Source organism: Pongo abelii, chromosome 21 (genome assembly GCF_028885655.2).
Source record: "Pongo abelii isolate AG06213 chromosome 21, NHGRI_mPonAbe1-v2.0_pri, whole genome shotgun sequence".
Classification (NCBI taxonomy): domain Eukaryota; kingdom Metazoa; phylum Chordata; class Mammalia; order Primates; family Hominidae; genus Pongo; species Pongo abelii.
This window is the reverse complement of record NC_072006.2, coordinates 34,438,299-34,509,231: the sequence shown is the minus strand read 5'-3', so window position 1 is coordinate 34,509,231 and position 70,933 is coordinate 34,438,299. Positions and strand designations below refer to the sequence as shown.

Sequence of the window (70,933 nt, the reverse complement as noted above, 5' to 3'; positions counted from 1 at the left end):
TCCGCGTTCCTCCTGCCTCCCTATCTCATCCTAGCTCCTGCCCCATCCCCCCACCACTTCTCTCCCCTTTCGTAACGGCATGGCCTTTTCTCTCCTCCAGTCCAGCCCAGCCCTACTGAAGAACAGCAACTTGAGCTGGTCTTTCTGTGCTCCGCTTGATTAAAACGTAGAAGGCACCTCTGTCCAGAAGACTTGGCTTGGCCCTAATCACTCCCAGCCCCCTTGGCTGAGTGGCCACCCGCTGCTGGCTGCTGTCATCCCACATTGGAAGTGACGGAGGAGCAGAAGAACGAGTGGGTCACCAGCCGGTCTTCAGGCTCCCAGGCCAGCATTCAGACTGGGCAGGAGGTTTGTGGGTGGAAGGTGAGTTTGGCAGCCCGTCGGCCACTCCTCAGGGCTGGATGGAAATAGTGATTAGGAGCATGGGGTTTGATGTCAGATGGCCTGGGGTTGCAGCCTAACTTTGTTATTTACTATCTGTGAGTTAAGCCCTCTGGGTTTCAGTTTCTCTATCTGTAAAATGGGACTGATATTGGAAGATGTCCTACTTAGAATGGCGCCTGAGCCATCGTAAGCCCTCAGTGAATCCACTGTAAGACTTCAGCCCCCAGACTCCCACTGTTCCCTTGCCCCAGCTTCCCTGCACCCCTCCTGCCACTTCCCTCAAAGTTGCTCTCAGTCAGGCCTGGGGAGTCACAATCCGGGAATGAGGACCTTGACATCCCTCTTCACCGCTGTACCCAGCACCAAACCGTCATCAGAGGCTCAAAACACGGAGCCCCTACCATGTGCCGGGCATGGCATGGCATGCCTGCTCTCTTTCTAATTTTGATACCGCAATGATTAATTCTGTGAAAAAAGTTCTAGAAGGATACAAAGCAAAGAATTAGGTTGTGTTCCGTCCATTCACTCCTGGCTCTGCTCCCACGCATGGCTGCACTATGCACACTGCCCTGCAGCTTCCTTTGTCTGCTGCACAATGGGCTCTGGATGGAGCCCTGTTGGCGCAATGAGTGAGCCCTACGTCAAGCTTTGTCATCGCTGCATCGTTTTTCACTGTGTGGCTGGGCCACCATCAGTACAGCCAACTGCCTCTGATGGACATCTGGGCTGCAGCCAGATTCCTCCTAACAGGGCTTCAGGGAAAGTGCCTCTTTGTGCACATGGCACATTTCTCTAAGGCAGGTTTCTGGACACGAGACTGACGGGCAGCATGTGCTCCTTACATGTGGGGGTCCTGTCAATCCCCACCTCTCCCGCAGGCTGTTCTAGACTCCAGCCCCCATGTGGGAGGATGCCTGTTGCCCTCACTCTTCCATCCTGGCAGTCCCCAGCCTCCTTGCCTCTCTTGTTTTCTTGTTCCGATCAGTTCCAGGTGGCCAGAGGGTCGAGACTCATCTCACAGCCATGCAATAGATGCTTGTCTCTCAGTCGGTCAGCTCTGGCTGAGATCAGTGTTTATCTTCAGGTCAGTAGACACCATCACAGGCACCCGCAAGAATCAGCGATCGACGGGGAAGAGGTTTGGGTGCATGGAGGAGTGCTTTGCAGTGAGGGCTTTGGAGCCTTGTGCCCTGGTTCAAATCCTGGCTGTGTTCCCTGCTGGTTGTGTGACTTCGGATAAATTACTTGATGTCTCTGAGCGTAAGCTGGGTCATCAGAAAAGCCAAGCTAGTAAGAGCACGTAGCTCAGATGGCTGCTGTAAAGTTCAGATGAGTTGATATATGCTCAGTGCTGGAAAGGGTGCTGGGCACATTAGCTGTTGGTATTATTTGGGCACCTCCAGCCCAAATAATAATAAAGAGACTAGGAGGGATGTTGGGAGATATCAGATGTTGCTCATTGGAGGCTGTACTGAGTGTACAGAGAGCTTCAGGGAACCTGGAGCTTTGAGAGGTAAAGGAACGTGCCAACTGGAACTAGAAACCCACTGCCGCCTGCAGCTCTCTGAGCTGTTTCTCCACATGCACGGTGGGGTTGTTCCGGTCCCAGTTGGGAGGGTGGCTGGTATGAGGGTGGCCTGGCCTGGATGTGAAGTGGGATTTCCAAGGCTGGCACTCAGTCCAGAGCACAAGCCTTGATGAGGAACAGATGCACTCACAGTCCGGGTCGCCGCCCTCCCCTCCTCCACAGCCCAGGATTGGGGTGGCGATAGCTTCCAGATGGGCTTGGCTCTGAGTGGTGCCTTAAATGACTCCCTCTGAGTCCCTGAGAGGTGGAACTGAGGGCCTCTTCCCTGGTTCTCAACACCCTTGGCCCTGGGGGATACCTGCGGTAGCTGGGTTCAGGCCAGGTGACCTTGGGAATGCCAGCCCTGCTCAGAGCCTCAGTTTCCCCATCTGAGAAACAGGCATTCTCCTTCAAGCTGGCTTGGCAGAGCTGCTGTGTCCTGTGATGGCTAAAGAGAAACATGAAGGAGGACCAGGAACCCCCAGGAAAGTAGGGTTTCTTTGGTTTTATTTTCTTTTTGTATTTACTTTCTGAATGTATAGTACATATCCATAGCATAAAATTTCAAAGGTACAAAAGGGGTCATAGGTAAAAGTAAGCCTGTCTCCCACCCCTGCCCTCCAGACACCCAGACCCCTCTTACCCGGGGCAAAATCTGTGTCACCAATTTCTTGAGAATCTGCCCAGAGATACTGTATGCACACATAGGAATTTTTTACCCAATGATGACAAACTTCACACACACTATTTCACACTGTCCTTTTGTTACTTTAACAATACCCTTTAGAGATCTTCCTATGTCACTCCATAAAGTGCTTCATTTTTTTTTTTTTTTGGATGCTTGGCGAAGATGGTTTCAGAATATTACACAACTTTCAACTGACCAATCAGGATGGGCCCGAGCAGTGCACACCCCTACAGTAGTATATGGCTGCTGGCTGGATGCCAGCTCTGTGTCTTTATGGTTCACCATTGCATAGATGGGCCAATTGCAGGGATGGGTAATTTATAAACGAAAGAATTTTAATTGTCTCACAGTTCCTTGTAACTGGGGAGGCCTCAGGAAACCTACAATCATGGCAGAAGGGGAAGCAGGCACATCTTACATGGCAGCAGGCAAGAGAGTGTGTGAAGAAGCAAAAGGGGAAGAGCCCCTTAACCAGTCTTCAAGAGATGAGCAGGGACTGTTTCCAACATTTTGCTCTTTAAAGGAAGGTTGCAGTACATACCCATTTTGTACATTTGTAGGACAATATATGTAGAATAACTTTCTAGAAGTGAAATTGCATTTTACGTCCATATGTTTAAAAAAATATCAATTTCCACCCCCTACCATATACAAGAATTAACTTGAAATCTACCATAAATCTAAATGTAAAGCTTAAAACTGTAAAAGTTCCAGACAGCAACATGGAAGGGAAATCTTTGTGACCTTGAGTTAGGCAAAGATTTTTTTAGGTACTACACAAAAAGCATAAACCATAAAAGAAAAAAAGATAAATTTGACTTAATCAAAATTCAAAACTTCTGCTCTTCAAATGATGCTATCAAGAAAATGAAAAGACAAGCCACAGATTAGGTGAAGATATTTGCAAAAGTCATATCTGATAAAAGACTTACGTCCAGAATATATATTCAGTGCTTTCACAACTTAATAATAAGAACAAATAATCCAATAACAAATGGGCAAAAGGTTTAAAAAGACATTTCACCCAAAAACAGATATTGATGGCAAATACACACATGAAAAGATATTCAATGTTATCAGTCATCAGGGAAACATATATTAAAACCACAGTGGGCTACCACTACATACCTGTTAGAATGACTAACATGAAAAATAACTGATAATACCTGGAGAGGGTATCTAACAACTGGAACTTAGAAAAACAGTTTGGTAATTTCTTACAAAATGACCCAGCTGTCCTACTCTTAGGTACAAAGAGTAATGAAAGAGAAGTTTGTGTTTTAAAAAGAAAAACTGTATGCAAATATTTATAGCAGCTTTTCTCATAATCACCAAAAACTGGAAATAACTGTTGTATGAGTCTAGTCTCACACAGCTATAAAGATACTACTCAAGACGGGCTAATTTATAAAGTAAAGAGGTTTAATTGAGTCACAGTTCTGCGTGGCTGGGGAGGCATCAGGAAGCTTACAATCATGGCAGAAGGGGGAAGCAGGGGAAGCAGGCACGTCTTACATGGCAGCAGGTGAGAGAGCGTGTGAAGGAGGTGAAGGGGAAAGAGTCCCTTTTAAAACCATCAGATCTTGTGAGAACTCACTCACTATCTTGAGAACAGCATGGAGGAAACTGCCTCCATGATCCAATCACCTCCTGCCAGGTTCCACCCTCGACATGTGGGAATTATGGGGATTACAATTTGAGATGAGATTTGGGTAAGGCAGGAGGATCACTTGAACCCGGGAGGCAGAGATTGCAGTGAGCCGAGATCGTGTCACTACACTGCAGCCTGCAGACAGAGTGAGACTGTCTCAAAAGAAAAAAAAAGAGGTAAACAGATAAAGAAAATAATTTTAGATCATGATAAGAGTTAGGAAGAAAACATTTTCAAGGCACTAAATAGAGGATGACTTGGAGGGGGTACGATATTTAGAGAAGGTTATCAGGGAAAGCCTCTCTGAAGAGGTAACATTTGAACTGAGATTTAGAGGGAGAGAAGGAACTAGCCATGTGGCGATCTAGGGGAAGAGCATTCCAGGCAGAGGGGATAGCAAGTGCAAGGGCCCTGAGGCCAGAATGAGTTTGGTGTTTTTAAGGAAAGAAAAAGGCCCGTGGATGGGGCAAGGAGGAGAGGGCAGGAGGTAAGTTCAGCTAAGGAGTGGGGAAAGTCTAGCTTGTACCAGCCCTGACATGGGACAAGACACCCTCTATGCCCTTGGTCCTGGTGGCTCCTGCTTCCTCCTTTGCGTCCACCCTACATGATGGGTGGGCTTGGCCATTCGCAGATCCCTCTTGACGCCCCAGTACCTTCCCTGCCCCGTCCAACAGTGAGGTCCAGCCTGCTGAACAGCTCCTCTTGCTTGTCATTGGATTAATGGGCAGGAATTGCTTCTGTTTTTTCAAAGCCATTGCCCCCTACCACAGTCCCCTAAGATCATGAAGGTGCGAGCAATCATACTTGAACTGTTGGATGATGAATGCATCACTGTTGATGTGGAGGAGGCTCCCCAGTGTGAGGGCTCGGAGCAGGGTCTCGGCCTCTCACAGACCTGGCTGTGTGCTTGGCTCCACCTCCTACGACCTAGGGCCCTAAGCCTCAGTTGCCTCACCTGTAAAATGGGGCAAACAAGCAAGCAACAAGATGCTCAACCTCAGTAGTAGTCAGAGAAACAAGAGCTAAATAGCAAGGAGGCACACCCTTTACCTCCATTCCCTGGATTAGCAAATAGTAGAGTCAGGAACTTCCAAGTATTCATGAGGGTGTGGGCGATGGGAATTCCACGTTCTGCTGCTGGGTGTTTGGACTGGTTTAGTACCTAGGAGCCTAAGAAAGAGTATATCTGATGACCTAGGCATTTTCCTCCTGAGTGTATACCCCAGAGAAATTCTCCTGCAGCTCCAGAAGGAGCCCATTCGAGGTCATGGGTCACTGTGATGGTGTTTGAGGATGTGAGCAGTAGATAAGAATCCATGTCGATGCCAGGAAAAGCAAACTGCAGGGGCCTTTAAAAAATACCAGATGAAGGATGGGTGCAGTGGCTCATGCCTGAATCCCAGCACTTTGGGAGGCTGAGGCAGGTGGATCATTTGAGGTCAGGAGTTCAAGACCAGCCTGGCCAACATGATGAGACCCAATTTCTACTAAAAATACAAAAATTAGCCAGGTATGGTGGTGCACACCTATTATCCCAGCTATGGAGGAGGCTGAGGCAGGAGAATTGCTTGAATCTGGGAGACTGAGGCTGCAGTGAGCCAAGATGACACCACTGCACTCCAGCCTGGGCAACAGAGTGAGATTCCATCTTAAAAAATAAAAATAAATAAATAAATAAATAAATAAATAAAAGAATAAAATGAATTAAAAAACACCAGATGAAAAAGAAAACCAAAAAGTAAAAATAAAAAACACCAGGTGTATGAGAGAAAAAAAAATAGAAGACAGGGAAATCTGTAGCACAAGACCATTTCTGTGATTTTTTATTTTTTTTTGAGACAGAGTCTCACTTTGTCTCCCAGGCTGCAGTGCAGTGGCACAATCTCGGCTCACTGCAACCTCCGCCTCCTGGGTTCAAGCGATTCTCCTCCCTCAGCCTCCGGAGTAGTTGAGATTACAGGCATGCACCACCCTGCCCGGCTAATGTTTGTATTTTTAGTTAAAACGGGGTTTCGCCATGTTGGCCAGGCTGATCTCGAACTCCTGACCTCAGGTGATCCACCCGCCTCAGCCTCTCAAAGTGCTGGGATTACAAGCGTGAGCCACGGCGCCTGGCCCATTTCTATGAAAAAACTCACAAGCTACAGAACATTCCTACACTCGTTAAAAGGATTCACACACATTCAGGCCCAGAGAACAGACTCACAGGAGCAGTTGCCTGGGTGGGAGGGGGAGGGGAAAGGGCAGAAGAGCATCAAGAGCGAAATCCAATTCAATCCAATTGTGCGACAGACAGTTTGAAGAATTGATGAGAATGTTTAACCCAGGTATTGGCACCCTAAGTCCAAGTAAAAAAATAAATACGGTACAGCAGGTAAAATGGGGGATGATGGAAGGGTGGCGATAGTAGTGCCTTTCTCATGGGGAAACCTCGAGGCTCCAATGAGCGAAACCATGCAGAGTACTCAGCCAGGTGCCTGGCACACAGCAAGGTGTCCGGTGCAAAGCAGGGCTGCCCAGCTGTGAGCGGTGTGCGTATTCTCTCCAGCCTTGAATTCCGGCCTGGCTCCTTCTGCTTCCTGGGCAGTGCCGCCCTCTTGTGGCCTATACAGTGACAGGACTTAGACTGAATAGAGATTGGCCATGGTCCAAGGTATCTGATGGCTCTTCGGAGGAGGAAGGGGGCGCGTCACATGGGGGAGATGATGGGATCACAGGAGGGAGATGGGGTCACAGGAGGAAGGGCGACTTCCGATTGGGGAAGAGATGGTGGATCAGATAAGGCCTCCTGGAGAAGGAATGTCTAGGCTGAAGGACAGATTCGATTGGGAGTCAAGGGGATTGATGAGCAAATGAAAGAATGAATGGAGTTAGAATATTGAGCATGAGCATTACTTAGCCCTACTGTGTGCCAAGGCTTTACATGCCTCATATCATTTCATCCTCTACCACCCCTGGGAAGGCGAGTTGTTGTTTCTGTCTCCTTTGCAGCTGCAGAAAGGGAGGCTCAGTGGGTTAGTGACTCGTCCAAAGTCAAGCCTCCAGCTGCACACAGAGCTCTGATACACACCTAGGTCGGTGTGACTTGCTGGGAGACTCTACCTTCTCCACTTTGGGGAGGACCGAGGGACCCCAGGGAGCATAGGTACGGACCACCCCTGAGTCTGTCTGGACCATGTCTTAGCAGAAGTTTAATACTAGACCTGCGCAGTGGGTGGAGATGGGTGGGACCTGTGTGGACAGGAGGAAGCGGATCGTGGGACAGCTACAGCGTGCAGGGGCTCACCCCAGGGCTGGACCCTCACTCTTTGGCAGGCAGCTGGGGCACCACACCCAGGGGTTAAAGGTGGAGGCTCACTTCTTAAGCTAAAGGATATGTCTCCAAGGCACTCTCTGAAAAATGCCTCATTTTGGAATTTATGTCAAAGCCATTTAAATCCTTATTAAGAGTATTTAAAGATCAGTTTTCAAAATGTCTCCTAAGTATTTCATTTTTGTTTTTCTCGACTTGGTAATATATTCCCATGGCTAAAAATTCAAAAGGAACCAAAGAGAAAGGTAAGCTTCCTCTCTTTCCACCCACTCTAACCTCTCCCCACCCCAGAGCCATCACTGTTACTGGTTTCTAGAGTGTTTTGTCACCTGTAGGTTTTGTGCATTCTTGAATCGTACACACATGTGTATTTTCGCTCCTTCCCATCCCCCGACATGGGGGCTTACTATGCACGCTGTTCTGCAACTTGCTTTTTTCACTTGGCAATTCATCTCAGGGACTGCCCCATCATTGTGTCAAATCCTTCCTCATGGTGCTTCTCGGCCATGCAGTGTTGCACTGAGTGCTGTGAGATTGTATCGCAATGCCTGACCTCTAGATATTTAGGATGTTTCCAGCATTTTGTGATCATACACAGGACTGTAGGGAACAGCTGTATAAGCAGGTACACTTGTTCTGTGGCATGTGAGCCAGGCTAATTGTTTTTTATTTATTTATTTATTTTTTTGAGACAGAGTCTCACTCTTTTGCCTAGGCTGGAGTGCAGTGGCGCTATCTTGGCTCACTGCAAGCTCCGCCTCCCGGGTTCACACGATTCTCCTGCCTCAGTCTCCCGAGTAGCTGGGACTACAGGCGCCCGCCACCGCGCCCAGCTATTTTTTTTTGTATTTTTAAATAGAGATGGGGTTTCACCGTGTTAGCCAGGATGGTCTCGATCTCCTGATCCCGTAATCCGCCCGCCTTGGCCTCCCAAAGTGCTGGGATTACAGGCGTGAGCCACCGCGCCTGGCCCTGGGCCAGGCTAATTGGAGGATAAATCCCTAGAAGTGGATTGCTGGGTCAGGGGACATGTGCACTGTGATTTGAATAGATGTCAACTCACCTTCTGTAGAGGCTGGGTCAAGTCACCCTCTCCTGAGGAAGGTAGGGGAGGGTGGCGGCTTATCCCCACCCAGCCCATGCCCTGTGGTTTCATTTTCTTTTTTTTGGCTCTTAGCCAATCAGATAGGTGGAAAATGGTAGCTCTGTGTGGCTTTATTGTCATCTAATTTGAGTAAGGGTGACTGTTTGGAGTTCCTTTTCTGGATGAAGCATTTTTGCCACACGGGGACAGTGCTGAGCTGATGACACGGCAGCGCCGCTCTGGACACGCTGATTCTCCCTGATGCTCATCTTCTCAGGCTGAGTGGGACTGTGCCTGTGGATGCCCGCTCATGGAGTGGTCGCCTGGTGGAGGGCAAGGTTTTTGAGTTCCCATTCCACTACTTACTTTCTGAGCCTCGGATTCCCCCTCTGTAAAAAGTGGAAAGAATAATAGAACCCACTTCAGATGGCTCTGAGGAGGATGAATTTAAGTTTTTAATGTGAAATGCCTGGCACAGTTCCTGGCTCAGAGTTAGTGCTTAGGAAATGTTTGTTGAATGAAGAAATGAAAGAGATATAATCATCTTAAAAATTTTATTGAGTACTTATTATGAAGCCTTTCTCATGTATTCACGTATTTTAACCTCACAGTGACACCACGAGGGATACTTTTATTATCCCCCTTTAAAGACAAGAAAACTGGGCCGGGTGCGGTGGCTCACTCCTGTAATCCCAGCACTTTGGGAGGCCGAGGCAGGCAATCGTGAGGTCAGATTGAGACCAGTCTGGCTAACACGGTGAAACCCCGTCTCTACTAAAAAATAGAAAAAATTAGCCGGGCGTGGTGGCAGGCACCTGTAGTCCCAGCTACTCGGGAGGCTGAGGCAGGAGAATGGGGTGAACCCGGGAGGTGGAGCTTGCAGTGAGCCGAGATTGCGCCACTGTACTCCAGCCTGGGTGACAGAGCAAGACTCTGTCTCAAAAAAAAGAAGAAGAAGAAGAAGATGAGAAAACTGAGGCACAGGGAGAGATACAGGATCTTGCCTAAAGGTTCATAGCTGGTCACTGGCAGCGACAGGATTCGTGGTCTTCTGCCTGCTCTCACCCACCTCACTTCTCTGCCTTCCCACTCTAGGAGAGAGGTGCCACCATAAATCCCATTCCAGCTGTCCATTGCATGAAACAACCTCCTCAACCTCAGAGGCATAAACAAACAACCATTTTATCATGTTCCTGGGTTCTGAGGATCAGGAGTTCAGTCAGGATAAGGTGGGCGGCTTATCTCTGCTGGGCCTTCGATGGGAGGACTCTGTGGCGGGGAGAATTCTGCAGTGGGGGGTAAGGCGGGGCAGCGGGTAAAACAGCAAGGACTAGAAGACCCACTTGCGAGAAGGCTTCTTCAGCTACAAGTCTGGCTGGAGGATCCATTCCACCTTGTGGATGGTAGGTTGGCTATGGCTATGGGTGAGGGTGGGAGTCATGGGGGGCTGAGTGGGAGCTATCAGACCCCAGGGCTGAGTCCGCATGTTCCAGGATCTGACAGCTTAGGAGGCTTAGCAATTCCAGGGCTGGCGCCCCCATGAGTAGCTTCTCCAGGATTTTGCAAGTGCTGTTTGCTCCCCCTCCCCACCTATCTCATTAACACCTTGCACTCTTTAGTTCTCAGCTTGGCTATCTGGTCCTGGAGGAGGAGCTCCCCAACCCCTGTATGCCTTAGATGGGATATGCTAGATCCTGTCTTCACGGAAGGTCTTATCGCATTGTTGGAATTGACTGTCTGCAGACTGAACGCTTGGAGGACAAGGCAGGGTCTTTATCGCCAGCACCCAGGACAGTACCAGGCACACAGTAGGCACTTTATGCATATTCACTGAATGAATGAATGGGTGAGACAGATGGATTTTGAATGACTTGAACTTGAGCCTCAGTTTTTCCTCCTAGAAGTTAGCTGGCAAAGTAGCTGTGAAGGTGGTAAGAGATAGGTGGGAAATGCGAGGTTAGTAAGAGGAATTGGTAGAAAAACGGTAGTTATGATTTATGCTGAGGAGAGAAAAGCAAAGGAAATTAGGTATTGCACCTGAAATGCTTAGCAATATTTGGTGCATAATAGGTGCTCCATAAATATAAGATGATGTCATCATCTTCATCCTCATCGTTACTATTATTTGTATTATAAGAATGCATATTTCCTGAGTTAGAAGGTCCACATACGATGGCTTGAAATTTTCCTCTGGGCTGGGTGCGGTGGCTCACACCTGTCATCCCAGTACTTTGGGAAACTGAGGCAGGAGGATCGCTTGAGCCCAGGAGTTCAAGACCAGTCTGGGCAACATAGCAAGACTCTTTCTCTACAAATAATTTTAAACATAGCTGGGTATTGTGGTGTGCATCTGTAGTCCCAGTTACTTGGGAGGCTGAGGTGGGAGGATCAACTGATCCCTGCAGGTCGAGGCTGCAGTGAGCTGGGATCATGTCACCGACCTCCAGTCTGGGCGATAGAGCTATTACCCATCTTAAAAAACAAACAAAGACAGAAAAAAGAAATTTTCTTCCAAGTGAAAATGGAGAGGTGTAATCCCCACAGGTCACCTGGGCCAGATGTCTGGGTAGGAGGTCATGCTGTGGTGACTCACCCGGGGATGCTGGGCTTGGGTCCTCCTCTGAGTCAGATTTCCCTTCTGTGCAAGGAAGGGCCTGGGACAGGGACCTCTGAGTCTGACACTCTGCACAGCTGAGAAGGCCATTCAGCTGAAGTCCCCATTGCAACTGTTGTCCTTCAGCCTGAGGCAGTTAGTCCTTCGGTCTGAGGCAGCCTGTCCCTTGCCCTCGGCTACCCTCCACCCTGCTCCAGTCCTGCTAGGAGAGAACCGCAACATGTCCCCGTTTCAGAAATGCGCTCCTTTACAAGCCTGGCTGCGACCTGTTCCTGGTTGATTGGCGCCTTCCAGTGGCAGCATATGGGAATGACATGCAGGGCTGTAGTGAGGGGTCAGGCAAGGATGAGGATGGAGTGAGCGGGTGGGGGGCTCTGCAGAGAGGGCCCTAGTGTGGCCCAGTTAGAAGCGGTGACAGGAAGAACCCACCAGAGATTCCTCAGCTCTGGCCAAGGGGTTGTTCCCTCCCTCTGGCATAGCATCCAGAAGGCCAATAGCAGTGGAACCTCCCCCTGGGCTCTGCCCAGACTGCCCCTCTTTGGCTGTGTGACCGCACTCTGTTTCTGAGCTTCTCTGTGAACTTCTCCAAGCTTGGCTTGTAAGAAGGGAGTTGGCGATGCCCACCTGACAAGCAGAGTCTCCTTCCCAGAGAGGCCCCTCAATCCTCCAGAGAATGTGGGAGAGGCTGGGATTTGAAAGGATTGGAGCTGGGGGCAGGGAACGTCTGAGATGGAAAGGTTATAGGAGGGGCTTGGGCCCTGAAGAAATTTCATCCTGTAATTTGAAAATATTAAAAAACTGCCACAGCCCCCAGCTGAGGACAGAGGACCAGACCCCCCGAGGAGAAAGAACATGGCCAGGGAATTGCAGTACTGAAAACTTCCACTCTTATGTTGGTCTTTTAGAATAGTGAAAATTAGAACGTTCAGCATCCTACAATTGGAATCTTAACAGAAAACACTACATAGTGTATGTATGTGTGTGTGTGTGTGTGTATATATTATATATATAATATATAATTTTATATATAATATATATTTTATATATAACATATATTTTATATATAATATATAATATATAATATTTATTTTATATATAATATATAATATATAATATATAATATTTATTTTATATATAATATATAATATATATAATATATAACATTTATTTTATATATAATATTTATATATATTTTATATATAAATATTATATATAATATATATTATATATAAAATATAATATATATTATATATAATATATATATTTTATATATAATATTTTTATATATTATATATATATTATATATATATATATTTATATATGGTCTGGATACGGTGGCTCATGCCTGTAATCCCAGCACTTTGGGAGACTGAGATGGGAGGATCATTTGAGGCCAGGAGTTCAAAACTAGCCTGGGCAACATATTGAGACCCCATCTCTACAAAAAATAAAAAATTAGCTGGGTGTAGTGGTGTACGCCTGTAGTCCCAGCTACTTGGGAGGCTGAGGCAAGAGGATTGCTTGAGGCCAGGAGTTTGAGGCTGCAGTGAATTGTGATCGTACCACTGCACTCCAACCTGGGTGACAGATCAAGACCCTGCCTCAAAAAAAAAAAAAATTTTAAAAAATACACACACATACACACACACATACAGGCTAAACTCTATAGAATCAGATTGTTGAGCCTTGAGGTCAGAATCAGAATTGCAGCCGCAAATCTAGACTCAGCCCTCTGAGCTGGAAGTCATCTGAGAGCCACCTCTCCCCTCAGCTTGTCCTGGAATGAATGTTTGCTCTCACTGCCTGCTCCTAAACTTGTTTGCAATGAATAGATCTGGGGGAGGGCCCTAAAATCTGAATTTCTAAAAGGCTCCCCAGGGGATTCTGTTGTTGTGTCTTCCAGATTTCGGCAATAGATTTAATTTAGCCATGCTTCCTCTTCATCGCATGGGAAAACTGAGGACCGGGAAGGGGAAGTGACTTGACCTAGACCCCACCAGAGAGCTGGTGACAGGCTGGAGCTCCCACCTGTGCCTCCCAATGCCAAGGCCACTCTCACTAGCAGCCCAGGGTGTTTAGATGGCCCCGTGGGACTGTCAACCTCCTAGGTGCCCCTGGTCCCTGAGACATGCGGTTCGTGAAACTGCGAGGTTCTGGGGCTCGAGGTGTTACCCTCTTCTGCCTCTGGCTGAGTCTGCTTCTTGAGAGTGGCCTGGAGGGGCTGAGGGCCCCTCCTCTTTTATCAGCTCCCCCCAGTCTGAAACCCCACCCCATCCCCAATACACTCTGACCCCTCTCAGCCCCAAGCATTCCTGTGAAAACCACTCCACGTTTTAAATTCTGCTACTCCAAACTCAGCAGTATTATGGTTTTGAAACACCCTCTTGATGCTCAAGAAGCATTTGCGAGTTTCTTTTCCCTTTATTAAGAAAATTAAAAAAAAAAATGTAAGGGTCTTGAAACAATAACAACGGAGCATTTCAGAGGCACAAACGTTTGCAGAAGAGAAGCTGGTGGCCTGGCCAGGCGAAGGAGGGGGCTCTAGCTGTTCTCAGGGATGTGAGAGCAGGGAAGTCAGAGAGAGGGTGGGCCTTGGGGGGGTCAGGCCAGGGGATCCCCAGCTGCCTGGTGGAGGGCAGGTCTGAGGGTGGGTGCTCTCTTGGGGTCAGGGATGTAATATTTCATCACCTAGAGCCTCTCCCCCAGCCTGCTGACCACTTCCTTCCCCAGGCCACCCCTGGGCCCCTTGGAGCTCCAACTCTTGCTTCTCCTTGCCCATTCCTGTCCCAGTCACGGAGCCCTATGTGTTCAGGCTGACCAGTCACGGCAAATACAAATCCCGTTTCTGAGGATTCCCGGGAGCAGAGCAGGAAGGGGGTGTTATGATGGCAGAAGGACAGGCAGTGAGGACAGACTTGCTTCCAAGCTGGGTCTGACCTGGAGACTCCTCCCAGCGTGGTTCCTGCCTAGGGCGAGGGGCGTCACAGCGAAGCACAGATGCTCAAGTCACTGGTGGTGGGTGTGGGCGAGTGCGGTGATGGGTGTCGGGGAGTGTGGTGGTGGGTGTGGGCGAGTGTGTGGGTGGGTGTCAGCGAGTGCGGTGGTGGGTGTGGGCGAGTGCGCGGATCTTCCCTTGCTCCCCACCCACAAGTCCCTACATTTCCCCCCTCAAGTGACCCCCAAATTCTCCTCTCTGCTGTGAATGTGCTGAGCAGAGCCATCAGGTAGAAGCAGAGCCTGAAGGCTTCCTGTGTGACCCTGGGCAAGCCCCTTCCTTCTCAGGCCTGTCTCCCCACATGGGCAGGAGGCGCTGAGGTGGGGAACAGAGCTGCTGGATAATCTCAGCTTTCCTTTCCGTTTCAATGGCCTCTTCTGGGCTGGGCAGGTGGATCCCCCAGCAGTGACAGCTCACCTGATCCAGCTTGGGAAAAAGGGGCATGGGACCCATGAGAGGGAGGCCTGTGGGGGAGTGCTGATGAGGGTGGCAGGCAGCTTGCAGAGGATGCCCTCCAGGGCTGGCTGCCCAGCCAGAGGCCAGGTCGTGACCCTCTACAGCCAGCTGGAGAAGGTGTCCAGGCCAGGCCTCTGGAAGCCCTGGAGCCTTGTCCAGCCAGCTCCTCGGGGTGGCTGGTGGCTGAGGGCTGTGGAAATGGCCTCTGGGGACTGTCCAGAGAACCAGGTGCTCACAGCTCAGGGTCCTGGAGCCTCCCCCAGAGCAGAAGGAGGGCCTTCAGGACTCACCTGTGGTGTGCCCCAGCTTTGCCCTCTGGAAACACTTTCTCTGCAAAGATGGGGTCAGGGAAAGGCCTGGGAAAAGATGTTTGCTTTCTTTAAGTTGTAGATAGAGAGAGCTGCAGGGGAGGGCACAGGCTCATGGTCCCTCTTAAAGTGTGTGTGAAAGGGAGAGAAGAGGAGGGAGAGAGAGAAGGATGCGGTGAAGGACAGGAAGAAACACAGGAAGAAAGAAAAGGAAAGATAAAAGATAAGTGAGAAAGAAGAGGAAGGAAGGGAAGAAGGGAGAGAGAAAGGAGAGGAGAATGGAGGTGGAAGAAATAAAGGAAATAAAAAAGAAAAAGAAAGGGAAGGTAGACTGACAGAAAAATGATAGAAGGGTGGAAAGAAAGAGAGGACAAATGGAGAAGACAGAGGAGAAAGAGTAAGAGGAGAGGAGGAGAAGGAGCAGGAGGAGGTGTGCAGGGGCCGAGGACTAGGACCAGAGAGTTGGGAGAGCCGGCGGTCAGGGCTGCAGGCCGGGCTGGCGCGGCCTCATGTCCAGCTTCCTGTCCTTGCGTGGGCGCCGGTCCTTCCTGCCCTTCTTCTGGCCGGGGTTCCTCTCTGCAATAAGAGCACAGAGTCCGGTGACCAAGGCTGCAGGGCCAGTTAGGTCCTGGGAGCCTCCTCAGTCCTGAAAGACAAGGGTGCCCCACCCACTCCTCAACAACGGGGCTCAGAAGAACATTTGGGCACTGACCTTGCAGTCCCTCCTGTTGAGAGTTTGGACTCTGGGCTAAGTTACCCCAAACTGAACCTTTCTCTCTAGTTCTTCAGGGAGTGGCAAGGGCCACTAACTTGCTCAGGGCCTTCTTGTGCTGGACATCTGGCTTGGCCAGGCCTGCAGGTTCACCTGGGGCCCCCCAATCAGCATGTAGGGTGGCCTCATGGGAGTCCCCATGGCTTTCCCCAGCACACTCTTCCATAGCTGAGCAGGCTCTGTGCTGGACACTGGGCACCTTTCATCTGTGTCCCTGCACCAACTTCTGCATAACACTGTGGCAACAATACTTCAGCATTTAGCAAGTGCTCGCTGTATGCAGGCCACAGCCCCAAGTGCTTTATATATATGAAACTCACAACAGCCGAGAGAGGCAGGTAGGGTCTCAGCCACACCCAGTCCTGTCTTCTCCAATTGTCCTCTCTTTCTCCCCACCCTTCTATCATTTTTCTGTGCCAGTCTACCTTTCCTTTCTTTTTCCTCTTTATTTCCTTTATTCCCTCCACCTCCATTCTGGCTGTGCCCACTGCCCGGGGAGTTCTTCTGAGCAGTTGCTCATCATTGTTATTGACAGGTGAGAAGACCACAGCATGGCTGGGAGCAAGGCCAGCCCTAAGTTTCTGCTTTACAAAGTGTCTCCACACCCAGGACATTCTCCTACATTGCTTGGGCCCCATTCAGTTCCCCACAAGGAGCTGTGTGTCCATTTGAACACGATGAACCTGAGGCTCTATGAGTCACTTTCTGAAGGTGCGCAGCAAGTCTGTTAGAGACTCTCTGAGCCTAGCGGCAAGTGGAGGGCAGTTTTATTCCTTGGGTGTCAAATGTGTGCCTGTCTCTACAAGAGTCAGGGCTGTGGCTCCAGTCCTGGCTCCTTCCTCTGCAGAGCAGAGTCAAGGAGCTAAGACCAGGTTGCCCACTTCTGGGGCTCCCCACACCCACTCTGAGCCCTTGGGGAGCACTGAAGCCAACTCCCACTCCGAGCTGCGGAGCTGACTGTGCAGGCCTCAGGTAGGACAGCATCTGGAGATGCGGTGTGGGTGCTGCCTGAGTGGCCCTGCCAGCCCTGAAGTGGGGGTGTTGGGGGCCAGTGGCTTTGTGTCTCTACCTCTTCCCTAGGTCTGCCTGACAGTTGCTCATGTACCCATCCAGTCACCCACCCATCCCTCCACCTATTTACCAACCTACCCATTCACCCACCTATTCACCCATCTACTCACCCACCTCCATACCCAATGACCCATCCATCCACCTAGGCACCCCACCCATCACCCATCCATCCACCTGTTCACCTACCTACCTACCTACCTACCCACCCATCTAATCATCCACCTACCTACTCATCCACCCACCTACCCTCCCATCTACCCTCCTATCGACCCATCTACCTATCCACTCACCCACCTGTGCATTCAGCCATCCATCCACTCATCCAACAAATATTAACTGGACACCGACTATGTGCCAGACTCTGTTAGAGGCACTAGAGAGACAGCTGTGAACAAGGCAGATAAAGCCTTTGCCTTCACGGAGATCACACTCCAGTAAGGAAAACAGACACTGAACAAGCAAACACGAGAATGAGCAGGCTCATTTCAGAAGGGTGTAAGTGCTACCACGTGATATGATGGAAAATGACTCCTGGGAGGGGGACTCCTGGGAAGCCTCTCTGAGGACGAGCCGCTGCAGCCAAGACCTGGATGATGCAGGGAGCTACAGCGGGGTTGTTGCGAGGATTAGAGTCATGTTTCACAGCACTAAGCACAGCCAGCACATGGTAGGTGCTTTATGAATGTTTGCTGTTGTTGTGATTATTATTATCCAGGGGAAAAGCTTTCCCCTCGTGATCCCCCCAACAGCCATTTACCCCCAGCTCTTGGAGCCATGAGAGGTGCCATGTGGTAATGAGTGCAGGAGAACTGTCTGCCTCCTGTGTGAGTCCTGCCCTGGCTCTGGGGTCTCTTAGGTTCTCTGGTTCCATCTCAATCTCACTCTGTCCTCACCCGCCCAGCATGACTCCCAAAGGCTCCTATCTCTGCTAGCTGCACTCCCAACCCAAATAGCCAAGTCCTTCTGAAAGAGGAGTGTCCCTGAGTTCAAATCCTGGCTCCACTATGTCCCACCTGGGTGCCCCGGGTGGCCTGGCTCCAGGTCCCTCATCCTTCATCATGACTTTGGATTCCTGTTTGCATGACGAGTTATGTTTGAATTCTAGGTCCACAGCTCCCTGGCTTTGTGACCCTTAGGTGAGTGACTCAACCTTTCTGGGCCTCAGTCCCCTCATCTGTAAAATGGGGATAGTGCTAATAACACCTACCACATAGCATCACTGTGAAGATTACATGAGTTAACGATTATAGAGAATTCGGCACAGTGCCCAGTCAACACTGCTAATACTACTCACCATTCACATCTTACCAAGCACACCCTGTGGCTTCTCTTCTATGTAAATCAGTGGTCCTTAATAGCCCCCAGAGACATTTTGGAAATATGTGTAGTGGTCTTGAATGCCACAGTGAAGGGGGTTCCTGTGGCATTCAGTGGACGGCAATCGGGATCCAGTGTGGGACAGTTGCCCGCAAAGAAGAGTTGTCCCCCATTCCATCCAGTTCTCTCACATCGTGCCCCACCCTCATGTAGCTGAAAAGTCTGCTTGCTGGGAGCTGAATTCTGTTTGACCCATGAATGCCAAGTGGTTTTGAACACTTCCATTCACTGAAGATTCTAGGGCACTGTGAGTGTGGTGTCAATCAGAGATCAGTTGGGTTGGACCTTACTAATCGCTGGTCACTGTTGGGAAATCGCGTCTCTGATGGCGATGCGGCCACGCACTTGGGGCGCTGACCACGGCCGCGGTCCTCACTGGGATTGTGCTTCCCTAAGTGTCTGCTGATATGTTGGGCCAAGCGCTTCCATCATGAAATTTCTTTTCTTTCTCCTCTGTATTACAGTTAGGACACTATACTGATAAAAAAAATTACCTTTGCAAGTAAGCTACATTCTCCATGAACTTCATTAAGAATGGTAAAGAGGGTATTCCCAAATCCTCCTTATTAAAAGGGGGGTGTTCAGTTTGAGAGGGTTGGGAACTCCTGGCCAGCTCAATTTTCCTAAAGTATTTGGGACTGAACCCAGCAAGGAAGGTCCTCCTTTGAAAGGACACCAGGGAAGGCGATGTGTACTCCACATGATGGTATGGCTAACGGTGGCCTTTCAGGTAGTCTCATAGGTACTATTTGTGGGGCAGTGATCTGAGTCCACTCTGTCCCTGTGGGCCTTTCCCACCACAGCCTCACGTGCCTGTCCTGGGGCTCACCTCCCGGGCAGGGCCTCTGGATGGGACATTTCCTTGACTCAGAAAGCACCTGGCAGGTAGCTGTCTCCTCATGCCCAGCCCGGCCAGCCTCTCGTACCCGGGTCTCCAGGCCCCAAGCCGAGCTGCAGGTCTTTCTGTTGTGTGTGCAGGGGCTCCAGCTGCCCCAGGGACCCAGTTCACACTCCCCTGTGGGGTGAAAGGAGAGACAGACAGACAGACAGACAGACAGGGTCAGCCGGCAGTGAGGGTCCTTCAGATCCAAGGGTAGGGTTTGAGGGGTTCAGTCCTCTGAAGACTGAAGACACCACTTCCACCTGCTAGGAGCAGAGTTATTTATAAGAGCCTGGAATGAGAGCTAAACGAATGCATGCACAGACTAATATGGGCCTGAAGCCAGAGTGGCCAACTGTCTAGCTTTAAAGGGAAGGCTTCCTGGAGGAGGTGATGTATGAGTTAAAGGGAGAGAGGGGAGCTCGTCAAGTGAGAAGAAGGAAGCCCATTCCAGGCAGGTGTGCAAAGCCTTGGGAGCCAGGCCCACCATGTTTGGGAGATGGTGCAGCCTGAGTTGGGAGTGAAGTCTCAGGAAGGTGGGGACAGGAGAGGAGGCTGGAAGGTCGCCTGGGAAGCCCTCAGGACCAGGACACAGGTTTTAAACTTGATCATGTGTCTTTGATCAACTTTGGAAGGAGGAAAAAGGAGGACATGGACATAAAAGTTCTTCATAGGGGGTAATAAAAATACATATATATGTATATATATACACACACATATATATATACACACACACATATACATGTATACATATATATGTGTATATATATACACACTATATATATACGTGTGTGTGTGTGTGTGTGTGTGTTATATACACACTTTGATTATTTAAAAGTCCATGAGAAGTAGGCACAGAATATGGGTAGCTATGAATACTCCTATTTTGTAGATTTGGACACTGAGACCTAGAGCAGGGGTTTGCTAAGGGAACGCAGCAAGAGGCTCACACAGCAGACACAGCAAGCTCAAGACACAGTGGGACCCAGACCTTGCTAGATGCACACATTTGGCAAGTAAAGACTGAGCACCCAGTGTGTGCCAGGTGCTATTCTGGGTGCTGAGGGAGCAGCAGCAGGCAAGACAGACCAGGGTCTGCAGGCCTCCTGGAATTCACCATCTGGACACTGCCGTGATGAGGGAAGCGCAGGCACTGTGGGAGCCCAGAGGCAGCATGGGTTGGGTCGTAGGGGAGGAAACCCCTGGACTGGGACTTGAAGTGGGGGTGGGATGGTGGGGAAGGGGAGCCTAGCCAGGCTCAGGGAGGGACGGGAGGTGCTCCAAGTGAAGGTGTAACCCCAGCAGAGTCCCAGGATGATTTGGACTGGAACTGGGCAAGCTGGAGAATGAGCTCAAACTGAGGAGGAAAAAAATGATGGGGGTGGAAAGGCTGGCAGATGGGACAGATTGCCCAGGGCCTGGGTGGGCTCCGCCCAAGGGCAGTGGGAGCCACTGAAGCGTCCTGGGAGGAAAAGAAATTCAGCAGACTATCATTTTGAAATACTCCCTCTGCTGTTGAGTGGAGACTGGGCTGGAGGGACTGAGCGCCGAGGCGGGAGACGGGCAGGAGCTGTGGCCAGAACCCTGGCGACAGGCAGGGGGTGGCAAGAGGGTGGGAAGAGGGGGGCACAGAGGAGAGAAACAAATGGGTGGGGAGAAAGGGATGAGCTGGATGGTGTGGGTTTGGGAGCTTTGTGCTGCTTCATTTTCACCCCAAAGTTCTTCCTACCACCCAAAATATTATGCATTTGTTTTCAGGTGTCGCTTCTGTCTCTCCACTGAAATGTCATGTCCATGAGTGCAGAGGCTTTGTCTGTTTTGTTCTCTAACATGTCTCCAGCACCTAGGAAAGTGCCTGGCCATAGCAGATGCTCTAGTAGATATTTTTGGAGCGAATAAATGAACAGATTGGATTGAATATAGGGTGAGGGAGAGAGAAGAGTCAACAGTGATGTCTGCATCTCGCGCACAGCCACCCAGGGATCAGGGAGCTGGTTATTGAAACCCAGAGGAAACCCAGAGGAAGCGTTAGGCAGGAGATGGTGGCAGTGGGAGTTGAAAGAAGGCACCCAGAGGGCAGTGGAGGTGAGGGTCTGCTGCTCAGGGAGGCTAGAGACACGGAGTCAGGGGCCATCAGCAGCTGGAATGACTGTGAATGTGAGCCCAGAGGGAATGCGTGGGCAGAGATGCACAGTTTAGATGAGAATGCCAAGGAGTAGCCTAGTGCAGGAATGGAAGAGGGCTCACAGGCAGGAGTATGACAAAGAGCTGTTAGGAAACAATCAGAGCAGTAATAACACTGATACTTACATGTACTGAGCATCTACTGTGTGCTGGCTGCTGTACTGAGCACTTTAAATTGTACTAATTCACTTAATCCTCATAACAATTCCTCTCCATGAGGTAGGCTGTATGTTCTATTGTCTTTTTTTTTTTTCTAACGTTTGGAGAAACCGAAGGACAGAGAGCTGAGGTGATTTGCTTAAGATCACTAAAGGGTAAGGTTTAGAGCTAGGATTGGACCCCAGGCCTGTCCTATTCCAAAATCAGTGCTCAGCCAGGTGTAGTGGCTCATACCTGTACTCCCAATGCTTTGGGAGGCTGAGGTGGGAAGACTGCTTGAGCCCAGGGGCAGCCTGGGCAACATAGCAAGAGCCTGTCTTTACAAAAACATAAACGCATAGCCAGCTGTTGTGGTACATGCCTGTGGTCCCAGTTACTCGGGAGGCTGAGGTGGGAGGATTCTCTGAGCCTAGGAGTTTGAGGCTGCAGTGAGCTATGATCATGCCACTGCACTCTAGCTGGGCAACAGAGCAAGACCCTATCTCAAACAAAACAAGCAAACAAGCAAACAAACAGACAAACAAACAAACATCAGTGCTCTTCTTCTGTACTCTGCTGATTCCCTTGGCATTAATAACAATGCCAGTGTTGGTTGTAGTAGTAATCATAGTAATGGTGGTTATGTTGGCTCTAGTGTTTTGCAGTTACTATGCGTAGGTACCCAGTGTACCTTAAACGGTGGTGCTGGGCCTCCCCTCACCATATGGCATTCTACTGTAATTTCTTCCAGGGTCCCTGACACCTCTCACCAAGCCCCCGCTCCAGGGAGAAGGGGGCAGGGGCAGGGCGGGGAGGTCCCCACTCACCCTGGCACTCCCGTGTGTTCTGGTGGGCCAAAGTACCCGGCGGGCAGGTGGGCAGACACTTCCCCTTGTACAAGTAAAACTGCCTCTTGCACCGGATGCAGAAGTCCTGGCTGAAGCAGCTCTCACAAGTGGCCCCACATTCTGTAATAGAGCCAGGGACACCCCAGGTGAGGGAGACTGCCAAGGATGGGGCCCACTGGGTCTGCCCGAGGTGGAAGGCCCTCTGGGTAGCTCCAGGCTTGGTAGCATTTGGGTCAGGACTCAGTGTCTCCTTTGAAGCCCAGACTTGGCCAAGGTCAAACTTTGCATGTGAAGAGAACTCCCTTTCTCATTTGAGGGGAGGCTCAGAGAGAGCCAGTGACTTGCTTGAAGTCACCCGCAAATCAGGGCTGGAGTGAGGACTCCCTGCTTCTTTTTCACCTCAGAAATAGTGATAATTTGCCCAAAGTTACAGCAAAAATTAGAGCTTGGAATTAGGACTCCTTTTCCTATTTGAGCTAAGACCAGAGAAGGTGAGTTACATGCCTAAGGCCACACCGCAAACTAGGGTAGAAGTGAAAGTTCCCTGCTCTATTAGTGCTAATTAAGGCTGAGAGTGGACTGACTTGCCTCAGGCTGCAGAGTCAGCCTGGACGCAGGCTTAGATATGCACCTACTTCCCCTCTGTCTGTGCTGGGGTGAAAGGGTGGGATCTAAGCCCGTGGTGTCTAGGAGCCCAGCACTAGCATAGAACAAGGGAGAAGCCACGTACTTTTGCACCTGTTGACCTCCTGGCCGCGGATGCCGAAGTACCCAGGGGGACAGTCGTGCAGGCACTTGCCGTACTGGCGGATGCCTTCCCGGTGGATGAATAGGAAGAGCCTCTGCTGGCAGGTGGAACAGCCGTTCTCCTCTGAGCAGATGATACAGCCTGTGCAGTTGCCCCCCAGGCCAGTGCCCACTGCCCACCAGACCAGGGCAGAAGGAGGAGGGGGAAAGGGAGAGAGAGATGGTCAAACCATATATGTGAGCAGCTGAGATGGTCTCATTGGGATAGTAACTGGGCACATGGCCACCCAAACAAAAGACTACATTTCCCACCTTCCCTTACAACTAGATATGGTCATGTGACCAAAATCTGGCCAATCAGATGTAAGGTAAAGCAGCATGTGACACTTCAAGAACGCTGCCTTAAAGGGCAGGGGTGTGCCCCTTGTCATCCCCTCATCCTTTCTGTTGGGTGGAATGTGAACGATGGCTGGAGCACAAGCAGCCATTTTAGATCATGAGGTGGAAACTACGTCCTGTGAGGCGGTGGAAAAATCAGATAAAAAGCACCTGGGTGCCTGAGGAAGGCAGAACTGCTGTACCAGCCCTAGCCTGCCTGTGTAGACTGTTACATGAGAGAGAAATCAACACCTATCTTGCTTAAATCACTGTTATTTGGAGTTTTCCATTACTCACAAGCAAACTTAATCTTTACCAAAGTAATGTGAATTTTTGAGTGTGTGTGGGTGCAAATGCATGAGTGGGGGTGGGGTGAGACCCTCACCCTCCTGCTGGGTTCCTTAACAATACTCAACAATACTCCATTTCTCACTGTCACCATCAGCAAGGGCTCCCACCATCATCAGGAATAGCAATGGGAGAAATTTTTTCAAGGAGAAAATTTTTTGTTACCCCAGAATTGGCACCCAGGAGCCAAAGCTGGGGAAAAAGAGGTGGAAAATGCTCTAGAATCTTAAGTGAGCCTTTCCTGGGCTCATAAGGAATCTCTGTTACCCTGACCATCACCCCAGGACGCTGATTAAGCTGAACACTTGCAGGGAGGGACTCATGGGAGTTAGGAATTGTCAGCCTGGCCAGGCACAGTGGCTCATGCCTGTAATCCCACCATTTTTTGGGAGGCCAAGATGGGAGAACTGCTTGAGTCCAGGAGTTTGAGACCAGCCTGGAGAATATGGTGAGACCCTGTCTCTACAAAAAATACAAAAATCAGCCAGGTATGGTGGCACACACCTGTAGTCCCAGCTACTTGGGAGGCTAAGGTGGGAGGATCGCTTGAGCAAGGAAGGCTGCAGTGAGCTGTGTTTGTGCCACTGTACTCCAGTCTGAGAGACAGAGTGAAGCCACGTTTCCAAAAAAGAAGAAAATAAAAAGAAGTGGACAGCCTAGGGAAGTGAGTTGTGGTGCTGTGACTTTTCATCTGTTCCCGACCCTCCCAACGAAGTCAGGAGATGCCAGAGAAACTCACAAAGACAGGGGGTGCCTGCAAGAAGGTGCCAGCATCTCATGCCCTGCTTGGACATAAATTCATGTCCATAGCCCTGCGAATCTGCCCCCTTCCCATTCCTCTTTGAACAGAGAAACGAGACCAGGAGACAGAAGGGCAGAGCTGAGGGGGAGAGTGTGGTAGAAGAGGATGCACATCCTTCCCAGCACATGTGAGGGGGTTCTCAGTGGTAAGGGGTACCTTGGGAGCAGCCAGGCTTAGGTGGTATTCCTGCTGCCTGGCACAAGAAGGCTGGTTGCTGGGAGGTGCCCCAGCAGTAAGAGGCAGCAGGGGAGACCACTGGGAGTAGGAGGTGGGGGAGAGTCAGAAAATGACCAGGTGTCACCAAGTGACAGGAAAGGATAGGGCAGCTTTTGAGAGGCAGCAATTGGGGAAACAGTAAATGGTTTCATGTTTATATGTCATTAGGGTCAGACTGGTTAATAATCCGGTTATACGCCTTGATTCACCTGAGCCCCAAGACCACCCGGCAGGAAACATTCTTGGCTCTCCAGCTCCCAGATGCTCCCCTCTTCCTATTGGTGCCCCATCTCCCTTTTAGAGGAATTCCCCATTGTGCGAGGTCCTGATGAGGAACACACCCTGGCACCTTCCCCCTGGAACAGAAACCAAAAGAGTTCTGGCCCTTCTTTAAGTTGGCAGCAGGTGAGAGCTAACGAAAGCCTGGCCAGATACACATTCTGGTGACTCTGGTCCTGGGAGTGGGACACAAGAGTGAGGGTCACACAGAAATGGGGTTCATGGTGGAGGCAGGGCAGGCTCTCTGCCCAGCCCTGGCTGAGGCCTTTCTCTCTCCCTTCCATCCCTCAGTCCCTCTGTTCCTTCCTCCCTGCTCCAGCTCTCGAATGAGTACTGCTACTTCCCCAGTCCTCACCTTCTGTTCCTTAGATTCTGTGAGGCCCCACATCCTGCTGATAACCCTATTTCTGTTGCTTATAACTCAGGAGCCTGACTGATCCAGGGTCGTACAGAAGTACACAGTAACTAACGTGTATGCTGGGATCCTGTTCCCAGGCAAAGTTGGCATTGCCCTCAATTTTCTTGCCCTGGGATAAGAAACTGCAACAGGAGAGCAGAATAAAGATTTTTGTGCTTCTGGAGCTGTATACCTGGCAGGGACCTGAGGGCAGAGAGCAAGTGTGATGTTGTAAGAGGGATTCCCAGAGCCAGAGAAACAAGAACATCCACTGAGAATTTAGCAGAGTCCAGACTTCTCACTCAGCAAAAGATTCAGATGCTGATACTACCAAGAGCTGGCAAGAATGAGAGGAAACCTTCACCTTTTCACCTTAGATAGGAGTGTAAACTTTGGGGAAAAATCTAGCAGTACCTAATAAATTAGGAGATGTCTCTTTTCTTTTTGTGTTAAAAAGTTTTTTTGTTTGTTTGTTTTGTTTTGTTTTTTTAAGACAGGATCTTGCTCTGTCACCCAGGCTCCAGTGCAGTGGCATGATCCTAAGCTCACTGCAGCCTCAAATTCCTGGGCTCAAGCAATCCTCCTGCCTCAGCCTCCTAAGTAGCTGGGACTACAGGCATGTCCCACCATACCCAGATAATTTTTTTAAAAATTTTGTACAGATGGTCTCTCTCTGTTTCCCAGGCTGGTCTTGAACTCTGGCCTCAAGTGATTTTCCTGCCTCAGGGTCCCAAAGTGTTGGGATTACAGGCATGAGCCACCACGACTGACCTGATGTCTCTCTTCTAAATGTAACAATTTAGCTTCTGGTGTATACCCTAGAGCAGCAGTTCTCAAACTCTGGAGCACAACAGCAGCTCCTAGAGAGCTTGTTGGAGTATAGGTCCCTAGGTTCCACCCCTGGTACGTCTGATTCAGTAGGTCTGAGAATTTGTATTTCTAACAGGTTCCCAGGTGATGCTGATGCTGCTGGTCCAGGGACACGCTCTCAGAAACACTGACCTAGAGAAACCCTTGTATATGTGTAGAAAGAGACAAAGATATTTATTGCAGCATTATTTAATAGCAAACAACTGCAAAAAGCTAACCCTCTGCCAAAGGAATAGATAAATACATTGTGGTATATTCATACACCACAGCCAGATACCACATACACAACCCAGCCATGATAAATGACTGAGGTAGCTACAGTAATCATTGTGGACACAGCTCAAAGACGGGGCTGAGAGGAAAAAAGCAAGGTGCACGATGAATCATATAGTAAGAGCCATTTATATAAAGTTCAAGGACCTGCAAAGCAATATTTTGTAGCATTTGTGACTTGTAAATATGCATTCGGAGCAAAAGACATGAGACTAACCAACACTGAATTCAGGATTGTGGCACACAAATGTTTATTATATTATTTTAAATTATTGACTTTAGGTTTGAAATAGTTCACCCTAAAAATGCATAAAGAACAAAAGAATTTAGCCTCTACTGTGTCCTGGGGCAGGAGGAGGCCTACATTCTTTCTTCTCCTTCTCCACTAGCTCCCCTCCCAAGCCCTGTCCCATCCTCAAGCTAAGGTCTTGAGCAGGGGAAGGTGACAAATTCTGAAGATGTGGGACCCGGGTTCCAAGAGCAGTGGCGACTCATGCCTCTGCACACTTTGTTAGTCATCCTCCTCGTCCACTCTCCCCTCATCCTCACTAGTGGAATCCTGATTTTTATTTTATTTTTTGAGGCAAGGTCTTGCTCTGCCCCCCAGGCTGAAGTGCAGTGGCACGACCTTGGCTCACTGCAGCCTAGACTTTCCGGGCTCAAGCAATCCTCCCTCCTTATCCTCCCTAGTAGCTAGGACTACAGGCATGCACCACCATGCCCAGCTAATTTGTGTATTTTTTGTAGAGAAACAGCTTCGCCATGTTTCCCAGGCTGGTCTAAAACTCCTGGGCTCAAGCAATCCTCCTGTCTCAGACTACCAAAGTGCTGGGATTACAGGCCTGAGCCACAGTGCCCGGCTGGAACCCTGATATTAAGCGGAGTTTATGTCCTCTAAGACTACATTTCCCAGGCCCTTTGCAGCTATATGTGGTCATGTGCTTATGCCCTGACCAATGGGATATGAGCGGGCATGCCCTGTGCAGCCCCTTAGGAAATGCTGGCACTGTTCTCCTCCCATTTTCCCTTCTGCCTGCAGGACTGCAAGCTTGAGAGTGGAGCCATGGCAGATCCAGGAGGCAGAGAGATCTTACAGAAAGAGAGCTTGGCGTGGCTGTATTAACCCAGGACTGCCCACCGCCGAGATTCTTTCCTGGGGAAGGGAGGAAAGCATTGCCCATCTTGTTTAGGTCACTGGGCCTTTCTGACGCACACATTGACTGGTGATATCACACACATTGACTGATGATGCTGCTGCAAGGCAGCACAGAGTCATATCAGTGGAGACCAAGGTGCCCTGCGCTGTGCCTCAGCACTGTGTAAGCCCACTGGGCCTGAGATGCGACCCCACTACCAAAGAGCAAGGGGACCCTCAGTTGACTTGCGGTGATCTCTACCACCTGGCAGAATAGAACTTCAAATTACAAATTAATTTAAATTACAGAAAAACAAAGTAGCATTTCCTGCAAAACAAATCTGTGGACAGAGACTCACACCCTGACATGGTGTTGCTGCTCATTTTGCAGCTGAGAAAAACCGAGAATCAAGGAGGTGAAACGACATGTCCAGGGTCACACAGAATCGGCAGGGGTGGACCCACATCACTCTGCCCCACGCTACCCTCTTAGAGCATCTGTCCAGGGCCTCCTGTGTCAGGCAGAGCCTGGGGCCATGGGGGTGAGCCACGCATGGCCCCTACCCCTATAGGACAAACAGCCTGGTGGGAGGAATTGAAGCCCACAGAAGTGACAGCAAAGCAGGATGAGATAAGGGGTCAAGATGGAGACAAAGCAAAGCTCTTACCACTCTTAGAAGAGCTTAGAGGTCATTCAGCACAACTCCTGCAGTTTCACTGGGGACACTGAGGCCAGAAGAGGTGGAGCTTTCCCCAAAGTCAGGCAGCCAACTGCAAAGAAGCCTCAGTCCTCAGTTAGAGTTATAGTATTATTTGTTTTTTGTTTGTTTTATTTGTTTGTTTATTTTTGAGATGCAGCCTCACTCTGTTGCCCAGACTGGAGTGTAATGGTGCGATCTCAGCTCACTGCAAACTCCGTCTCCCAGGTTCAAACGATTCTCGTGCCTCAATCTCCCGAGCAGCTGGGATTACAGGCACCCCCACCAAGCCCAGCTAAATTTTTTTGTATTTTTAGTAGAGACGGGGTTTTGCCATGTTGGCCAGGCTGGTCTCGACCTCCTGACCTCAAAAAGCTACAGCATATGCTGAAGGCCAAAGAACCCAACAAAGACCCTCCCAGGCCTCGGAGAGTGTTGGCCCACAGGATGGTGCTTAGCATCCTTCAACACCCCGGTCTTTGAAGGGTAGTGGCTGTTTCTGGCCTCATCCTCGACCCTGGCAGTTGGCTAGGATGCCCTCTTGTGCCTCTATGTTGTAATGGCACCTCTTGCTTTTTGACTTCTGATAGCCTGTCTGGTGTTTCATCATGTCTCTGTAACTCATTAGAAAAAGCAGTGCTATTGCCTTTCTCTACCCCCTACCCTAAAGTCATGGGTGTAGGCACTTGAATGTTCACTTTGTGAATCATCAGTGATGACAACAGTTTGTACAGTGCTGCTCTAGAAAGACCCAAACTTGCTGGTTCTTAAACTTGACTGTGCATAACAATCTCCAGAGAGGCTTGTAAAGTGTCTGCTTTGGGCCAGGAATGTGCACTTTAACAAGTCCAAAATAAATGTAACAGAATTTTGGAAGTGTCTTCCCTGTTCACAGTTTCCTTTCCCTGAGAACTGGCCCCAGTAATCCTGTTTGTAGGGCATGACTCTGACCCTAGCCAATGGCTGTCTCTTCCAGGATGGGCCAATTAGACCATCTCTCTCTGGGCTGATGGACAATGTTCTGGGCTGGCTTTGACCTAAGGCTATCTGCAGGTGGGAGGGTAGCCTGTTCCGATGCACATGTGTGAGAAGCCTTGGTGGGCACTAGCTAACAGAGGCCCTGCTCCTCTGCACTCTCTGGCATTGAGGTTCATGTGCTGCCATATCCACCCAGATGCACTTAACCTGGGCTTGGCCAATCAGAGCATCAAGTCCCCTTGACTACAGTGGTTGTAGGTTCAGACACAGGCTCGCATCCCCACAAGAGCTAGTCTTGGGGTTTTTGCTGAGGTCAATGGATGTGTGTGGAGATGTGTGTGTGTTCCTTTCCTCTCTTTGGATCTAGGAGGATATAGATCAGAGCTGGTGAGTGCCACATGAGGGAAGAGCCTCTGGAGAATGGAGGCCACACAGCAGAAACAGAGCCAAGAGACACAGACAAAGACCAAAAAGAGTCATCTGTGCATGTGGATCCCCCCTGGGGATCCATAAATTCTCTTCTTTTCTCAAGTCACATTGAGTTAGGTTTTCTGTCACTTGCAACCAGATGATTCCCGACTAATACAGAAGTAGAGAGAGAAAAATAAATCAGATGCAGAGAGAGAAGCGGCAACCACAACCTCATGGACTCCTTAAGACAGAAAAAATTTCTGACTGCCTCCCAGTCCTTCCCAAAGCTTGGCTTGTCCCATAGCTCCAAATAAAGTGACTTTTTCACTTGAGCTAGTTTTCTTCTGTCAAATTACAATAAAAATGGATGTAGCTCACTAGACAGCGAACAGATCATGGTGGAGCAGCGCTGCTTTGGCGCGGATGAGGAACCTGGAGCACCACCTACCCAACCTGACCACCCTGGCGCTCCAGGGGACACTGAGGTTCCAGGGAGCACACTTTGAAACCCCCTGGGTCCTTCTACACATCTTGGCCTCTGTCGCTGTCCTCTCCCAGCTGAGATGCACATTTTAAAAGCATTTAAGCTCTAATTGCAACCTCTCCAAGTTTTCTTGGGACATCACAGTGGATGGCAGGCATCCCATGTAATTTCCATTAACAACTGTCTCCCGTAATCAAGACCATCCTCCTTCAGACAAAACACCAGTAGGCCACAAAAGCATGGCTCTGTGTTGCTCCAGCAGCTGGAGAGGCTTAGAATGAAATCTGAGTCACTCCATGTTTCCCCAAGCACCCGAGGGATGAGTCCAGACTTGGATGTCCATTTTATGGAGAATGAGAGTGGAATCAAACACACCAGATTTGACAGTTTGCAAAGTGATAAAGGCTTATGACAACTCTGAATGCATGCATTAACCCAGGGTTGAGTGATCCATTCATTCATTCATTGACCCATTCATTCAACAATTACTGAGCCCCTATTCTGGGTAAGGTCCAGTGCTAGGACTCAATGGTTATGAGCTTCGGGGCAGTTGTGTGACCTTGGGCAAGGTACTTTACCTCTACAAGCCTCAGTTTTTCCAGCTGTAAATAGGGATAATAATGCTTATCTTGCAGGGCTGTTGTGATTAAAGGAGATGGTACGTGAAAAACTGTTAGCTCAGACCACCTGCAGCAGGCATCTGATAAACTGAAGCTACCATTATTACATTGAGAATGATGTGTTTTCTGCCCTCAAGGGACTTAAAAATCTAAAGATGTGTAACGATGCAGGTTCCCAGGTTGATATCCTGGCCCCATCACTCATTGAACGAGCCCCCTTCTCTCTGTGGGCCTCAGTTTCCCCATCTGAAAAATTGTGGCAGCAATTCCTACCTCCACGTGATTTATTATGAGGGATGTGCAAACCGGCAAGCGCTGGCACATAGTAGGTGCTCCTCTGTAAACCTAGGCTTCCTCCCTGTTCCCTCACCACCATGACACACAGTGGGACTCTCAACCAACATCTGGACCCTTCTCCTCCTCTTTCCCAGGTGAGCAAACAGAAGCCAGAGATGTTGGTGAGGCTGGAAGAAGGCCAGCAGGGTCCAGGGACATGGTCTTTTGTCCTCTGGATGGTGAAGTGCTCAGGGCAGAGATATTAGCCAGCAGCTTTGGTCCTAGGTGAAGGGCAGGCTTATTCTTTCTTTTGGGAACAGGGAATAACCTGTGCCCTTCAAATAAGGGTCCCTAAGCTCAGGATCACCCACATCCTGAGAACTGCCCCAAGCACCTTGTTTCAACAGGAGTCAGCGGCTCAACATGTGCAAGTGATCGCTGTATTTTTTTTTCCATTTCGGGGTTTTGAGTGAATTTAGGGTCATCTCTGCCATATCATGCCTTCCATCTGCCTTCACTCTGCAGAACTTCCCTGAGGGGATCAAAAAGCGCAGGGTGACATCTGGGACCCTGAAAATGTCATGTTCTCCTAGGCAAGCTCATCTCCTCAGCAGCCCAGTGAATCTGTCATTGAAATTTCCTTAATACCCAAGCCAGAAACCCTAGCCCCATACATTCTTTTTTTTAAAAACAGGACTAATTTGGATAGATTTCTAGCATTTAAAAAATCAAGAGATTTCACATTAAAAAACTGGAATTTGAACTTCTCTGGAAAAAGTCAGAACATCTGCCAACACTGGGTCTGCTGTCACAGGGCAGTGAGTGGTTAGAGTTACATAAATTAAGGCATATGCTCCCCAGGTTACTGCAGACCCTACCCCTCCCTATTGTATTCCAGATACTGAGGGCAAAGGTCAGCTGCCCTATGTTATCATCCTTGAGCTACATCTTAACACCCACTTCACTCACTCACAATAGAAAACAATGTAGAGCAGGGGTTCTCAAACTTGGGCATGCATCAGATTCACCTAGACGGTCTGTTAAAAACACAAGCTGCTGGGCCTTACCCTAGAGTTGCTGATTCATTAGGTCTGGGCAGGGCCTGAGAATCCACATTGCTAACAGGTTCCCAGGTGATGCTTACCTTTGCTGGTCCTGGGCCCACACTTTGAGAACTACTAGTGTGGAACAGGGTTAAGAGCCAGACTGGTTGGATTGAAATTTCAGCTCTGCCCTTTACCTTTGCCATGTGACCTTGAACCAGTGCCTTAACCTCACTGTGTTTCAGTTTTCTCATCTGTAAAACAAGAATCCTCCTGGCTGACCTCACAGGTCTGCTGTGGGGGCCTGGGCAGGGCTGACAGTCAAGCAGGTCTCCATGATATCACTGTTACTACCATTATTATCACCACCTGCCCTGCCTGTGGTGGCATTTGTGATCCTGGAACTGCTTTGACAATCAGTGCAGAGTTTTTGGTTTTGATGCCAACATTTTTGGGGGTAGAGTTTCTTCATAATTGGGGTGTGCCCTGGGAAGTGTGTCTTGCATGAGAACATTGTGTCATGGTGAACTAAGGATTTAATACAGCTGTCCTGGATGACTCCCCGGGGCTACGAAGGATGGGGAAGGAGAGAAAGACACCACTGCCCCTGCTGAGGTCCCTGCTCTGTCCTTGGGAAGGTCCCAGAACCATGCAGGAGGGCCCCACACAGACAGTGCTGGGCAGCGCATCCTCCAATGCCTGCCTGGCAGTGCAGGATGCATGTCACCGATGACCAAGGGAAATAAACAACATCTGGGCACCCGCCTGCCCACTCAGGCCTCCACATATGGGAGGCAGTGGCCACCGCTGGAGGCTTGCTCAGAAGATCCCCCAGCACATTTCTGCCTGGGGGTAGATTGCACCATCCCTAGCAAGGGGGTGGGCGCTGGAGATCATTCCCAGCTTAGAGACTCCCTGGGATCAGAGCTAGAGGTCGCTAGCCCACTGGACCCTTCTCAGCACTCAGGAGGTGGGGGGACCAGCAGGGCAGAACATTCAGCAGAATGTTGAGGTTGCCTTGGCTTTGGGGCCTGACAAACCACCACTTCCTAGCTGGGTGATATTGGGCAAGTGGCTTTACCATTCTGAGCCTTGGTCTTCTCTTCTGTAAAATGGGGACAATAGTAGCAACCACCTCCCAGGCAGTTGTAGGGATGCCATGAACTCATCTGTGCAAAGTGCTTAGCATAGCTCATGGCAGATGAATGAGCACTCCGTTACTACTTGATTCATGAGAGATGCTCCCTTGTGGGCTAGGCCCAGCTTGGCTTGTTCACCTTTAAATCCCCACAACCCTGCACATTGTAGATGCCCACTGACTACCCATTTGTGATTATACCCATTATGCCCATTCATTATTTCTTAAATGAATGCATGAATGGTGGCTCAATAAAGGTTCTCAACAACTGCTCTCAGGGGGCTCACAGCCTATTTGGGAGGACCAGGCCCATACAAATATGGAGAAAGCTGGTGACCTCTGCCCAGCAGGGCTCAGATCCAAGTGAAGGACCCAGGCAGGGTGGGAGTGAGAGTCCAGAGACTGGAGACATCAGGGGTGGTTTTCTAGGGAGGCAGATGTGGGGACAGAAGCTGAAGCCAGGAGCAGGACTAGTTCTTGTAGATGGAAGAAAGATTTCTAAGAGAGGTGAGTACAAGATGATATTGTACTCATTTGGTAGAAAGGGAGGGGCTTGAGCAAGGAGCAGATGGCAAATCCCTGCTAAGGTGCCAATACAGGACACCTAAGGGGCTAATGGATAAGACCCTCAAAATACAGTAAGAATAGGCACACATCCAAAATGGAAACTTTTCATCCTTTGCCCTCCAAACCTGCTTCTCCTGTCCATTTTAGTCAGTGGCTACTCCACTCAGGGCCAAAGACTTCAGCGGCATCCTTGTCTCTTCTCTCTCCCTCATATCCTACTATTGGGCCATCAGGAATCCGGTCAGTTCCACTTCTGAAATATGTCTGGGAATACTTCTCTCCACCTTCCCTGCCCCCACCCCCTTCCCTGCTCCTGCCCTGTTTCCCCACCACTCACCTTCTCTGGCCATGCTGGCCTCATCCTCCATGTTCCCCATCTGCCAAGACCACTCCCACCACAGGACCTTTGCACTTGCTCTCCCTTTTGTCTGGAATGCCCTTCCGACATTCACCCACAAGGCTCCCTCCCTCAAATGTCTCCTTGTGGGGACAAGAGTGATTCTTTCTTAGATGCTAATGTGCCACGTCGACTCCTGACTAACCCTGAGTCCAGTAATGCCTCCAAGATGTCTAGCTGAAGCATTACTCTCTATGTAGAAACACTTATTTGCTGCGGGTTTCACTTTTCCTCCAAAACAAACCTTGATGCTGCTGCAGGAATCATAGGCTATGACACCCATAGCACAGTGTCAGTCACCTGTGCACTCCTCTCAGAGCACGCGGACCTTTCTCCCCAAGATATATAAGCCCTGGGTCTGGGGAATTACAGCTTGGAGATCTACCCATCTTGAGGCTGCCCAAATCTTGCTCTGTTCATAAGTTCCCCAACTAATAACCCTTTACGAACAAATTGGAATTGTCTGCCTCATTCTTTGGTTTCTCAGCTCCTTCTGCATTTGGGGTCGCTTTATGTATACAGCCCTTTCACAGAACACCCCTTCCCTGTGACCCCCCAGACCTCCTGCCTGCAGCAGCACCACACCCACACCCCATTCCTCTCCCACATCGCTATGTTCTTCATGCCATTTATTCCCACCTGATAGGTTCTAAATTTGGCAAGTGCTATTGTCTCTTTCCCACCAGTGAAAGATGAGTTCCAGGAAGGCAGGGATGAGCCACAGCACACTGGACCAACCATGCAGCACTTGCCTTCTCACTTAACCAATTCTTTCTCTTATAGCTGCTTACCATTCCGCATAGAGGGGCTGCAAAACTCATTTAGGTGCTATTATCACACCCATTTCAGAGAGGAGGAAACTGAGGTTCAGGGCAATGATGCTGCTTGCCCGAGGTCACTTAATAAGTGGAGCAGATATTCAAACCCAGGCAGTGTGACTCTGAACCTGAGGGTTATCCTCAGGTTGCCACACTGCAGCCTGGCTACTCAACATATCCCTGTGCGCCTCCTCAGTCCTCCCTGCAGAGTCCCTTACCTACTGAGGCCTTGCTAAGTTCCCAGTGCTGTGCTAAGGCCTTCTTCGGTGTCCACTTGACCTCACCTGAGACAGGAAATTGGCCAAATGGTGGCAGTGCAGGCTGCCCCAGGACTGATGCTGCCCCAGGACTGACCCTGCCCCCTCTGCATTCCTCATCCATCCTCCCCTCACCCCCAGTAGACAGTGAGCAGATCAATAGGTGTGTGTTCAATCAAGGGATGAAATGCCCACTCCATCTCTCAAATTCTCCAGGAGTGAGTCTCTTGCCTTGCAACTGGGGCTTGGGGAGGATGCAGAAAAATTACCTGCTAAGTTGCAGCCTCTGCTGGACATTCTGGCCAGAATCCTTTTTAGACATTGACCTATATGGGCTGGTTGCAGGGGTGGAGAGGGTGGTGGTAAAACTGGGGTTCAAACTCACATTTGTTGATTTCATGGCCAGTGGTGATCTCAGATTTCAACCCCCATCAGAATCACCTGAGGCTGCTTATTAAAAACAAGAGGTGCTGTCGCCTCTCGACACATGTGGTTGTTTTAACGCTTATGGTGTGCCCAGGGTTGTACATGCATGAACTCGGAGATCTTCAAACCCTGTCCTGTGAGATCAGCCAGGGCTTCCCAAACTGTAATATGCACACAAAGGGATTTGACTCAGGGATCTCGGGTTAAAATGTAGATTTTGATGCTAAACTTCTGGAATGGGGCCAGAGGTGCTGGCCCGAGAACTAACTTTAAGAAGCGAGGAGGGAAATGCTGTTATCATTCCTCATTTTACGGTTCAGGAAGTGAAGGCTCAAAGACCAACAATTATAAGTGGTGGCATTAGATTTAAACCCACAGCTGATGAAACCCCAGACTCATTCTACTGCGTCACACTGCCTTACCCTGTTGGTCTAATGATGAACGTGGAGGGGGGACAATGGGAGTGATACTCAAAACGGGCAATCTGGCCAGGCACAGTGGCTCGCGCCTGTAATCCCAGCACTTTGGGAGGCTGAGGCAGGTAGGTCATAGGAGGCCCGGAGTTTGAGACCAGCCTGGCCAACATGGCAAAACCCCGTCTCTACTAAAAATACAAAAATTAGCTGGGTGTGGTGGTGTACACCTGTAATCCCAGCTACTCAGGAGGCTGAGGCATGAGAGTCACTTGAATCCAGGAGGCGGAGGTTGCATGAGCCAAGATTGCACCACTGCACTCCAGCCTGGGTGACAGAGTGAGACACTGTCTCAAAAAAGGTAAGATAAAATAAAATATCAAACGGGCAACCTGACTCCTTTTGCCACTCATAGGAGGGGCATTTCCCCAAGCAGCCTGAGTTGGGGATAGTCCATGCCAGGCCCAGCATGGCAGAAAAAGGAGGGGCTGGGTTCATGTGTGCCTGACATGTGTGTGTTTGGGGGACAGGAGCAGCTGTGTGCTGACACATGAGACCCCTGTCTAAAGGATTTGCCTGCCTCCAAGTTAAAGCATAGAGAAGGCCCGAGCCCCTGCCCCATGCTGGTCCTGCAGGGCTCGGCTGGGGCCCAAATCGGGGGTTGACACAGTGAGAACAGGCTGCTGGTGCCTGGCATCCCCCGCTTCTCACCCTACATCAACCAAATCTCTGCTTCCCCATCCTCCTGGACCTGCCCTGGACCACATCTATTCTGCCCTCCATTAGCTACTCATTAAGAGAAGTTACATTTGTGTTTCTGGTGGGAGCCCTGGGGGTGCTGAGCAGCCCAGAGCAACCACTAGTGACCTTCAGAAAAATCATATTAAAGAAAAAAGGGTTGTTTTTGTATTCCTCATCATTTGGCAAGCTGTGCTGGGGGTAGAGCAGCCAGCTGAGTTCGGGACTGGGGCAGAGAGTCTACCCTCCAGCTGGCTTCCCCAGACCCATCGGCCCAGAGCTAGTGCCTTGTTAGCCATAAACACAGAACTGTCACAAAGCTGTCCTGAGCATGAAACTGTTACCAACCAATCTGTCTGTGGAGTTGTTACAAAACTGTCTTGTGTGTGAAGGTGTCACAGTGTTGTCAAGTATGTGACCTTGTATAAGAAATTGTCGTGCAATTGTCCTATAGGTAAAACTGCCATGAAGTTGTCAAGTATATGCAGTTGCCACTCATTTGAAAAACTATTGGGATAGAGTTTCTTTTCTTTTCATGTATGAGGGACAGGTTTGCTGTAAGTGTGACCTTGAACAAGTTGCTGACAGGCACTGTGCTTGGCTGCTGCTTCTGTAATAACAGCGCCTGACACACAGTAGGTGCTTGATGAGTACTTGCCGAATGTCTCCTCAGGGCTGCAAAGTAGTCTCAGATAGGTTCTGGTTCTTTCAGGTGTTGGCTTTGTCCCATAGTGGGCTGGTCTGGTGTGACCTCGGGTAGGTCTGTTGCCTCTCGCATCCTCTCTGAGCCTACTTTGGTGGTTGTGAAGTGCCCTGAGGCCTGTGTATGACAATAAATACTGGCTGCTAATTATCTCTCCCTCTTATGGGGGGTTTATGATTCCTCAGGGCTCTTCATGGTAGCAGAGTGGCCTCTTGTGGCTCTTTGGGAGGCTGTGGAAGCTTCAGCTTTAGCTGAGTAGGACATTTGCTGTGGTTAGGACTCTGGCAGGACAGCTCCAGCCAATCAGGATGCTCAGTGTCACAGGGATTGGGGGCAATGCCCACCGTTACAAACCCAGGAGGCCTCCTCTGGGGAGGATGTGAGCTCCAGGATTCCAGGAAGGGTGGGAGGAAACCTTCTAAGGGGAGCTGAAAGCTCGTGATTCCTAAGATCAGCCCGAGTGAGAAAGGTACCAGGTTTTGAAGTTCGTTCTACAAATGACCTTCTTCACTTTTTTGTGTTGAAAGTCCTGCAATCAACAGAGCTCAGGGCTAGGAATTAAGACCTTTGCTCCTGTCTCACCTTGGACTCAGACTCATTGTATGACCTTTGGCAGAGCACCTCGTCGCCCCCTGCCTCAGTTTTCCTATCGGAAAAACAGAGGATTGGTCTTGATAAAGAACTTTTGAACTTTTTCTTAGCCAAGGGAGCCTTCTTTTTTCCAAGAGAAATGTGATATGAGAGATCGATTCCTAAAATGAATGAGTTGAGCTGCTTTGGCTGAGGCCAGGATGGGGGTGAGGGTGAGCATCTCGAGCTGTCTTTTTGGTTTCCTTTGCCTACTTCTAGAGGCAGCCTCTGAGAGCTTGGATACTCCCTAAGGACCCTTTGAACCCCAGAGTTCCACAGTGCTAATGGCTGTAAGGAAGGTGATATGATTTTGTGGGACTCTGGAGCCTGGGTTCATTCCCACACTAGCCTCTCTGAGCATTAGTTTTCCCACCTGTAAATGGGGATAATGACTATGCTCACATGTTGTTGTGACAGTGTAGTAAGCCGGTTTTGTGTGTGGCATACCAAAACAGAGTTTGGCTGACATGGGGTGCACAGCAATGCGGGAGCTGCTAGCAGTTGTGGATCTCTTCTTTCATGGGCCAGACTGCCTCAACAACCCTGCGAGATGGGTAGTATTATCTGGTCTTGCAGACAAGGAAGCTAAGGCACAGAGAAGGTAAGTAAGTTGCCCAGATCACACAGCTGCTGAGTGGCAAACTCAAAGCCAGGGAGTCTTTGTAACAGATAATTATTATTTTAAGTACTGGGGAGAATCTAGGCCCCAGAATAGGTCCAAAATAAATACCCTCTTCACCTTATATAATTAAGCCCTAAGAAAGCTTAGAAATAGGCTGGGCATGGTGGTTCACACCTGTAATCCCAGCACTTTGGGAGGCCGAGGCGGGTGGATCATGAGGTCAGGAGTTCAAAACCAGCCTGACCAAGATGATGAAACCCCGTCTCTACTAAAAACACAAAACACCTGCACCGGGTGTGGTGGTGCGCACCTGTAATCCCAGCTACTCGGGAGGCTGAGGCAGGAGAATCGCTTGAACCTGGGCAGCAGAGGTTGCAGTGAGCCGAGATTGTGCCATTGCACTCCCCCTGGGCAACAGAGTGAAACTCTGTCTCAGAAAAAAAGAAGACTTGGGGCCCCACTGCCAGTGAGCGTCAGGAAAGGGGGCCAGGTCTAAAAGTCAGGGCTGACTGAGGCAGGTCCTTGGTCAGTGTGTCCCTGCCAGTGTTCCTGGGAAAGCCCCGGTTCTTCTCAGCCAGCACCCTGGGTACCTGGAGCTTCCAAGGGGTGGCAGAGAGTTGGGAATGCAGTTTGGGCCTCCAGCCCAATGCTCCATGCTCCTTGCCCAATAATCACACCTGGCACAAAGTGAGCATCTTCGGGGACCCTATTCTGGGTCTGGTCTCTCCCCATGGGCCTTCTTCAACACTCAAATCCTAGTACAAGGGAGAGAGCCCCAGATGTGGACTCTTGTCCAGTTCTGTGGGTCCTCAGGCAAGTGTCTCCCTGTCTCTGGGCTTCAGTTTCTCCATCTGTCAAATGGATGGTTAAACTCAGTGTTTCTAAAGGCCCACTGTTCACCCATCCATCCATCCATCCACCCATCTATCCATCCACCTACCCATCTGCCCATCCATCCATCTATCCATCCATCCATCCATCCATCCAACCATCCATCCATCCATCCATCCATCCATCCACCCACCCACTCATCTATCCATCCATCCATCCATCTGTCCACCCACCCACCCATCATCTACCCAACCACCTATCTGTCCATCCATCCATTCTGCAGATATTTCTTGAATACCATCTATGTGCCAGGATCCTTTATTTATTAAAGTTAAAAGACAAATCACAGACCTGTAGAAACATTTTAGAAAGACACACAAAATCATACTGGATTGGAAATGTAAATTTCCCCAGGACTTTTGTTCACCAGTGACTCTCCAGTGCCATGCACAGGGCCACATGTCTACTAGGTGCTCTGTAAAATGTTTGTTGGATGTAAGAATGAATAGGACATATTTTGTGGTTCTAAAGAGAGCTGCCTCCTGAGTCTGAGATTGGAGTCAGACATCCTCTCTAGGACTTATTGAGAGGGGGCCAACTATCTTTGTCACCCCCATCCCTGACCTGCCCCACTGCCTCCCCAGCCCATATAAGCCAGTTTCTAAAGAGGATCTAAGGAGGATTGGCCAGCAGTGACTGGGGAAGGGTAGGGCATGGCATGTCCCCAACTCCCAAGCCTAGGTGGGGTGGCTTGGAGGGGAGAAGCTATGAACCATAGGGAAACAGGCATTCCATCCCTTGATTGAACACACACTTGTTGATCTGCCCTGTGTCTATTGGGAGTGAGTGGAGAATGAATGAGAAATGCAAAAGGGGTGGGGTCTGGCAAGGGCAGCCTGCATTGCCACCATTTGACCAATTTCCTATCAATTTCCTATATTCAGTCAAGTGGACATTGAAGGAGGCGCCTGAGCTTAATCTAAGCCATGGTTTTCCAGCCCAAAGGGGCATGAGGCTGTCAAAGGGGGGATGGGGTAGTGAGGAAGCTAGGGTGATCTGAAGAGGTCAAGCTCGTGCTCCTTGCCCAATAATCACACCTGCGTTCCAATTAGGCACCTGCCACAGGTGGGAGAAAGGGGAGGGCATGGATGGAGGCAGAGGAACATTTAGTCCCAGTCCCTCCCTGCTACTCACTGGTGATGGCCCCAGAGTTTTCTAACACCGGGAATTGTGGAGGCCACAGCAGCATCAGGGTAGTGACAGCTGTCTCTATCCCCATTCCTTCTTCTGCTCCCCAACATACAGGGGAGAAATCAACCCAGAGGGAGGAGAGAAGAGAATGAGAGAGCATGACATATTTCCATACAAGGCAAATCAGTGGAGTCAGAAGCTCAGTCAGGCAGTGATGGGGAAGGCAGTGATGGGAAAGGAGAGCTTCAAATCAGACCTATGTTTTAAAAATTTAGCACAGGACTAGGCTTTTTAATAGCTGAAAGTTACCAGAAAGCTTTGAGATCCAGAGTTATTAAGGATTGGAGTTTAAAAATACGACTGTACATTGGGGGTGGGAGGTGGGGGGTGCATGGAAACATGTCATGTTTGTAACCCTCTGTTACAACTTCAGTATCATCATTAAGCCAGTTACACACAAAGTAAGCCAAGAATATCCTTAATACACAAAGAGCTCCCATAAATCAATAAGAAAAAGGGGAATGATCCAAGTATGTGGAGGGAGAATGGGCAAAGACATTACAAGTAATTTAAAAAAGAAAGACAAATAGGACAATAACCATATGCAAAGCTGTTCTACTTCCCTAAGAATTTTCAAATTGAAGATGAGAACAAGAATGAAATACTACCATGACCTACAAGATACGGAAACTGTAAAAGACTCTGGCACCTTCTTTTGAGAAGGCAATTTAGGCAGAGTCTATTATCTGTAGCATGAGGTAGTAACAGCATTTTACAGGCAGTGTCCTGAGTTCAGAGAGGGGTAGGCACTTGTTAGGAGCCACACAGTGAATCATGGGAGGGAAGGAGCTAGAACTCAGACCTCTGGGTGGGCACCTTTGACTCTTTATCTCCAGCCAGCTGGTCTTCTCTATCTGGGCTAGTGTACAGCCTGGCCCCTGGCCCCTGTCTGGGTAGCCTAGGTCTGCTATATCCATTGCTGCACCATGCTCTGGGCCTGAGGATGGCTGGGGCACTGCTATTCCAAATGACACGTCTCTTATGATTACCCTGTCCTTCCTAGAGATGAAGCTTTCAATTAGTCCTGCTGGGCAGCAGCCTTAGAGGGTAGAGGTAGGACTCCAAGGTTTGGGATGAGATAAACCTGTTCCAAAATCCCAGCCCCACCTTTACTCCCTGGGACAGTTACTTAACCTCAGTTTGCTCATTTGTAAAATGAACACTGTCCAGGTGCGGTGGCTCACACCTGTAATCCCAGCACTTTGGGAGGCTGAGGTGGGAGGATCACTTAAGGCCAGGAATTTGAGACCAGCCTGGGCAACATAGTGAGACCCTTATCTCTATGAAAATAAAAATAAAAATAAATTAGCCAGGCATGGTGATGTGTACCTATAGTCCCAGCTACTCAGGAGGCTGAGGTGGCAGAACTGCTTGAGCCCGAGAGGTCAAGGCTGCAATGAGCTAAGATCGTGCTATTGCCCTCCAGTCTGGGTGACAGAGAGAGATCCTGTCTCAAAAACAAACAAGATTAAAATGGACACAATCACCCACCCACTGAAAAGCTTGTTCCTTCCACAAATATTTATTGAGGGCCTACTATGTGCCAGGCACTTTTCAAGGCACTACAGATACATCAGTGAATGAGACAGACCTTCCCCTCATTAAATTTACATCCTAAGTGGGAGAGGGAGATCATTTCAGAGAACCACAGGGAATTGAATTTGGGTACACAGAGTGGCAGGAGGGAGGGCCTGGGCCGCCTGGAAGGGCATCTCTGAGATACATAAGAAAGCACTCTTGGCGCAGGGACCAGTGGGTACAAAAGCCCAGAAGCGGGAAAGAACGTGGTGTGGAAGAGAGCAGCGAGGCCAGAGTGCAGTGACTGAGGGGAGAGTGGTGGGTGGTGAGGTCTGGAGGCAGAGGGGCCAGACCCCCAGGACACATGGATGAGTTTGGCTGGTGCTGGATTTTCCTGGAAGTGAGTTGGGAAGCCATTGTGGGTTGCAAGCCAAGGAGTGTCTGCCACCTTGAAAGCTTCTCTGGTGCTGAGGGGAATGGACTGTGGGGCAGGAGTAGAAGCTGGGAGCTCAGGGTGTAGGGACTCTGGTGATTCTAGTGGCCTGGACGAGGCTGGCAGCTATGAGAAGTGGGTGGATCCAGGGAGGGTGGACAGACAAGCTCTGCTCATGGGTTATTACGAAAATTAAAGGGTAAGTGACTTAGTCCACAGTGCAGCACATAGCACATGCTAGACAGATCTTAGCTGTTATTTATTTACTTATTTATTTATTTTTGAGACACAGTCTTGCTCTGTCACTCAGGCTGGAGTGCAGTGGTGTGATCTCGACTCAGTGCAACCTCCGCCTCCCAGGTTCAAGCAATTCTCCTGCCTCAGCTTCCCTAGTAGCTGGGATTACAGGCACCCACCACCATGCCTGGCTAGTTTTTGTAATTTTAGTAGAGATGGGGTTTTACCATGTTAGTCAGGCTGGTCTCGAACTCCTGACCTCAAGTGATCCACCCGACTCAGCCTCCCAAAGTGCTGGGATTACAGGCGAGAGCCACTGCGCCCAGCCAGATCTCAGCTTTTAAGAGACCTATACCTAGAATCCCATGACTGTGTCTACCCCACAGCCTCCTCCATAAATGCCCCAAATAGCTTCTGCCTCTCCCGGTCATTGGTTCAAACTGTGATTCCTTGACCTCTTGTTGCCTCTTGACTTTTGCAGGCTGCTGGGATGAAGTACTTGTTCTGAGTTCCTCTAGTTGTTATTTTAAGCAGACTGCATAGCCTCCGGCCCCCATCTCCCAAGCTGGTATGAAACCCAAGGCAGTATCTGGGGGCTCCCTAAGTCATCTTCCAAGTTGAGAATAGGTAGTAGAGTCACCCATTCTCACAACCGTGACATTCCACCCAGTCCAGGCTCCCAGACTAACTGCCCAGCCCCCAGAAGTAGAGAGATGGGAGGCAGCACCAGGCAGGAGGGAACCCAGGTTTGAGTCCTAGCTCTGCCACCTTGACCCTAGGAAGGCCCTTTGACCTCTCTGAGTCTCTGCACCTCATCTGCAAAATAGGAATGATGCTATTAAAGAATTGCTTGCAGGGTAAAAGTGAGGTAATAACCTGCGGAGCACCTGGCTGTGTGCCCAGCTCATACGGCAAACACTTACCAGGTAGGAGGATCCTAACGTTGTGGGCAATGCATACAAAGCCTCTGGTGCATTGTAGGTGCTCAGTAAATGGTAGGTTGCCAGTAGGGAGGAGTTGAATGAGAAAAGGGGAAAGAGACGCAGTGCATGGTGGGGGTGGCAGGAACACAAGGAGTTGGGGGCTCCACCTTGGAACCCTCTCCTGGCCCTGGGGGCACTATCTCCACCAAACCCAAATTCAGGCAGCTAGAGGGACCTGGGCCTGCACAGGCATGGAAATTCTGCACTCACTGTTAGTGGGCCTCAGTTTCCTCATCCGCGAAGTGGGAACCATAACCCTTCTTACCCAGTTATAACCTGGATTCTGGGCTGGAACCAAGATGAGCAGCTACAGGCTGTCCTACCCCACCCCCAGCTGGAGATGCGGGCCTCTGGGAGCTCTGGCCGATTTTCAAAGGGACCAGAACTGCAAAAAACAGAACTAGGCTAATGCTGGCTGAGTGTTCACAGTATGCCAGGACCTGTGCTACCCAGGTCCTTGTACTAAATCATTAAAACTTGCCATAACCCCACAAGGTGGGGGCTACACTTACTCCATTTGCAGGGATGAGAAAACTGAGGCTCAGAGAGGTGAAGGGGTTGGCCCAAGCATTCACAGGAGGAGCCAGGAGGAATGCAAAACTGAGCCCAGCTCCTAACTACTGGGGAGGAGCCTGCCTTGTGGCCTGTCACCAACTCCTGCCAGCTGGGCTTCCAAAGGCCGACAAATGCTATTTAAAATCATACCTTTCTCAGGGCCTGAGGCACACCAGGGATGGACTCCAAACTGTTTGTGGGGGCAGACAGGGAGTTATATCAGCCAAGTGAAGGCAGGAGGGAGAAGGCTACTCCAAGTGCCTTTAGTCTGGAATTGTTTGCGTTGCAGGGATGGAGCCCTTAGCAGCAACCCCCAGACCGTCAAAAAAGCTGGCTTTGCACACAAACGTCCTGAGTGTATGTTTTCCTTCATTCTTTCTCTTTCTCTTTTTCCTTCCTTCTTTCCTTCCTTCCTTCCTTCTTTCCTTCCTTCCTTCCTTCCTTCCTTCCTTCCTTCTTTCCTTCCTTCTTTCCTTCCTTCCTCCCTCCCTCCCTCCCTCCTTCCTTCCTTCCTTTCTCTTTCTTTCTTCTTTCTTTCTCAGTCTCTCTCTCTCTTTCTCTCTCTCTCTTTCTTCCTGGGGTGGGGAGTTGTTGATGCAAGAGAATAAGATGATCCACAAACTAAACTGGTTAAGCCAAAGCAGCCCTCAGCCAGAGGCAAGCGGGAAGTGTAAGCTGTTGGCTGGGGATACTCCTTGTGGGGGATTTTGAGCCCCTGTGGGGTGTTGTTCAAGCCAATGTCACTCGCCTCCAGGGGCAGGGAGTCTCCAGCTGATGTCTCTCTTAGAGGAAAATTCACTGCTGTTGAGCTTACTACCTCTATCAGAGTAGGGGGAAGGGGGACCCCAAGGACAGGGTCTGGCTTGCAGCACATGCTCCGCAGATGCGTGCCAACTGCAGGCCGTGATCCTAGGGCACAGTCGGAAGGCTGGTGGACAGAGGAGCATTGTCGCAATGGAGCGTCCCAGTAGCGTCCTCAGGAAGGCCCGAGGGCTGCTGCAGCAGCACTAACACTTGGAAGAATCCCTCGCAGGAAGGGTGGTCCAATGGTGACGAGTAGCAGATCCAAGCTCACACTCTGGAGTGTGACTTTGCTTGTTTATGTTAAAAGAAGGGGTCTCACCACATTGCCCAGGCTGGCCTTGAACTCCTGGGCTCAAGCCGTCCTCCCACCTCAGCCCCATGAGTAGCTGGGATTTCAGGCGAGAGTCAATGCACCTGGCTCTGGGGTGACTTCTTGTGAGACCTTCTTATACAGACTTTTTAATAAGATCAGAAAACCCAGACCATAAGGCAGAACAATCCCCCTCTCCCCACTCAAAAACCAATGGATTTGACCACACTGACAGCATGGTGAGCAACGATTTCCACTCTCCAAAGGTGAGGACTCTACAAAGTCAGATTAAAAAAGATATTTTTTTTGTGTCAAAATGAGCATGGGATTGATATCTAGGTAATACAAGGAAGTCCTATAAATTGACAAGAGAAGTTCAGGAATTCCAATTTTAAAAGTGGGAAAAATAAAAATAAAATGTTTAAAAAGTGAAAAAATAAAAATTAAAATGAAAAATCAGGTGAATAAGAATTACATGATGAAAACAAAGTTAAAATAACATTCAAAAACAAAATTAAATAACAAAATAAAAATTTAAAAATAAGGTACAAAAATGAAGTGTAAAAATCCATTCAAATAAAAAATACATTTGTAAAATAATTTAAATACATTAAAATTAATAAAAACAAAAATGTTAAAAATAAAAGTAAAATGTTTAAGTGAAATAAAATTTAAAAATGTAAGAATACATGAAAGAATTTTTACGAGTAAAATAAAAAATCAGCTATTTTTAACAATCTAAAGAATGAAGAAAAAATAATAGAAACATCAAAGGAGAGCAAGGTCTTGCTAGATGGATGCTGATGATGTGCTGTGAATTAAGGAGTCCGATTGGCTCAAATGCCTGCAGGGAGGCGGGGGAAGTGAATGAGGGGCATGGTGTAGGGGGTGAGAGGGGAGGAGGAAGTAAAAGCATACCCGCAGGCAGCATCTGACTCGGTTTTTCCAGCCCGCTGTAGGCAGAGGGCAGGATGTCAGGCCCCATCATGGCTTCACCCCAAAATAGCCATCACATCATTTATGCATTTGTAATGTGCTGGCAATATACACACACGCACACGCATGCATGTTACATCATCCCATCCTCACTGCCCCATCCTCACTGCCGTCCTCTGAGGTCCACTTTCTTTTTTTTTTTTTTTTTTGAGACGGAGTTTCACTCTTGTTGCCCAGGCTCTGAGGTCCACTTTCATAGAGGAGTGAACAGAGACTCAGAGAGGGTGGGTCACTGTGCCACAGTCACACAGCACTTAGGACCACCCTATCCTCTGAATCTGGCATGCTCAAAATGACCTTGTTTGGATGAGTTAGGGCTGCTGAGGACTTTCAAACAGAGGCAGGGCCATCTCTGATATCAGGCTCGAACGTTCTGTACACTAGGAAGAGCCCAACCCGCCTCCCATGACGCATGACAGTTATCACCATTAAAGAAACACTGACTGTCTTCCAGGGGGGTGACATGCATAGTGATCTTGAAAACCATATGAGGTAGATGCTCTTATTGTCCCCATTGTATTGACAGACAACATCGAGATTCAGGAGTCAAATACTGTCACCCAAGCATGGCAGTAACAGAACTGGCAGCTGAGCCCAGGACTGTCCACAGCCCAAATCTCACACTCCCTGCATGGCACCAGGCTCTCTTAACCGTCATCGACGAGCACTCCCTATGTGCTAGCAATGCGTTTGTCTATGTTTCATGCCTCACTTTGCAAATTAGCCAACAGGGGCACAGAAGGGAGAGATGACCTGCCCAAGGTCACTCAGCCAGTAAGTGGCAGAGCCCACAGCCCTCGTGACAGCCTGCCAAGCCCCCAGTGCTCATCCGGGACTTGCTAGAGACAGCTGTGCCCACTGGCCAACCCCAGAGCAGGCTCAGAAGGGCAGCTGTGACATTCCTTCTCTTCATGTCTCCACCCCGGCGGATGTGGGCTCTGCCGTCGGGCTCCAGGGAAAGTGGAGGCTTCCAGCGAAAGGGAGTGGTTTCCCCATGTGGCCTGGGTCCTCTGGGCTTGGGAATGCCTCTGTTTTGAGCTGGTGAAACAGAATTTCCCACCCCATCCGCAATGGCACATCAGAGCCCCCACTATGGGCCACAGAGCAAGGGACCTATGAATCATGCTGCATTACTGCAAGAAATCATTCCAGGGCAGGCAGTGGCGGCCCAGCATGGGACAGCAGTGTCCGGGTGGAGTTGGCGTCACCCATCCGGAGATGGGAAGCAGACCATTCCTGATGGGATCTGGAAGAATCTCCGAGGGCGGGGCTGAGGGCACATGTGTCCTGGATGCTGCTGTTCCACAGGGCTAGGAAAAAAGGCTCCAGCCCACAGAGACCTAGGAGCACATCACGACCTTTCCCCAGCCTGGCTGTGTGTCCTTGGCAAGTTGATTCCCCTCCCTGAATGTGGAAGGCCTCATCTGTAGAAGAGGGAGAATAATAGGGTCAAACCACTTCATGGGGCTATAATGTGGGTAGCCCAGGAGGAGGGCTGGCGTGGTGGTTATGGACTCAGGCTTTGGAAACAATTGTCTGGATGGAATCCTGGTTTTTGCCAAACTTACTCTGCCAAGCTATGGGGTAGAAACATGAAATTGCTAATATTTGGCTGTTTATGACCTACAAAAATGGCAACTGCATATACTTCAATGAATGCGCCTCTCTTTTAACTGCTTTCTCCTCTGTAAAATGTGGGTAATAACAGGCCCCTCAGAGGGGTGCTGTGAGGATGAAATAAGGCTGGGAGGCAATTAAGTTCAGTAGTTAGAGCTGGGCTCTGGGACAAGGAAGGATTTGAACCCTGGCTGAGTGGCCTTGGGCAAAGTTAATTAACCTCCCTGTGCCTCAGTTTTCTCGTCTGTAAAACAGGAATGCTACTGCCCACTGCACAGGTTTATTAAGGTAATTTAATCAATTAATACATACAAAGTGCGTAGAACAGTGTCTAAAATTGTTACATAAAATAAAAGAATGCAGGTAACATCTGGCATCTCCTGCACCCTCACGTCTACTCACATAAATGCTCAACCACAAAACCAAATCCAAAGTGACTTTTGTAAACCTTTGATGCCAATGAAAGTTAAGTATTTTTAAAGAAAAAATATGTTTTGGGGAACATATATGTGTGTAGAGATGTAGGTGAGGAGTGTGCTCCCCAGTGTCCACCCCCAGGGCTGTTCTATGTCCTGATGGTGCCTATAGCCCAAGACTCTGAGGACAGGACTAGCCTTGAGGCCATGATGGCTCCGTGGCTTGATCTCTTTCACAAAATCACACAGCCAAACCTCAGACCCTATGGAGAGGCTCCACCTTGCCCAGGTAACTCTAGAGGCCCTTAAGAGGCACCCAGCCCTGGGTTGGCCTCTGGTTTTTAAGAAATTCCTGCAGACAGCCTTGGATGTGTGGAAGCCCTCCAACTTCCATCCTGTCTTAATTTTTTTTGAGACGAAGTCTTGTTCTGTCACTCAGGCTGGAGTGCAGCAGTGCAATCTCAGCTCACTGCAACCTTTGCTTCCCAGGTTCAAGTGATTCTCACGCCTCAGCCTCCCCAGTAGTTGGGATTACAGGTGTGCACCAACACACCGGCTAATTTTTGTATTTTTAGTAGAGATGGGGTTTCACCATGTTGGCCAGGCTGGTCTTGAACTCCTGGCCTCAGGTGATCTGCCTGCCTCAGCCTTCCAAAGTGCTGGGATTACAGGCGTGAGCCACTGTGCCTGGCTCCCTCCTGTCTTCTGACATTTGTCCCAGCCCTGAGAAAAACGACAAAGCACACTGAGCATTTCCAAGTCACATGGGGGGAAACTGAGGCTCTGAGAGGCTCTCAACCTATCAGGCTCTGGAGCAGGCTGCCTTCCTCTACCAATTCAAGTTTTGCCTTCACCGCTAGTCTCCTGCACCCTCACTCCTACTCACAGCTGGGTGACCTTGAGTAAGGTACTTCCCTGCTTGAGTCTCCAATTTTATAAGGATTGGTCTCAAAGGTCTCACTTGGCCTTTTTGGCCTTAACACTTCATTATTCTAGAACCCTTCTCCAGAATTTCAGAGAGAAAATGAAAGCTGAATTGCTCTGCAAACTATAAAGTGCTACACAAACAAGAAGGTGGTTAATGGCAGCATTAGATCGGTTTTCAGGAGAAGTCTACCGTAGGCAGGATTTGCTGTGGGTTTTGGAATTAAGAAGACCCAGCTCACACATGTATTTGCAATGTCACTTTGGATAAGCCAGTTCCCCTCTCTGAACCAACTCCCCTCTTCTGTAAGCTGGCGGTGGGGGCATATCCACCAGGCAGGACTGGGGTGAGGACCAAAGCAAAGGAGCGTGCAATGTCTGCCACGCCCTGGCCGCGCAGAAGTGTTTGATGCAGGAGGAGATTTAGGGCCCCAACACATCATTCTACCTTCCAGGAGCTAAAATCCACACATCTGGGGAACGATGTAGCTGTCAGATTCAGGGCGATTAGAAACAAGCATCTGAACTAAGGCAATTGTTTGGAGCTCCAGAGACAGACTCTTGGCTTACATCCCAGCACCCCTGTCTGTTGCTGTACCACCCACTGGGCCTCAGTCTCCTCATCTATAACATAAAGATCCTCCTGGAATCTGCCTCTTACAGCTGTCAGGAGGGCCTCCATTAGGCCATGACTGAAAGGGGCTGAGCACAGAAGATGGGCTCAGCTGGTCCAGCAGCCTCCACACTATTTTGACAATGGTAAGAAATACATTTTTATATCAGTAGACACAGTAGTACACACATGCACATGCATGCACACACTCACATACATCCACATATATGTGCATGCACACTTACCCACTCATACACCCATTCACATATATGTGTAAACCGAAACACATTTCTCAAAATAATAGTTTTCACACTTGCAGTGCACTCTGATATATTGTAAAAAGGAGGCTGGCAAAAACCGTAGCCCCTGGACCAAATTTGGATGTTTTTGTGTTGCCTGTGAGCTAAGAAGAGTGGAGTATGTGACAGATCGTATGTGGCTTGCAAGGTCTAAAGTATTTACTATCTGACCCTTCGCAAAAAATGTTTGCTAACCCCACTCTATTGTATTCAGTTCTATTCCATTCCATTCTGTTCCGTTCCATTCCGTTCCATTCCATTCCATTCCATTCCATTTCATTCGAAAATGCTGGCTATCGCTAAATTTATTGTCCTCACCTGCTGATGCATTGTAAATCTCAGCTTGGAAAACTTTAATGGGAGCTTCGGTTTTTTCACCAAATGGCAGGATGGATGAACAAACCCTATCCATGTGACACCTTAGCCAAGCAACCTCCCCTCTTTTGTCTTGGATTCCTCAGCTGAGGCTGGGACCACCACCAGCCTGCTCTCAAGGGTGTGTTGAGGTGCAGCCTCAGAGGTCTTGTCCATGATGTTCTCATTGATGGATCTTAAGAGCCCAATAGTAAATACTTTAGGCTTTTTGCACCACATACGATCTGTTGCATATTCCAGTATTCTTAGCTTGAAGGCCATACAAAAATAGTCCTCTGGCAGCAGAAATGGAGGAACACCCATCTCTGCTGTCCTTTTCAACACCCAGCCCAGGGCCTGGCCCAGAGGAAGGACCCAATAAGTATTTCTTCATGATGATGGTGACTGAAGAATGGTACCCAAGGCCCTCCAAGACTGGACTCCGGCCCAATCTGCAATCAGAACTTCACCTCCTTTGGCTACGCGGTCCCTTGTGCCCTTTCCACCTGGCCACACTCTCTCCTCATCCTGCAGAGGTCCTCACCTTACTGCTACCTCTGCTTGACAAAATTCTAAATCCTACTCCCCGCGATGGGGTTCCTCTCAGACACTTACACCTTGCAGCCCTGGCAAATCACTGACATGATTCATTTCTACATCTATTGCACAGGCTTCAGAGCCTCCAAAACTCTGGGTCCAGGTCCTGGCTCAGCAGCTGTGAGCTCCTTGGCAGGCCATTGATGCTTTCTGAGCCTCAGTTCCCATGTCTGGGAAACAGGCATAACACAAGGCAGTGGCAGAGTGAGGATGCGCAGCCCCACCTGCACAGCTCCTGGCACATGGCCTGCCTCCCTCCTTCCTCAGTGGCCTCAATCTCAGTGGCCTGAATCTCCTTCGGTGGCCGGGCAGGGGGGTTGGATGGTTTCCGTCCACAGGAGAGGGAGGTGGGGCCCCCCGTGGTGGGGCGATGGGATGGAAAAGCAGCATCTCTTTTGCACCCAGGCTTGGCTTCAGAACGCTGAGTGGAAGAAGGATGGCAAATGGAGCTCAGCTGATTGACCACCTACTATGTGCCAAGCATTCAGCTTTCCATTTCTCAACCAGCCCCTTTGTTATGAAGAAACCCAAGCCGAGAGACCCAAGGTTACATTCTATTAAGACTCAGCGCCATTCCCTCAGCCCTCAATGTCCAGTCATTACCCACCCCCGCCCTGTAGGAATCCCTTTCAGAACTACCCCTGCATCTAAACCTGGCTTCACCTGGATGCCAGCACCCAGGGGACATACCTTGTTCTGTGCCCAGCGATGGCACCTGCTTGCCCAGGGCTTGGTGCATCTGTCTGTGTACAGGAGACAGTGCTGTCTGCCTGGCCCTCCACATGGGGCTTTGCAATTTAAACAGAAGTGTCATATTCACTCCACATAACAGGCCTCTGGAGTGGGCACTGCCACAGTCAATTTACAATAAAGAAAAACAAGCTCAGAGAGGGGAGAAGGTTTGTTCCGGATGCACCACAAGCAAGAGGCAGAGGTGAGCTTAACCCACATGAGACCCCACTTCCTTCTGGTCCAGGGCATGTCTGCTCTGCTGTAAAATGGGAAGGGAAAGTGGTCAAATCCTTATGAAGCCCCTACTGTGTGCCTTTGGCCCCCTTCCCTCTTGGACTGCAGTAAATCTTCCCAATTGCTCAGAGAGGTAGGTGTAAGTTTTCCCGTTTCACAGATGGGGAAGCATGGATGGGAGAAGGCATGTGGCCTGCTTAATGTCACATATCTAGGGTAGGAGAGGGCTCAAGGTTTGAACCCAGGGCTCTTCACTTTGCCCCTTGCTCGCTCAGGTCTAGAAAGATCCAGAAGCCCCATGTGAATGTGAGGGTCCCTCCCCAGAAGGCCTTGGATGTCAGGGAAAGTCAGTCACAGGCTGGCATCTCCTCCTTGCCTAAATGGACCTCCATATCTAGGGATGCGAACCAGGGCCCCCTCACTCTGCCCTACTGTCCCATTGCCAGGACACCCCAGCATGTTTCAAAAAAATGTCCCCATCTGGTTCTGATTCATTTATACTTAATTAATCAACATGCTGTTTTGTAAGAGACACTTGAGATCCAAGAATCTTTCTCAAGTCTTTTATTTCATTCTTTCTTAGAAACAGAAAAATTGGTCTTCATTAAGACCCAGTGGCGCTGGAGCCTGAGGAAGGATGGGCCTGTGGGTATTGGGCCTTAAGGGGGCTGAGAGGGCAGATGCCAGCCCAGCACCTCATTCCTCGGGATTGTGCAGACCTGGCCAAATGCTAAGGCCAAAGACTCAGGCATGGGGGAGGCTGGAGAAAGGTGGGAAAGGGTCATCCCTCTATGTTGGCAACTCCCCAAGGACAGGCCCAGGGCTGCTCACCTGGGTATCTCCAAGGTCCCCAACACAGAGCCTGGCACAGAGGCTGCCCTGTGAAACTTGTTAAATGAACAAGTGAATGAATGAAGCACTGCCAATACCCAGGTGTTTTCAGGACACATTCTCCTGCCAAAGTTAGATAAGGTCAAAGCTGGTAGGACCCTGAGGGATTGTGTACAGAATTTTCCAAGCAGATGCCTTATGAGAAATGGTCTCTGATGCGTAATATGTTTGGGAAAGGTCACTCTCTCTCTCTCTCTTTTTTTTTTTTTTTTTTTTGAGACAGGGTCTGCTCTGTCGCCCAGGCTGGAGTGCAGTGGCACAATCACGGTTTACTGCAGCCTTGATGTCCTTCCTGGGCTGAAGCGATCCTCCCACTTTAGCTTCCTAAGTAGCTGGGACTACAAGTGTGTACCACCACCACCATGCCTGGCTATTTTTTGTATTTTTTTATAGAGACAAAAAATGTATTTTTTGTAGAGTTTTGCCATGTTGCCCAGGTTAGTCTCGAACTCCTGGGCTCAAGCTATCCTCCCATCTTGGCCTCCCAAAGTGCCAGGATTATAGGTTTGAGCCATCACACCTGGGTTACACTGTCTATCTCCACCTCTTCAGCATGCTCTGATTAGTCTCACAGCCAAGAAATCTGCTAAACCCAGCATTTCCCAATCTATTTGACCAGAACTCCTGTGGCTGCCTTGCAAAATATGCTACAGGAAGGGTTTATCTAGCTCTGGTCCCCACTGCAGTGCCAGTGGGACACTGAGGCTATGGGCGGGGGACAGAGAAAATCCACTCACCCAAGTTCACATGACACAACTGGGTCAGGGGTGTGGCTGAAATCCAAGGCTATTTCCATTGTATCCAACAAATAAATGGAGCCCTAAGCCTCTTCTGAAGATGCTAGGCAGGTGCGTGTCCCAGAGGCAAGAGATCAGGTACTGCAGGAGGGATGCCGAGAGCCCCTCGCCAAATTGTGGCCATATCCCTACCTCCTCACTGAGCTCCTGGGGAGGTGGTTGTGAGCTGTAGATGGGGCAGGGGGTAAAAGCGGCAGGATAGGAATTTTTCATTTTTCTTTTTTGTCTTTTTTGAGCTGAGAAGCATCTTAAAGTCTTCTAAACCAGCTCCTTTTTGTTGTTGTTGTTGTTGTTGTTGAGACAGAGTCTCACTCTGACAGCCAGGCTGGAGTGCAGTGGCATGATCTCGGCTCACTGCAACCTCTGCCTCCTGGGTTCAAGCGATTCTCCTGCCTCAGCCTCCCGAGTAGCTGGAATTACAGGCGCCCGCCACCACACCCAGCTAATCATTGTATTTTTAGTAAAGACAGGGTTTCACCATGTTAGCCAGGCTGATCACAAACTCCTGACCTCAAGTGATCTGCCTGCCTTGGCCTCCCAAAGTGCTGGTATTACAGGCATGAGCCACCACACCTGGCCTAAACCAGCTCCTCTTTAGATGAGGAAACTGAGGCTCTGAGAAGGGAAGACCAGCACACCTCAGAAGATACCTTCTCAGCATTATGTCAGGCAGATTGGGATTCGAGCCTGCTTTGCTACTCACCTGCTGTGCAACCTTGGACAAGTCAGTTTCCTTCTCTGAACCTCAGTTCCCTCATCCAGAAAACAAGCATCTCTCCTCTCCCCCCACTAGGCCACTGTGAGTAGCCAAAGACACAGTGGACAGGAAATGAGAATGATTAATACTTACGAGCACCCATTAGGAGCCTGTGTCCTTAGCTACTCCTTTCCCATACATACTAAGTCAGTCTTGCCCACAATCTTCCTTATGAGCAGGATACTTAAGTAAAAGATGGGTTGATGAACGGAAAGGGGGTTTGTTTGATTTTTTTGGTATTGTTTAGAATGGAGAAAGATCTCAGAGATCTTCTAAAGGACCCTCAGATGGGTAAAGTGAGGATTGGAGAGGCAAAGTGACTTATCCAAGGTCACTCAGTGGGTAACTGGGGAAGCTGGGATTTGAACTCAGTTGACCTGGCTCCAGAGCCCATGCCCCTAACTACTAAACAAAGGCCATTCACAAAGGAGTGTCCCCATAGAGTCCCAAACTCACCCCAGCTCAGCTGAAAACCACACACCTCTCCAGTCCCTTGTCCCACTGTCACAGCAAGAACTGGAGCCTCTTGGGCCACAGTCTCCCCAACCCCATCCAATCCCACCTCCCAATTCTCCCACAGCCTCTGTCTGCTTCCTGCTCCGTTCCAGGAGTGACTGCGTCGTTGTAGGGCTTTCACACAAATGGAAGGCCCCAGAGGGCAAGCCATTCTCTCTCATTTTCTCTCCCCTTTATCCTTGCTCAGACCCGATGCCAGGGCTGGAAAGAGAGAAGACACCAGCTGGACAATTCAGCAGTTATTTAAACCAGTCTGAGCCTTGGAATCCCAGGCTTTATTAAAACTGGACGATCCCTATGCCATGAGGATATAGTTGGGATTTGATGAGCTAGGACATGAAAAACCCGTGGCACAGTGGCTGGCATTCGGCTGCTGATCTTAAGAGTGGCACTTGGAGGCCAAAGGGCTGCCGAGCTCAGGCAGGCGATTTGCTCACTTGCTCACCCACTTACCCTTCTCTGAGGCACAGGCTCTACCAACTCCTCCTCTGCAGGGACAGCCTCCAACCCACCTTCTGAGGATGTTCTGACTCTCACAGCGAGGCTGTGGCATAGGACTCCCAGGTGAGAGTGCATGCGGCCCCTGGTATATTTACAATCTGAACCTTGGCTCATCTTCCGAGTGGCCTGAGAGGTCAAGATGGAAAAACTAAGGCTCTCTGAGGGGCTGGACTTCTTCTAGGTCATCCCCTATTAGAATAAGTGAACCTGAACTCAGGTCTCTCGTCTGGCTGAACTCAACAGAGCGGGGCCATGGAGGATCACTGCCCTCTGGGAGGTGACACCAGGAGTCAGGGTGAGTGATGAGGCTGGGACTGGGGCCTCTGGACGCCCAGCCCAAGGCTCTCTATGTCACTTCCTGGCCGAGCGTGGATGCTTGGAATGGCTTCTACGCCACTGAGTCTGTCACCTAGTCCCTGTGCCCCCCAGGCTGGCTCTTGAGTCTTCTGTCTCTGCACGAAGCCTTCCTCCTTTCTGCTGACCATGCGGCTGCTACAGAGAGCCCCGCTACCCTCTCCCTTCTGGGTGAGTCTCCTTGGCTCACCCTGCTCAATGGCTCGCTCAGTGGGTGCCCTGGAGCCTCAATCTCCCCATCTTAAGTGAGGTTGAGACTCGTCTGGAGGAGCGAATGATCCAGGGCGCCAGGCACCAGGCAGATGCCCCCAAAGCCGCCGCCCCCGGTCCTCCAGCCCCCGGTCTGCCCCGCAGCGCCTGCCCGGCCGCCCTGCCCAGCCACCCCTTGTACCTTGCTTCTTCCTTCGGTTCAGGGCGAGCGTGTCCACGGCGTGGGCGACGAGCAGGAGCAGGCAGAGTGGCGCCCGCATCTGGGCAGCCTGATCCGGGCTGGCGCTCCCCAGGCAGCCCGACGGCCCGACGGCCCGGCGGCGGCACGGCGGGCACAGGGGCTGCTGTGGGCGCGCCGGGCGCATCCGCCAGGCGCGGGTCGGTCCGGCCGCCAGGGACCCGCGGTCCGCCCAGAGGCCGGCCGCCAGGTCGAATGAGGGCGTTGGCGGAGCCGGGGAACTGCCCTGGCGGGGAGGAGCCGGCGCGGCGGGGGCGGCGCGTTAACCAGCTCGGGGCCCGGGAGCGCGGGGGGAGGGGGCGGGGGTCACTCGGGTCAGGGTCCTCGAGTTCGATCTGTCCCGCAGCCCGCGGTCTTGCGTCTTTCCTGCCTCCAGCACTACCCCCGAGCACGTGTACATGCCCACCGTCAGCCACAGGTACGCACGCGCGCGCAGGTACAGATGCGCGGACACCCGGAGACCCTTACGGTCTCCCGCGCCCTCTCAGCGTCTGTGATTTTCTTTCCCTCCCCCTGGCCGCCTTTCTCTGTTTGTTCCTCCTTCTGGCCCTTAAGGACAACTCCTTGGCTCCTGCTTTCTCGGTCTTTCCGCGGCCCGCCCTCCCCGGCTCTGCCCCCGACCCTGCCTGGCTGTTCCTGCATCCTTTACTCTTGCCGGCCGTCTCTCTCTCAGGCTCACTGTTTGTGTCCTCCTGGCTGGGCCTCTGGTTCTCCCTTTTCTCTGTCTCTCCCTTCAACCCCATCTCTCCCCTTCTTCCCTCCTGCAGGGTGGGGTGTTTGCGGGGCTCCTGCTGCCTGGCTTTCTCTTTTTCTCTCTACTCTGTCTCATTTTTTTAACGGAGTCCTGAGCCCCTTCTGGCCACTAACCCTGAATGTTTCCTGCGCAGCCTGCGGGGATCATCTACTCTGACTCAAAGTGACCAGCACCTCATAAATCCGCTTGTGACAGGGCTGGGGACCTGGACTGTGTTTCCTCCAACCTTATCACCAGGACTGGGAGCAGCTGGTTCGAGTTTAACCCTTTCAGAGCAAAATTCCTCCTTCAACCCGACAGCATGCTCACCTCTCCTGTCACTATAACCACGAAAAACAACAACAATAATGCTAGCTATCATTTGTGAGGCATATATGGTGGGCATTGCTAAGAACTTTACATATAATAGAGTCTTCAAAACAACCCAATGGTTTGGGTTTCTATTCTGAGTAATCCCACTTTTCTGGGGAGTAAAGGGAAGCTCAGAGAGGCCAAGTGACTTGCCCAAGGCCACACAGCAGGTCAGTGGCCATTCTGGTCCAGTACCTGCCCCTCTTAGCCACTTCTCAGGCACAGACTCATCAGAATGGAAGAGGCCTTGGAGGGAGGCCCAGAGAAACTTACACTTGACACTCTCTTGCTGAACAATTGTCCTTCCTTTATTCTTTTCTTTCTTTCTTTCTTTTTTTTTTTTTTTTTTTTTTTTGAGATGGATTTTCACTCTGTCACCCAGGCTGGAGTGCAATGGCGCCATCTCGGCTCACTGCACCTCTGCCTCCTGGGTTCAAGTGATTCTCCTGCCTCAGCCTCCCAAGTAGCTGGGATTACAGGCGCCTGCCACCACACCCAGCTAATTTTTGTAGTTTTTAGTAGAGACGGGGTTTCACCATGTTGGCCAGGCTGGTCTCAAACTCCTGATCTCAAGTGATCCACCTGCCTCAGCCTCCCAAAGTCCTGGGACTAGACATGAGCCACCCTGCCCAGCCTGTCCTCTTTTTTCCTACATGTGGCACTTGCTCCAAAAGAAATGGAAGGTAAATGCTGGTATCTCCTCCAGCTCCTTCTCCCAGTGCAATGAAGGACACCTGAAGGCATGGCAGGGGCAGGGGAAACACACAGAGAGTGTGGCAGCTGAAGGTACAGCCCTAGCCTGGCCATTCTTTCTGTGTGGCCCCAAGAACACTGGCAGACAACACTGAGATCTTGGTGGAATGTCAGAGCCAGCCCACCCAAAGTGCTCCATTTCACAGATGAGACCACTGAGGCTTCAGGACTGGGGGTGCCTAGATTAGGCCACCCAGTGAGTCAAGGACAGAGCTGACATGCACATCCAGGTGTCCCACTGTGGTAGTCACCATGGCCTGCAAGGCCCTCTTGTTCTGATATCTCTGATCTCAGTCTTTCCCACTGCCCCACCCTTCTCCCTTTAGCCTTAGAGATTTCAGCCCTTGATTATTTCACAAACACCACAGGCCTCTCACACCTCTGAGCTTTTCATGTTGTGGGGCCTCTCCATGGAATACCATCCTATATCCTACCTCCTTCTTCACTGCCTCTGCTCCAGGAAGCCTTCCCTGATTCTCAGGCCAGGTCCAGTGCCTCCTCTGGGCATCCACAATCTCTTTATCACAGCTCTGATCACATCAGGTGGTAACAATGGATGTGTCTGTTCTCCCTCCAAACTGCCATCTCTTTCAAGTCAGAGCCAGACACACAGCGGTGCTCAGAATGTTTGCATAATGAATGCATAAATAAATGAATGGTGAATGAATGAATTATCCAGATGCACAAGTCTCCCAGCCTGTACATGGAATGCAGGTACTTGGAGAAATGAGGTGACCCCAGAAGATCAAGCCTTAGGAAAGTGGAGGTCATTCCCTTCCCCACTACCCCCAGTACTGGAGTCTCCAAAGTCCAAAGGGGAGAGCTTCCATATGAGCAGGGCCAGAGAGGTCCAATGTGCATTGTGAATTGACAGCCAGCCACATGGCTCTGCAGGACGAAACTGCTCACCCCTTCTTGAATTTCTTCCCCTATTCTTTCCCCACTGCCTCTGCTCTAGCTAGCCTCGTGTTTCTCAGACTCTTGTCACTCATCCTGCGGTTTTTGCTGTTCTCTCTGCCTGGAAAAATCTTTCCCCAGATATGTTTGGGGGCTTGTCTCCCCTCGATGTTGCCTCCTCAGAGAGGCCCCATGTGACCACTCCAGTAAAATGGACCACCATTCACTTTATCCTCTTGTCTTGCTTTACCATCCATAGTACCTGTTCATGTCTGTCAGTTCCTGTTTGCTTGTTTGTTCCATGAGGACAGGAATCTTCTATTTTGTCCCTATGTGCCTTACACTGCAGTGATTAAGACATACTTGTGGAATGGATTTTTTTAAAAAATGAGTGAATGAATAAGCACTCATTCATCCATAGATTCATTGTGGGACCTCAAGTACTTTCTGTTCTCTTAGGCTCAATTTCCCCAGTTGTTCAATGGCACAGATGGGATTTCGTGTTCTGTGAGAGCCCCTTTAGTGCTTCCAGAATTGGATATTTCTAGGGTTCTAAGGCCCAGAACTCAGGGCCCTTCATGCCCCAAGATGCTCAGAGGGTGTTTGGTTCTCTTTAACTATGGGGGCTGTCTGGGCATCTTGGCCTGTTTTCCAGTTCCCCTACCCCAATACAGGTGCCCAGGGAGGCTAGTGATGCTGATGGCATGCTCCAGGGGGTGTGCACCCAAGGGGTGTCAGTTAAGGCACCATTGTCACAAATAGATGAAGACAGGTATAATGGCTGAAACACACTAAGCTCACAGCATGTGTTCCTGATCAGCAGATCCTTCTCTGTGGGATAGCAGGAACTCAGATTCCTTTCAGCTTGTGTTCTGCCCTGTTCAGTACCTGGTTTAAAGCTCACCGAGAAGGGCAGGGCTTATGGGAAGTACAGAGCCTGTCTACCTATGTCCCATTGGCCAGAACTCAGACACATGGCCACACCTACCTGCAAGGGTGGCTGGGAAATGTAGTCCAGCCATGTGCTAGACAACACACAAGAGGAAAAGCAAGAATTTGGTGAACATCTGGCCCATTGACCAACGTTGGGCCACCCTCATTTCTTGCCCCAGTCATGCAGTAGCTCCTTCCTGTGTCTGCTCTGACCCCTACAAGCTCTTCTTAAGCAGCCAGAGGACCTGTATTATTCACCTGGTGAAGACCAAATTTCTCCTCAGAGATGCAAGGGCTACATGATGGCCCCTACTAGGGGGCCATCTGCTAGGGTGACCAGCTGTCTGGTTTGCCAGGGATTGAGGGGCTTCCTAGGATGCAACGTTGACCTGTGTGTAGCCTTGTATAACACAACCACAATCAAGATACTTAAACATACTTAAACAAGATACTAAAACATCATCACAAGACTCCTTCATGGTATCCATTTATGGCTCCACCCTCCCTCTCCACTTCCAGTCCTAATCCCTAGCAACCACTAATCTGTTCTCCATCTCTGTAATTTTTTATTCTTTGAGACAGGGTCTCGCTGTGTCACCCAGGCTGAAGTGCAGTGGCACGATCATGGCTCACTGCAGCCTCGACCTCCTGGGCTAAAGCTTCTCCTGCCTCAGCTGAGTAGCCTGGACTACAGGTGCATGCCACCATGCCTGGCTAATTTTTTATTTTTTGTAGAGGTGAGGTTTCGCCATATTTCCCAGGCTGGTCTTGAACTCCTGGGCTCAAGTGATTCTTCCACCTCGGCTTCCCAAAGTGCTGGAATTACAGGTGTGAATCACCACGCCTGGCTTCCCATCTCTATAACTGTTTTTACATAAATATTGTATAATGGAGTCATGCAGTATGTATCTTTTTGAGATTGGCTTTCTTCACTCAGCACAATTTGTTTGGAGATTCATTTTAGTTTTGCATGTATTAGTTATTTGCTTTTTACTGCTGAGTAGTATTCCACAGTATGAATGTAATGTAGTTTGTTTAGCCATTCACCCACTGAAGGACATTTGGGTATTTTCTAGTTTTTCATCATTAAGAATAAAGGTGCCATGCTCACTTGTGTATAGGTTTCTGTGTATCCTCTTTGGTGAAATGTCTGTGCATATCTTTCACACATTTTAAATTGGATTTTTACATTACTATTGTGTTTTAAGAGTTCTATGTATATATTCTAGATAGAAGTTCTTTGTTGGTTATGTGATTTGCAAAGTGTGAGGTTTATGTCAAGGTTCATTTTGTATTTTTGTTTATGTTTTTTATGTTTATGTTTGTTTATTTTTGTTTATGTTCATTTTTAACTTTTGTTTACTTCGAGGTTCATTTTTTATTTTTCGTCTGTGGATGTCCAATTGCTCCAGTATGCTTTGATGTAAAAGCTTTATCAAAAATTAATTGGGCATATTGGCATGGATTTATTTTGGGGCTGTCTCCTGTATTCCATGGACTATGTGTCTTTCTGTCTACCAATGTACTACACTGTATTGATTACTGTAACTATATAATAAATCTTGAAATTGGGTAGACGGATCCTTCCCACTTTATTCTTCTTTTTCAAAATTATTTTAGCTATTCTAGTTCCTCTGCCTTTTCATATATATTTTAGAATAATCTTGTTTGTATCTACTAAGAATCTTGCTGTGAGTTTGATTAGAATTGCATTAAACATGTATATGAATTTGGGAAGAATTCACATCTTTACTATATTGAGTCTTCCAATCCAAAAACATAGTATGTCTCTCCATTTGTTTAGATCTTCTTTGACTTTTTAAAATAAATGTTTTGTCATTTTCAGCATACAACTCCTGTGCATGTTTTGTTAGATTTATACCTATTTCCTTTTTTCTCCCTTAGAAATTATAAATGGTATTCTATTTTAAATTTTGCTGTCTGTGTGTTCATTGCTAGCAGATAGAAATACAATTGATGTTTGTGTGTTGATCTTGTATCCTAGCACCTTGCTGAACTCATATATTAGTTCTAGGATTATTTTTGTAGATTTCTTGGGTTTTTCAACATTGATAATCATATCAACTGCAAATAGCGACAGTTTTCTTTCCTTCTGATCTTGTGCCTTTTGTTTCCTTTACCTGCTTTATCAAACTTGCTAGAACTTCTAGCAGTATGCCGAGTAAGTGTGATGAGCATAGATATCCTTGTTCTCAATCTTGCCTGGTTCCCAGTCTTAGTGGGAAAGCATTCAGTCATTCACTATGACATTAGACTGTAGGACTTTTGTAGATACTCTTTATCACCTTGAGGAAGATCCTCTCTATTGCTACTTTTCTGAGCATTTTTAAAAATTATGAATGGCTGTTGAATTTTGTCAAATGTTTTTCCTGCACATTGGTATAATCATTTAATGTTTATTCTTTAGTCTACTGATATGGTGTATTACATTGATTGATTTTTAAGTATTAAACCAACCTTTCTTCAATGGAATAAGCCCCACTTGGCCATGGTGTACCATTCTCCATTATATACTGCTGAATTCTACCTACTAATATTTTGCTGAGGATTTTTGTGTCTAAATCCCTTAAGAATATTGGTCTATATTTCTCTTTTTTGTTCTGTCTTTGTCTGGTTTTGGTAGCAGGGTAATGCCAGCCCCAGTAGCACCAGAAGAACAAGGCTTACCAGAATAGAATTGCAAGGGTTCCAGGCCAAGTGCGGTGGCCGATGCCTGTAATCCCAGCACTTTGGGAGGCTGAAGTGGGCGGATCACCTGAGGTCAGGAGTTCGAGACCAGCCTGGCCAACATGGTGAAACCCCATCTCTATTAAAAATACAAAAATTAGCCAGGCGTGGTGGCGCATGCCAGTAATCCCAGCTACTTGGGAGGCTGAGGCAGGAGAATCACTTGAACCCTGGAGGCGGAGGTTGCAGTGAGCCAAGATCGTGCCATTGCACTCCAGTCTGGGTGACAAGAGCAAGACTCCATCTCAAAAAAAAAAAACAGTAATAATTGCAAGTGTTCCAACAATTTTACTGTCATTGGACCTAAAGCCCACAAAAGTAAATGAGAACTCACACGCTACATTTAAACAGGGAAACTGCTGCCTGCTAAAATAAAGTATGAAATAAGACCTGAAATTTCAACTGATGCTAATACTAAAATGACTCAGATGTTGAAATTGTCTGACAAGGATTTTAAAGCAGTCATCATAAAAATGCTTTGGCAAGAAATTATGAAATCTCTTGAAACAAATGAAAACAGAAAATCTCAGCGAAGAAATGGAAGTTATATAAAAGGACCAAATAGAAATTTTAGAAATGAAAAATACCATAATTGGGGAAAAAAACTTTGCTAATGGACTCAATACAGTGGAGATGTTCAGTGATGGACAAATACCCCAACTCTCTATTGAATGGGCAGGATGGCCGGACGCATAAAACATGCCACGCTGTCTCCCGCCATGCTGTCTCCTAGAATTCCCCAGCCCTGCCATGCTGACTTCAGAGGGACTGAGCTTCAGTTGCCCACGGTGCTGTCTGGGTAACCTGTCGTTCATGGGCTGCCTGCCCTTCCTGTTTCACTCCTTATGCTCCATGCTATGTTTCTCGGGATCAATTCCCAAATCAATTTCTTGAACTCAAATCCTTGTCTCAGGGTTGGCTTCTGGCAACCCCAAACCAAGACTAATTCTTACTAATGCTCATGACAACCTATAAGGTATTACAGGTAAAACATGGAACAGCACCTAACCCAGAGTGAGTTCTCATTGGTAACTTTCATGATCGGTGCCTTGGTTTTGTTATGTATAAGACAGAGGCATCGAACCCCCCACCTTCTTCCTCTGGACTTCTTCTTGTTCTCCTCTTAAATAAAAATCTCTGCAAACCCACCTTTGTTCTTTGTTTTACCTGTTCTTTCCCAAGGGAAGGCAAACAGCCTTCTCCCTGTAGGATGCTCAGGCAGACAAAGGAGCTGCTTCAAGCCAGCGCCCCTCCCTCACCAACCCCAGTGGAATCCCAGCCTCCACAGTCGGTTGTGTTGTTGTTTTTTATAATACCAGTGTGAAATAAATTGAAAAATTACCCATAAAATACAGGTTTTCAGCAGCTGGCCTGAAATTTCTTTCCATAAACAAACAAGTTTAAAGAGATGCCTGATGCCACCCGCCAATCCCAAACTTTTATGTCCCCATGTGGCAGTGGGGTCTGCTGGGAGATTTGGCCTCCTGGGCAAAGGCAGGCTGCTGGGGGCCACAAGTCACCCCTAGGTCTTTGGGGCTGACTTGTACTTCTCATCTGTGTCTGTCTGCTCCATGAAGAATCCCCCAGACTCATCCCTCATTCCCCAGCTCCTACACTCAACATAGACTTGGGAGCCAAACTGCCTGGATTTGAATCAGAGATTTCCACTTATTCAGTGTGACTTCAAGCAAGTTACTTAACCTATCTCTGCCTCAGTTTCCCCCACTGATAATGCTGATAATATTAGTACCTACTTCATAGGGTTGTTTGTGGATTAAATTAGTTAAATATACATGAAGTTCTTAGGACATGGCACAAGACCATGCTGTATAACTGTTAGCTATTATTAGTTGTCCAGGAGGAAGAAAAACTAGGATAGAAGCTACAGCAGGAGGCCTAGTGACATTTTGATTTTCCCACAATAAGCTTTCTCTGGAGTTTCCTTCAGGGTGTTTACATAAATGCCTGTTCAACACTCTGCAGTCTGCAAAGCGTGCTACATCTGCTGTCTCATTTGGGTTAACATTTAAGCCATGGAAGGAGTCAGAACAGGGGTTGTGATTATCCCCATTACCCCTAGTTTACAGAAGAGGAAACTGAGGCCCAGTAGGTGAATTGACTTGCCCATGATCTCAAGAAGGAGTAGAGCCAGGACCCCATTTCTGTAGCTTGAGGATCCAGGATGCATCTTGATTCTTGTCACACACTGAGAGCAGGTCAGAGCCCTCCTGATCCTGCATCGCACACTGAAGCTTGAACCTCATCCTAGACCACAACATAACCCTGGTCTCAGGTGGGGCTCTGACCCCATGCTTGATCACAGACTGAAGCCCAGATTAAGCCTCAGTTTTGGTTTGAGTCAGAACTCTGAATCTCGCTTCACACTAGGCCCTGACTCCAGCCTCAGACTGATTCCTGATCTTTGTTATAGACTGAGTCCTAATCGAGGTCCCATATTGACTCATGATCCTGATTCCACACTGTGCCCTAACTCTGGCCCCAGACTGAGCCCCCAGTGGGAGCCTCTAACTTGAAACTCCATCTCTAGCCCCATCCTGAATCTTTTGTATAAATCCAATTGCCCATTTTCCCTAGGCTTTTGTCCAGCTACCTGAAAAACAGAGTAGGGAAGAAAGTGCTCAGCACCCTTTGGAGAAGGCCCAGGCACCAGAGCAGAATTTACAATCCACTGCAGGAAGCAAGACCCTCATCTCATCTCCTGTGTTTGCAACCTCCCCCAACTCCACCCCAGCTGGGACAGCCTCAAAGACCCCAGTCCTCCTGACGCCAGAACTCTGAGGAGTTCTATTGTTTAGGTGGTTTTCGGTTTTGATTATTTAATACAGTCATTTCTGGTTTTATATTCACAGCTTTGGTCAGCTGGGATAGGGTTTTTCTTCTTCCTGTGGTTGAAGTTGTAACACTATTTCAAACAAAGGAAAAATTTTAAAAACAACAGTGAAAATATTTTCAAAATATGTTCACAATCAAGTTAATTCCTTGGTAATTGGCTGGGGAAGAGAAGGGAAGGACAAAGAGAGATTTTTCATAATGAAAGGACAGCAGGTCTCTGGTGGGTTGGGGGACAGCAGGGTGGGGGCCAGCCTTGGGTCTCAGTCTACACAAAGGTGGTAATGGGCTGGGGGAGATAGGGATTGGGAGCTGGACCCAGGACAGTGGAGGAGAAAAGCCAAGGTCAGGCCTCTAAATGTCCCACTCTGGAGGGAGTTAGGACCCGGAGCCTATTATTCGCTGTGTGCCCTTAATTCTGGGCCTCACTTTTTTCATCTGTGAAATGGATTCAATAACACCTGCCCAAGGAGGACTCTTGAAATTAAAAGACAAGGTGGCTGCAAAGCACCCAGCACAAGGCCTGACATTGAGGTGTACAAGTAATAGTAGCTGATGCCATCATTATTATTTGTATTCATGGTTTGCCAGCCCAGAGGCTGTAGAACCTGGTGGTACAGGGAAGCCTGAGTCAGACAACCTGGATTCAAGCCCCAGTTCTGCCACTTACTACATATGTGACCTCCGGCAAGTTGCTGAGCCTCTCTGACCTTTGGTTTTCTCATCCATAAAATGGGGATAGTAACTGAGTTGTTGTGAGGATCAAATGCATGAATGCATGCAAAGCACTTAGAACTGTGCCTAGTGCATAGTCAGTGCCAAGTGTCAGCTACTATTATCTGCTCAAAAATATTTCATGCATACCTACTATGTGCAGGTTGTGAATTGATTGATTCTTTTTTCATTACTAAGCACTAACTGTGTGCCAGAGAGCAGTGAGAACTGAAGACACAGTAGCTTCTGTCAAGGCCCTCATCGCCTGGTGGGAGACTGAGAAGGAAAGAAGGCAATGATGACAAGGTCAAGTTCTAAAATCCAGGCACAGGGGAGGAGCTGTGGGAGCCTAGGGGCAAGGCCAGAGAAGGGTTCACAGGAGTTAAACATTCATTCATTCAACAAGTATCCACTGAGCACTGGCCCAAGGCTGAGGATTCAGCCATCACCACCACAGGTCCACATCTGGCCTTCCTGGAGCTTGCAGCCTAGCCGGGGAGACGGGAACAATGAAGACACACACACATAGATAACATGATGGTGGTGATGGTGAGTGCTGCGATGAAAACCAAAGCCAGGGGAGGGGATAGAGAATGAGAGACGTGGTCAGGGAAGGCTTCTCTGCAAGGTGAGCAGAGATTTGAATAAAGTAGGGGAATGAGTCCTGTGGAGGTCTGGGGAGGGCATTCCAGGTGGAGTGGCAGTAAATGCAGAGGCCCAGAGGCCTCTCCATGGGGTAATGAGGGAGGCAGAGGGAGGGAGGGAGTGGAGGGAGCAAGAGTATGTGTAGGAGGGAAGCAGGGCAGGAGTGGGAGCACAGTGACTCGCCTGCATGTATTATTCCCAAGGAGATGGGAAGGAGAGGCGGGCAGAGGGGTGAAGGAGAGGAAGCAGGAGCTGCCACTTTGAGAAGCACTGAGAAGAGAAGCAGAGGTGGGTGGGGAGGGGGATGCAGGGCCAGGACTGGTGGGCAGGGGCCCTGCAAGCCCTGCTTGCTGGAACGGGAGAAGGCTGGGGGAGGTGTTCCAACCTTCACAAGCCACAGGCAACCACTGAGTGACATTAGACAGGGAAGGGATGAGATCAGACCCTGGCATTAGAAAGGCTGGAGTTCTGGGTCCTTCATGCTCTCTCCCTTAATTCTCACAACAACCCATTTCACAGGTGGGGGAAATGGAGGTCCCAGAGAGGTTCAGTGACTTGCTCCAAGTCACTCTGAAAGGACACAGATCTGGCTGCCTCCAGCTCCCCCTGCTCCTTGAGTTCCCTGCTGTCTTCCCTGGCCTCTGCCTCTGGGCCCAAGAACTCCTGGCCCTCAGCATCCATGGCCTCCCCCTGGCCCACGAAGTCCTCAGCCACCTCCTTCCTGGAGGGCTCAGCCAAAATCAGACTGAGGAAGAAGTGGTGGGCACCTGCCTTCTGGCCTTCCTCAGCCCCTTATTCCTAGGATGAGTCCCCATCTAGGGGTCCTCACTGCCTCCCTGCAGCCCCTTGAAACTTCTGATCATTCAGCTCCTGGGATGTCCTGGGCAAAGTTATCCAGGCCCAGGTTCCCAGCTTGTGGCTCTCCTCTCACTCCCTCAGTGGGTGCCCTGCCCACACCAGGATGGCATTCACCGTCCAGGTGCTTGCTGACTCGGGGGGCAGGCTGAGTGCTGATGAGTTAATGCCCCTCATGAGCACCCCTGAGTGGATGAGGATGGGAGTTGGTGGAAAAACATTTCAGTTCCCTCGCCCCTTGGGTGGGACAGTTCTGTTGCCAGAGTTCCCAGTGGAAGGGATGCCCAGTTGCCAACTTGATCCTTATCACACCCTGTGCTTGCTTCTTCGGAACTGGCTTCCAGGGAATCCATTTGGATGGGAATTCTTATATCCAGGTCTGCCAAGATAACCACCAAGCCTAGTCCATTCTACCTGCAAAATAGCTCTCCAACCCTTGCCTCTGTGACTGCCAGGTCTGCCACAGCCTCCTGCATCTCTGTTTGTACTCGTGTAAAGGCCTCCCAAGTTGTCCTCTTGTTTTGCCCTTGTGGTCTACCCATCCTCCCTCCCAAGGAGCCAAAGGGGTTGGGTTTTAAGGAAAACCTGACCATGGCTGCCTGCTGTTCTCAGGCTAAATAGCACCCCTGCAAGGCCCACAGGCAGCCCCTCTGACCGTTTCTCTACATCTCTGCCCCAAGCCACACTGGTCACCTTCCCATTTTTCAAACACACCTACTTATCACCTTCTCAGGGCCTTTGCACTTGCTGTCTCCTCTGGATGGAACACTCCCAGTCTCTCATGGTTAGCTCATTCCAGGCTTCAGCTCAAATGTCACCTCCTCAAAGAGGCCTTCCCTGACCATGTGATGGAAACTCCCATCCTTCACGGCTATGCTTGGCCCTCTTAGCTTTGCTTCCTCTCCTTTGAACTGTTTCCCATGATCTGAACTAGCCTTGTTTGTTTGTTGTGATGATGATTGAGCCCCCAAAAGCAGAGACCTTGTCTGCACACACTGAGCATCTTGCTGCTGTGGGTGTTGAGCTGTGAGATTGGCTATGTTCTTGCCCTGCTGGAGTTGACAGTCTGGTTGGACAGGGGCTGGAGGGATGAACCAGTTGTGGAAAATGTCACAAAGGAAGAGGAGTAACCGGCTGCAGGGAGAGTGGGAGGACACACTTACTTGGGTGGGTGGATTCTGTGTAAGAACAGAGACCTACCAAGGTGAGCAGATCACTTGAGGTCAGGAGTTCAAGACCACCCTGGCCAACACGGTGAAACCCCGTCTCTACTAAAACTACAAAAACATTAGCTAGGTGTGGTGGGGCACGCCTGTGATCCCAGCTACACGAGAGACTGAGGCAGGAGAATCGCTTGAACCTGGAAGGCAGAGGTTGCTGTGAGCCGAGATCATGCCGCTGCCCTCCAGGCTGGGTGACAAGAGTGAAACTCTATCTCAAATAAATAAATAAATAAATAAGTAAATTAAATAAAGTGCAGCTGCATTTGCCTCCCAGAGTAGCCCAGGTGTAAGCTACACAGCTTGGTGGAATGTCTCCATGGCTCCTAGGGGATGGCCCAAGAGAGCTCCAAACACATCATATTCCAGCGAATGGGACCGGTCAGCCCACAGCCACATGGCCATGTCCAGCTGCAAGGGAGGCTGGGAAATGTAATATTCTGCAGGCCACCCATGTGCTCAGATAAAAATCAAGAGAATATTATTCAAAAGAAAGGGAGACAGAGTGTGGGGGATTACTGATGATCCTTGCCATAGGCATCAGCAGGAAACCACCAGCTCCCACTTCCCTGTTTCTGCATGTCTGTTTCTTGGTCCTTCCTGTGTGTGACAGAGAGAAAGATGGCTGTGTGTGATGGAAAAAAAGATGGTCCTGAAGGAGCCTGATTCCACTTCTGGGTTCCCACACCCTCTGGTAATTCCCTCCTTTCCCCAGTTTCTGCCCTCTATCTCCTACAGTGTCTGCAGCCCTCCTTCACTCCATTTCTCCCTCTCATCATAGACTGCCTTGGAAGTTCTGCCTACAAATGCGGCGGCTGCTGTCCCGCTCTTCTCTCCATCCCCTCTGGAAGCCTGGCCTCTCCCCAACTTCCTGCTCTGTTGTGTAGCTCACTCAGCGAGGACCAGTCCCTCTCTGTCATGAGATCCACTTTTTCTCTCCAACCTCCCTGTGGGCCTCTGTCCTGTCAACATCCCTCCTGACACTCTCTGTGACATTTGACCACCGCTGGAATCAAAGAATGTGGACTCTGCAGTCAGGCAGGACAAAAATGAGGATGCTTCCCCTCTCTCAGCCTCAATGATCTCATCTGTAAAATGGTGTGAAGAATGTCCACTAACTAATTGAAACAAATTTTTATTTGCAGCCATGACATACCATGTATTTAAGTAAGCCCATACAAGCACATCTGAAGGCAGTGATGATACAATCAATAATACTACTGGGAGTGCTTAGCTTTTACTGAGTGCTAA

At 49.3% G+C, this 70,933-nt stretch overlaps 1 protein-coding gene across 5 annotated transcripts; it reads right to left on the bottom strand.

Annotated features, from left to right (window-relative positions):
- Positions 1-13,702: 13,702 nt before the first annotated feature.
- RSPO4 (R-spondin 4) lies at positions 13,703-57,160 on the bottom strand. Of its 5 annotated transcripts, XR_008516894.1 has the most exons (7): positions 56,906-57,082; positions 56,113-56,286; positions 23,061-23,249; positions 22,310-22,450; positions 19,110-19,295; positions 15,043-15,636; positions 13,703-14,267 (listed from the first exon to the last, which is right to left on the bottom strand). XR_008516894.1 is itself a non-coding variant. In XM_002830145.4 (5 exons), the coding sequence occupies exons 1-5, from the start codon at positions 57,087-57,089 to the stop codon at positions 15,539-15,541; spliced, it is 798 nt and encodes a 265-aa protein (XP_002830191.3). In that variant the 5' UTR covers positions 57,090-57,158; the 3' UTR covers positions 13,703-15,538. The 5 variants fall into 5 exon arrangements, 2 of the variants coding, with proteins under 2 accessions (XP_002830191.3, XP_002830190.3); XR_008516893.2 differs by lacking the exon at positions 56,113-56,286 and having other exon boundaries at positions 56,906-57,158; XR_008516895.2 differs by lacking the exons at positions 19,110-19,295; positions 56,113-56,286 and having other exon boundaries at positions 56,906-57,160.
- Positions 57,161-70,933: the final 13,773 nt, after the last annotated feature.

Coding starts and splice junctions, on each gene's coding strand:
- RSPO4 (XM_002830145.4), bottom strand. CDS start 57,089: ATGCGCCCGGCGCGCCCACAGCAGCCCCTGTGCCCGCCGTGCCGCCGC. Junction 23,250..56,905: donor GAACCGAAGGAAGAAGCAAG/GTACAAGGGGTG, acceptor TCTGGTGGGCAG/TGGGCACTGGCCTGGGGGGC. Junction 19,296..22,309: donor GAACACACGGGAGTGCCAGG/GTGAGTGGGGAC, acceptor TTCACCCCACAG/GGGAGTGTGAACTGGGTCCC.